The 63886-nt window shown below is 37.7% G+C and overlaps 3 protein-coding genes and 1 long non-coding RNA gene across 4 annotated transcripts; 3 read left to right on the top strand and 1 right to left on the bottom strand.

The window, feature by feature from the left end:
* Positions 1-3608: 3608 nt before the first annotated feature.
* On the bottom strand, positions 3609-20565 carry LOC121374148 (probable lysosomal cobalamin transporter). The gene is made up of 15 exons (XM_041501112.1): positions 20494-20565; positions 16474-16650; positions 16229-16292; positions 14350-14444; positions 13909-13976; positions 13649-13737; positions 12850-12923; positions 11712-11837; positions 11103-11320; positions 10033-10135; positions 8525-8629; positions 7241-7384; positions 6769-6838; positions 5700-5803; positions 3609-5399 (listed from the first exon to the last, which is right to left on the bottom strand). The coding sequence occupies exons 1-15, from the start codon at positions 20551-20553 to the stop codon at positions 5286-5288; spliced, it is 1611 nt and encodes a 536-aa protein (XP_041357046.1). The 5' UTR covers positions 20554-20565; the 3' UTR covers positions 3609-5285.
* Positions 20566-20861: 296 nt separating this feature from the next.
* Positions 20862-40913, top strand: LOC121375452 (DNA primase large subunit-like). Its single transcript, XM_041502917.1, has 12 exons — positions 20862-21028; positions 29493-29602; positions 30138-30229; positions 30588-30708; positions 31141-31233; positions 31570-31707; positions 32800-32943; positions 34529-34711; positions 35571-35697; positions 36997-37079; positions 38236-38380; positions 40522-40913. Exons 1-12 carry the CDS (start codon positions 20875-20877, stop codon positions 40734-40736), a joined length of 1605 nt encoding a protein of 534 aa, XP_041358851.1. The 5' UTR covers positions 20862-20874; the 3' UTR covers positions 40737-40913.
* Positions 40914-46195: 5282 nt separating this feature from the next.
* LOC121376034 lies at positions 46196-48485 on the top strand. The gene is made up of 2 exons (XR_005958387.1): positions 46196-47625; positions 47670-48485. It is a non-coding gene; the product is annotated as an uncharacterized LOC121376034 (long non-coding RNA).
* Positions 48486-62814: 14329 nt separating this feature from the next.
* LOC121374549 lies at positions 62815-63684 on the top strand. Its single transcript, XM_041501655.1, has one exon. It carries the CDS (start codon positions 62815-62817, stop codon positions 63682-63684), a length of 870 nt encoding a protein of 289 aa, XP_041357589.1.
* The last annotated feature ends 202 nt before the right edge of the window (positions 63685-63886 follow it).

Raw genomic sequence — 63886 nt, 5'->3', positions numbered from 1 at the left:
TTTGTTGAACCAGTTATGGATCACTTGTCGGTGCAAGTGGTTTACACCTACCCATTAAGCCTTGCAGAGCACTCACTCAGGGTTTGGAGTCGGTATCTGGATTAAAAATCCCATGTCTCGACTGGGATCCGAACCCAGTACCTACCAGCCTGTAGACCGATGGCCTAACCATGACGCCACCGAGGCCGGTTTAGAATAAATAGTTACAAGCTAAGATGGTACCCATCATAGTCCAGTACCCAACAACAAATGTCCCTTGTTCTATCCTCCACTCCTTATTTGAGTCAAAGTGTAAACTACTCGTATAACAAAATACTATATGTCAAAGAGCAGAATATTTTTACCTAATAAATACTGTTTATCAATATGTATGTAATAGAAACCAGTATTTCCTTTTAGCAATTACGATTTAATGACAGCATATATAATGAACACATAACAACAATAAATATCACATTTAACATGTGTTTTTATTCAATTACAATTCACCAATATTTAGGACAAGTAACAACAATCAATAAATACATTATATGCTTTAGCTGTGGTTCAAAATGAACTCGTTTCAAAAAGTGTCAAACAAAAGTGTATATCTACAAAAACAATTTTGGTTGCAGTTCAAAATTAACTTATTTCAAAACAATTTTAAACTGTGTTTGTCTACAAACTAATAATTAAAAATAAACTGTAATTGTTGATTTATTCCACACTGTAAACAAACTGACAACTTAACATTTGATTTCAACATTCGTATTTGGCAACCTTAACAAATAGTGTTTGCTATAATTTAGTATAAACTTTTCACGTTTTTCAATATTCGTTATTATTAAATATTATAACACATTGAATGAGCAGGGTTAAAAATGAGCAGTTCTCCAACCACCCAAAACAACCTTTATTGACTAAGGTGACACTGAATTTTACAACGGTAGTTCATCTAAACACCATCAGTTTTTAAAAAAGATGTATTTTTCCAATTAAAACAAAAAAAGTGATACAGTAAAAAGATCATGAAAAAATTAAATTTGAAGGTTAGTTAAATGTAAACAGGGCCAGGAACAACATACTTGAACTGACCCAACTGGCCACCACAATTTTTAAGCTAAGTTAATACGGAAATACGGAAGAAGAAAACAGATATCACCACTGAAAATCAAAACTCAGTGAAGTAGGGCGACTTCTTTTAGTTAGCTGGGTTACAGTTCAACAATACTGGTTTTAAGACTGGTCTTACTTTTATCATTGGCAAACACCAGCATCAAGAAATACTTAGTATTAGTTAAGAATCATTCTAACGTGAATACACTTAACTAAATCCCTTAAACACCATTTTGAATTAAATTAGCCAGTTTAGAAAACAAAACTGGAAAAAAAAAAGTCTTAACTGCAAGCCATTTAAACCAGCTTTACACAAATGAAACAAACAGAACACCATGAAAATAATACTGTGATATATATATATTATATACATAAAACACCCAACTCACCCCACCCCCATCAAAAACAAAACAACTGTATCAAATCTATATAGCTTATAGCCCCTTCACTTCAAATATCCTTCCTATGGAACTGTATAGTAATTGTGAAACAAAGTTTATTTTAAACCTTAACTACTTAGTGTCCGAGGTTTTAAGAAGTATAATGTACAAAAATATGAACAGTAGTACATGTATAAACATGATAATAATACAAAATACTCCCAGATAAACAGAATTGCAACTATGCAATTCATGCATATAAAATTAAGGCCTCAAAAACAAATAAGTTCTGCATTTAAAGTATATACAAATGTATGATATATATCCTCAAACATTTAAAAACAAATGTTCTGTCATTGAACCATAACAAACTCATATTTACATATAATTACATGTCTCAATCAATCATTGTAAACAAAGACAAAATCCACATTAGAAGATTTAAAAAAAGAAGAAAAAAGAATATGATACAAAGTGTTAAGAAAGTACAAAACAAAGGGCAAATGAAGACTGCAAAATATTGGTTTTGCTTCATTGACATGTACACATTTATGTTTCCTATTTGAGTCTTGAAAATTCAGTGGAAAATGTTGATTATAGAAATTAAAATACATATATAGTTCACTAGCCTAAGTGTAAGGTGAAAATTACTGCCAAAACCTTACACTAAGGCTCATACTAATTAAAAGTCTAAAGTTTGACATTAAAAAACAAACACTTTGTTCCCCGATTTAAAAATTAAATGACCATGTAGCTCTATAAACGGCAAATTCAAATGCCTACCTGTGTTCTAGTATGACTAATCAGATGAAATGATCGGTATTAATTAAATACACATGTGGTTTTATCGTGATTGCTGATTTTTATGTCAACTACCCTTCATTTGGCAAAACATAGAAAGAAAAAAGCAACAATGTAACACATATTTAAATTACAGCAACATTTACCAGAGGCAGATCTAGGGGGAGACCCAGGCCCCTCTAAATTTGTGACATTTATATATTTTATTATATATTAATTTTCATATTTTTACGATCCCCCTCAAAGTTCCCTTGGCATTTCGAATCATGTCATTGCCCCCCCCCCCCCCCCCCCCCCCCCCAAATAGATTTTCTGGATCTGTCACTGTTTACCAATAATCTTACAATACAGCAACCCAAATCATCACTGTTGAGAGAAATTTTATTTTACAGTGATGTAGTGTGGTTCTTTGTGTTCAAGAGTATTTAACATGCAAATGAAATATATTTTATTTCTTCTTATAGAATAGAAGAAATTATAGAAACCATGGATGGTAAATGAATTGTTCCTATTATCAGAAGACAAATTTACATTCACTATACACATTAGGGGCCATTTACAAACATGAATATTTTCACAAATGTTCTCTTTTTTACTATCTAAGTGTCCATAATTTTTTTTTAATTTGCATGGGTTCTTTATATAGATCTTTTTTGGGTTTGGTTTCAGAAGTATACACAGCCAATAAACCCTCCCACCACCACCCTCCACCATAATGAATGGTTTGGAAGCTTGTGAAAATGATGACAATTGTTACTGTTTCCTTAGTTTAATTCAGTAGTATGTTTAAGTGTCCAGTGCCTGGTGGTGACATGTACTAGCACATGTCCCTAATCATGCACTAGCACATGTCACTAATCATGCACTAGCACATGTCCCTAATCATGCACTAGCACATGTCACTAATCATGCATTTTTCAACTTATTTTCGTGATTATATCTAATTACAGTTCAAGCACTAATCATGCAAAACATTCTGATTCCACCACCTTTCGAAACACATACAATTTAACTTGTTAGAGTCTAATGCCATTGATTTTTTTTATTTGTATGGGTTTTTTAGGTTTTTTTTAAAAGAAGACTATTTACAGGGACTAACAAATGTCGGTATAAAAATGTAGGGCTGAAATATTTCCACATATCAGTAATCTGCTATAACTAAATTTGCAGTACTATGGAAATTGTTACAAAAATATATTAAAATTTGTTTTGTTTAACACCACCACTAGAGCAAATTGACTTATTAATTATTGGCTGTTGGATGTCAAACATTTGGTAATTATGACATATATTGTCTTAGAGAGGAAACCCACTACATTTTTCCATTAGTAGCATGGGATCATTTATGTGCAACATCCCAGACAGGATAGGACATAACAATGGTCTTTGAAATGTCAGTCGTGGTACACTTGCTGGAACGAGAAATATATCAATGGGGATCGATCCTAGACCAACGGCGCATCAAGTGAGCCTTTTACTACTCAGCTATGTCCTGCCCCAAATTATTATCATGATTATATAGCACTATTCAATATATAGACATTATTGCATTCTATAAATAAACAATAGCTTCAGACAGGATCATGTGAATCAGGAGATATTAAATTGACTTTAATTTTGTATGTAAAGTCACCACTGTTAGAGATCAACTACATACTAAGGTGCTGACAAAGAAAACAAAAAGAAGACACATAGTTAAAGATCACACAGATCATTAATAGAGAAGAAACCTGCTGCTGTCACTCTATGAGCTACTCATTTTGATTAGCAGCAAGGGATCTTTTATATGCACTATCTCACAGACAGGATAGTACATACCAGCCTTTGTAACATAGGTTATAGAGCGAGAAGCTTTTACAGGAATAAAATACATTTTAAACTAATTTTTGCTTCAGTTCTTGGCCATATTGTCCTTCTAAATTGGCCAACTACCATACTCCACTGAACAAAAACAAAAAAATGTTTGTTTTGTTCAACACCACTAGAGCACATTGATTTATTAATCATTGGCTGTTGGATGTCACCCACTGAACAATGCCAACAAGGTCACAAGGAATGATAGTCAAAACCAAGGTTACCAAGATCAAGAAGTGATTTGGTGACAAAGACTCATTAAACTTCGAAACAGTCAGAACAAACCTGAGTAATGGAATGGCAAGCCAATATATGTTTCAGTCAGCAATCTGCAGGGTTTCTGCCAAAGGGTAAAACAGGTATGGTGCCATACCCAAAATTGTTTGCCGATTTTTTTTTTTGAGTTAACCTTTTGACAAAAATAATTACTCTTATCATTACTGTATGATTTTCTTAACCCTAACCATAACTCGAACTCATTTTCTTTCTGCCCCCCCCACCCCCACCATTCAATTCCATAGTGCCATACCCAAAAATTTATCTCTGACAGAAACACTGATCAGCAATTAGGTGTCCAATTGCAACACTTTGATTTACGTTTTAAAGAAAACATGCAGCCAGCATATATGCTACTCCTACAAAAAGTATTTTATAGTCATTTTTCCACTGACAAAACATTTAGCATCGTCTTTTATGTATCAATAATCATGGTGAACCTGGTAACAGGGAAATAGGTTTATTAAGGGAGACTGATCAAAAGCCCTATTTCAATTCAGGAGATCTAAGGAACAGGTAGAAAAAGTAGAAACTAAAACATAACCACAGTAATTCATTAAACAAATCTGTTAGTTTAGCTTAAAGTTCATAAAACATGCACATAAATTCGCATTTTTTCCAGTTTGATTTCTCGTTAAAGATTCAACCATCAGTCCCAATTTAAATAAACAATCAACCACTTAGATATTTTAGTTCATGCAAGTTTGAACATAAATAATGTGTATACCTTCTTATAACTCAATTATGCTTGTCCTCAATGTTTTTTTTCTAGTTAATATTTGTTTTAAGTGATAAACATCTACGTGGTCAGTTTTCATTTGAATTGCGGTTCAAATCACCATGGTTTAACCATCAATGAGAAATTGAGCCTTGGCCTGTCTAGGCTCGAATCAAGTCTTCATCACTTTCATCAAAGTCGTCTTCATCCACCTCCCCATCAATCGCAGACCTCTTTCGCTTTACCACGGCCACAACGAATCCAAACAGATATATCTGAAATAAACAGTACGAAAATCTATTGGAAAGACAAATCCATACACTAACATGAAAAACAATTACGCAAAAAAAAAAGAAACAAGTTAAAAGGTGACAAAAAATCTGAAACATTTGCAGGGTGTTAAAAAGTAAGGAGTTACTATGACCTGTTCATCGTAGGACAAAGAAAGGAAACGTTTGTGAGCAGTACCAAAATTTGGAATTCAGAAAAAAAAGCAGATAGGATTTTTATGTCTGAATGTAGTTTACTATAACCCACATTAATTTAATTCTGAAGCTCAATAAATAACTACATACCCCGAGAAAAACCCAAGTTAGCCAGTAATAGGCTGCTCCAAAGAACCACATCTTGTAGAAAAACCTTGTCAGCAGTAGCGCCATCCGAGTAATCACACAGCTGTCTGTAAAGACAAAATGTTTTATATTTATAGTGTTGGAATCTGTTTACAAACTTACCCATATGCATTAAGGTAATTTATGCTCAAAACTAACAAATGTTTTAAAGTATGAGTGGGTTGTTTTTAAAGTGTATTCAAAGAACAGTTTATTAATATTTCTTACTGATCATCAGTGTTTTGTATTCAATATTATAGAAGAAGTTAATTTAAATAAAGTTCAATTTATCATAGTGGTTTAATTTAGAAAACTGTATGTGATAGGAGTCATACAAAATATAACTGACAAAACAGAATTCATTATGAAAGATAAAACTTTTTGAAATCAAACATCAGTTTTTCTCTCATCCTCAGGTATACAGGACAGAGCTACCCCATGAAAGAAAGCTATCTAAGAAATTTCTATCTTACATGGGATATCACACGCTTGCATTTAACATGATGTCGTTTGTAACATATTTGTCATATTAATGTGAGGTGGTGACGTGAGGTCATTAGACACAGTTTTAAATTAATATTTTGTTATTAAAACCTTCATTTTAAAAGATGTCCAGTTAATATGTAGTGTTAAATTTTATTTAACACATGAAACAAACACGGTAAATACGATAGAGTAGTTTATTTATGAGAAAATGGTCAAATAAAGAAATTACTTGTTCAGCCATCTTTTTCTGTTCGTGTAAAATAATGCTTTATTTACCGAATGAATGAGAGAAAAAGACTCCATCATATGCGGTCATGTGGAATAGAAAAAAGTACACCCTCGGTGGTGAAAATTTCGACCATGGGACTCGGCAAGCCAGGTCGAAATTTTCACCACCTTGGGTGTACTTTTTCTATCCCACATGACCGCATATGATGGAGTCTTATAGTCTTTGATGAATACAGAAATAATAGCTCAAACTAGGATACTAAAAATAAACATTTCAGTTGACAAAATGTTACAATTGTACCATATTTTATTGCCAAACCTTTAACTTCAGTTGAACATGGCTCAGTCTTGTGGGAAGTCGTGTTACTTGTAGGGTCTGTGTAATTTGCCTAACAAAACACAAAAATCCCAGTTTTATTGAGCTAAATGAAAAACCCAGAAAGTCTAGTTGTAGTGTTAATCTTACTTTGTTGTTTTTCAGAAAAAAGAGAACCAAACTGATGAATTGCCTCTTAAAAAATTATTTTGCAATGTAATTTTAACAAATTTATAAGATTTATAAGATATTTTATTTAGAAAGCAGATAAAGCGTAAACATTTTGTTTGTTGAATTTCTTTTAACCTCTTGTATAATGTTTCACACTTAAACTCACAATGCCTACAAAAAACAAAAGACCCAACTGATTTAAGTATTTTCAAAATTTATGTTTTGCTTATCAATTATAAATTCATATTTAGAAAACACAAGACAAAATATAATAGAAAAGGGAAGTAATTATAGCGGTACTTACAATATAGACCTGACTGCCAAAGCTCGAGTACTGCGGGGTGAGTTCATAGACAACGATGTTGATAGCCAGCACAATGAACATCATGATCATACACAACATGAGCAGACCTTGGGGCCGGGTGTGACGAGGCCGAATCTTGTACATCTGCGAATACATGTATAACACATTGGGATCAATGATTAGAAAACTTAGAAAAAAAAGTCTATCCTGTAACTTTTATGTTAATGCTTGGCCACCTGGGTGAGACAAACCTAGCTATGGAGGTACATGAAAAAAAAGTAGTCTGTTTTATTTAACGACACCACTAGAGCACATTGATTTTCTATCTTATCATCGGCTATTGGACGTCAAACATATGGTCATTCTGACACTGTTTTTTAGAGGAAACCCGCTGTCGCCACATAGGCTACTCTTTTATGACAGGCAGCAAGGGATCTTTTATTTGTGCTTCCCACAGGCAGGATAGCACAAACCATGGCCTTTGTTGAACCAGTTATGGATCACTGGTCGGTGCAAGTGGTTTACACCTACCCATTGAGCCTTGCGGAGCACTCACTCAGGGTTTGGAATCGGTATCTGGATTAAAAATCCCATGCCTCGACTAGGATCCGAACCCAATACCTATCAGCCTGTAGACCGATGGCCTAACCACGACGGCACCGAGGCCGGTAGGAGGTACATGATGTCACAATGAAGATATGCAAATGAATCATTAATGTCTGATGAAGATGAACAATGTATTGATCTATATTTTGGTGAGTAGCATGCTGTCTTGGAAGCATGCACACATGCATACAAACATAACAGACAAACACACATATAAAGATAAATATAAAAATCATGGACACAATGTCATGCTTTAGAGAGTAATTTTTAATAATCTTTGCCTTAATAAAATACACAAAAACCGTTACAAGTTAATTCTAAAACAATATTGCACCTTAATATGAAATCTTAATAATTTCAATGAAAACATTTGAAGCTTATAAAAAGGTGCCAGAAAAAAATCTATAATATATGTTTTTCTATTCTGCCTTGATCTAGTATAATTAACATTGTGAAATATTAATAAAGAACTGAAATTGTTTTACTCTTATTGTGTACAGTTACTTTCTTCTCACAATTAATTTTATGCAAATCTATCAAGAACAATGCAAAATAAGGCAAACATACATCTTTTTAACACATTTAAACCACAACATTTGTTTAAAAAATAAATTAATGTGATGTTACTTCTTCTATGAGACAATAGCAACATTATGACTAATGGATGAACAAACATACCCGAATCCAAAGGAACCAAACGCCAATATTTCTGATACCAGACATGGAGCAGAAGATAAAGTAGGCAATCACTCCAACCATCAAGATGTAGTCCAGTGGGAAAACCTGTAACAGAAAATGGCAGTTTAATAACAAAACTTTGAGCTACTAATAGAATGAGCAGGAGTGCAATATGAAATTCATGGAATGAGTTTGGGGATTGTGTTATTGCCCAAGTGAAAACAATTTCCAAATGAGTCTTTAAAATATTTCTATTTATTATATACACAGCAATGAAATATATAGATTTACAAATACCATAGAAGTGATATCTGGTGAAAAGTCATATTTTCACTGTATTTTAGCTACAGTGGGAAAATATAGAAATCATATTTACTTTTTTGTAAAAGTTCACGATTAAATTATCTCCCTTTGTCTCGTTTCTTCCTATTTAAGTTTGATTTAAGGACTGCAGGCTGGTAGGTACAGGGTTTGCAGCCCGGTACCAGCTCCAACCAAGAGTGAGTTCTTAAGGGCTCAATGGGTAGGTGTAAAGCCACTACACCCTCTTCTCTCTCACTAACCAACTAACAACTAACCCACTGTCCTGGACAGACAGCCCAGATAGCTGAAGTGTGTGCCCAGGACTGTGTGCTTGACCCTTAATTGGATATAAGCACAAAAATAAGTGCAATGAAAAATGATCGTATTGGAAAAATAAAAAAATATAATTTAAACAACTGTACCTATAAAAAAGGGATATGAAATGCAATTACGATAAAATATCTCACACGAATTGAATACGAAGCTAAATAATGATGATATAATGTCATGCTATTGAGTGTAAGTTAAATTTTAACAGCGTTTAATTTGTTTTGTTTTTGTGGGGTGTTTTGAGGATCGCTTTGTCAGGTATGTTTGCACAGCAGTATTATTAAATAAATGTTAATTTAATAAGAAAATAAAGTTTTGTTTTTTTCAAATTTCTTTTAAAAAGTCTATGGTCAAGTAAATTTTCTGGAAAAGTTCCATCGGAAGAAATATATCATGGCATTATGTGTTTTTGATAGGAAAAACGAAGATATTAACAAAAAGCGAAAGATATTGTCGAAAATTAGGAAAGATGTATATAATAAATAGACCATTTCATGCTGTTTTTTTAAATACAATTCTTATGTCAACTCGTGATGTGTGAAAACCATATTTTCACTCATTGCTTCACAATTCGTGAAAATATGTTTGTCACACATCACTCATTGACATAAAAATTGTATTAAAAAACCCCATGAAATGGCCTCAATATATTCTCGCTGTGAGACTATCTGTGATTGGTGTATCATGTAATTGGGAGGTTTAGAGTTTACTATTTGATGACCGATTTGACAGTAAGTACAATGTAGGATGTCATCATGATTTCGTAAAGTGGCAAAAGGACATCACATCATTAAAGCTATTTTACATGAAATGTGAAAAGATATTAAATTTTCTAATTCTGTATAAAATTAAACCATGTTTTAGAAAAAACTTACCTGCTGACAAAGAACCAACACAATGTCGATAGGATTGGGAAGATGACGTCGCGGAAGTGCGTAACCAAGCTTGTACCCCAAACTGTGCATGGCCTTGTCAATACTGAAAACAAATCAAAGTTACAATAACAAATAAAAAAACCCAACTAAGATAATTAAGTTATAAAAAGACATATTTCAACTAATCCATAAAATATTTTTACCAGAATTCTTTGGGCAAGTCTGTATTTTCAATAACTTTAAAAACATTTTAAATATGCGACCACAATGAACTTTTTTTATCTTGTTTCAAATATTAAAATAAACTAATTCTAACCCAGTTACCACACATACCCCAAAGGTCGGTCCGTTTGGTTGCCAAAATGGAAAAGACAGGACTGTGCATTTAACAGCACCCCAACACACTGTTTAATCAGGAATTATTTGGTGTAAACCACAGAGTTTTTGCAATGATTAGTCTAGAAAGTCACATAGGCTTCTCCTGAGCAGCAAAACAAGAGTACCGGTGAGGTACATGATACGCCCGTCAGGAGTTTGATGGAAAATCATAGATATTAATGAATATGTTATGGGTACGATTCAATTCTAATTATGTGAAATTTTTACAATGGGATGGATGAACAGTTTGTTTTATACCAACTACTGATGATACTGTATCCACTGGAGAATGTGCTGTCTGATTAATGACGTTATTCTTTATTATGAATAGTCACAGTGACCTAGTAATAATATGCGACACACCGCCATCCCAAGTTGTTCCTACATGTGTGAGGTTTGATGGTCCTGTATGCAAAATATGGTCCAGACAAGAAAAAGTTAACAGACGGACATACGGACAATAACCAAGCTCCATCGAAGGTGTTGACCATGTGACATACTGAACCTCAAGCAGATGTACAGTTTGGCTGACAAAGTTTATGATAAGCATTCCAAGGTTAAATTCAAACTTCTGTCCTATCTGGGAAGGACAACAGAACAAAATCAAATGCAAGCCTATAAGGATGTCAAAAAGAGTTTTCAAGACCAAAATATAAAACTCTTATCTTCTTCCTTTTCCCGTCCTGACTTACTTGGTGAGCAGTAAGGAGATAAAGATGAGCAGGGCAATGAGAAGAAAGAGGAAGCCAAACAGCATCTCGAAGGGCCGTAACACCAGCAGACACTTCTGTAGACAGCTCCTCTCCTTCTTCTGCAGGAGGCGCTCTTGTCGCTCCATCAGGTGATTGTTTTCATCGATGTCGGAAAACTGCTGCTCATTACGTCCAGACAGTCGCTTTCGACGTGAATACTAGTTGGAAAAAGAAAAACAAGGTGCATTCTTTATTGTAAATTGCTCCAAAATTTGGAATAATTTTTTATTAGTTTTTAAATGCGCACATAAATTATTTAAAGTCCACTATTAATATTTAGGCCGTAATTATCTAAATTAACTTGGTAATAATTTCTGTCCCGGAATGGACCCCTGGCGGGACGGGACCCGGGATAGACATGCTCGAAACCTTCGTGGTATATGAGCATGGCAAAATTATCTGCTCTGCATTCTTTATTCTTATACATAAGAAGAAAGACATGTCTATTAAATGATACCTCATAACACTTGTTCAATGAACAGATAATATGTATTTTAAAAATATTTTTCTGGTTTTCAGTAATAATTTCATTAAATCACACAAAATTACCTTTTCTTTCAATGCTTGTCTTCTGCTTTCATTCTCTTCTCTTTTACTCTGCACCACCAACATTTCCTCCTTGGCCCCTTTATGACCCTTTATTAAGCCTATAGGCAGGGCAGACATCCCATATGCCTGGAAATTGGAATTACATGATAAATACAGTCCTGAAATCTACACACACACAAAAAAAACAGGAAAAAAAAGCGAAAACAAAATAGCAAGAAAAACAACAACAAAAAACCCAGACCCCAGGAAATTTTCTTAGTAACTTTAACAGGTGTTTTTAAAGAAAGAAATACTAGTTTAATGCTATGTATGTAGACTACTGTTTCTTGACGACTTCTATGCATCAAACATGACAATTATGACAGTTGGTCAAAAGCACTACACAAGTTACTTACTTCAATTAGCAGCCATTGATTATTTATATGCAGTTTTACAAATAAGGCATCACCTTTCACATACACATTGTGGAGACTTAAGAAAATCTCTACAAATTTACAAAGGCAGATCAAGATAACTGCCTTTTATACCTCAAGTAATATTTCATCAAAATGCTCAGTATTTTTTAAAAGCAACAGAAAGAAATAGTTTGAAGATATTTCTTTCTGTAAATATTAGAATCCAGGTGGGGTATTTTTTGTTAGTTCAACCAAGATATTGAAATAGAATATATAGTGAAAAAAACTGATACTGAAATTTTCTATTTCTAAAAGAAGATGACTACTTCTACTTTAATTAAAATGTGTTGAATGTGTTGTTAAATAAAACATTAAAATTAAACTGCCACTTTAAAAAATACTATCATCTTTAACTACATAACATTGAAGAAAAAAAAACCAAACCAAAAAACACATCCAATCAACATAACAGAAACACAGATTTTTGAAAAGAAAAAATTCTAGATTACTAGTACACTCCTATTTCATACTGAAGAGAGAGAGAGAGAGAGAGAGAGAGAGAGAGAGAGAGAGAGAGAGAGAGAGAGAGAGAGAGAGAGAGAGAGAGAGAGAGAGAGAGAGAGAGAGAAGAAAGAGCTCATGAAGAGTAGAAGCTCATCAGAATTTTGTTGAAAGGTGCATTCTGTTTTTCAAACAGGCACGTAAAAAGCTGGCACCGTACCAGAATACGTGATATTACTTACTGTGTATGTGACAAGAGCCAACATGCCCAGCAGACTCAGACAGCTGATGACAAATGACAGAGAATCCTCACCACCTGAAATAAACAAACATCATATCCAAGTTCAAACAGAAACAACTCAAACCTGTAATCGCAAGTATATATTTTTTATTACTTTACCAAGCAGAAAAGATATTATTTATATAATATTTATTTAATATTCCTTATGGCCACACACCATTCTTCAATGTGCTTTGGCTACACTTGCTGATATAGAGCATATAAAATATGTATCATTATCAATGTTAACACTCAGGAGCATCATGTAGGCCTATTAATATACATACCGACAGACTTGTATGTTGGATAAACACATTTTATGATAACTGTTGATAGTGGTAATACATACATTTCTAAAACTGTAGATTTGCTTGTAATCTGCATTATCATGAAAGGAACAATTAAAAGCTGAAGCTTGTTTTGCTTAACGACACTACTAGAGCACATTGATTTATTAATCATCGGCTATTAGAGGTCAAACATTTGGCTATTTTGACAGTCTTAGAGAGGAAACCTGTTACGTTTTTTTCATTAGTAGCAAGGGATCTTTTATATGCACTATCCCACAGACAGGATAGCACATACCATGGCCTTTGATATACCAGTCGTGGTGCACGGGCTGGAACAAAAAAATAGATCAATGGACTGGGATTGATCCTACATCAACCATGCATCTAGTGTGCATTTGACCACTGGGTTACTTCCTGCACCTGAAAGGAACAAGTGACGGTAGAAAAACCCCCAAAACGAAAACAACTTACCATTGCTTGCAAGATCTTTAAAGAGCAATTCAATGTTCTTCCACTCTGTTTGATTGGCATTGGGGACTACACGAGTGGGAACAAAGGCTCTGAAAAACAAATGATCCATATAAAAATGAATAATTAACGTTTAATGACATAAATGCATAAAAATTATCAGTTGTCAGGTTCATAATAATATAAAATATTTAAAATTTTCATTATTCAATATTCTTAATATTAAACACTAAACAAGTAATTAGGAAGATATAAAACCTTACCCAATTAACAGCAGTGCAGCTACGATGATAACAAATACAATCATATACTTGAGGGATGAGCAACATCTCTGAAATAATAGAAAAAGCAACATCTAAGTGTCAAACATAACATAAAATAATAACAGTACCATGCTTACATGTTATGTTGTAGATTGTTTTCCCATTGACAAAGTGTGCAATACATCTGTATAACTAAACTTTTTAAACCCCCACGTCTCACTGAGCCAAAACGTCTTTATCACATAATGCAATGTCAATGAAAAGATCAAAACCATGCATACCACTTATAAGTTTATATGGTAACAGATTTCAGGCCTTTCCAACACCACAAAGAGAAGACAGATGATATAATGTTATAATATGGTGAGACGAGATTGTCGGAATATAATTATTCTATACTCAAAGAATACATTCAAACGAACAATAAAGTGATAAACTTACACTCTTACAAGTGGAGTTTTCATCTTTCTCTTCATAGAAGAAGTACATGAATGGCAACAGCAAAAACAAACAAAACGTAATGATTGCATAGAGAGCTGGAAAAGAAAAACATATTAATTACTGGTAATATGAAGGAGTTATATAATTCTTCACATTTTATAAATCATATTAATAAAATGTAATGTCCCAAACAGAACATTAATAATATTAATTATTATATGGCTACACTGCACAACATTTTTATTAACAGAAGTGATAAATCCAACAAAACAAAAGTACTGAAGTGACAATGAAAAGCCTTACTGATTCTATTTACAAATCTACATGTTTAATGGTTCATCCTAAGGAGCCAGTCATAGCTATCAACATTTTAAAGAGTATATAAGCTGTACACTTTGGTGAGTTGCTTAATGTCAGTGTAGTAAACATTTAAAACTAATTTTTTTTTACAAAATCAACTTCATTTATGTATGCATTTAAGAAGGTTACTAATTGATTTTATTGCAAATATAACAGCTAAATATGTTTGAGCTGTAATTTATATGTAGATCAGGGACCTGACTTTGTAAACCTAGTTTGCATGTAAACATAAATCTATGACTAAACCACAATTCATATTACTATTAAACAGTACAACTAATATAGTTTGAAGTATACATATTTCATTTTATTACCTACGAGGTACAGCATAACAAGGATCATATTTATCGTACGATTTCCCTCGTATGACATAACTAAATCGTATGTCCTCCTGACATTGTCGTTTAATGATTGGCTGTTTAAGAGTACATTTCTTTCTGACTGGCTGACACGACATTCCACAGATACTACTTTCTTCATTAATACCTTTTTATTTCAAGTGTAAGCTGATCAGATGCCGTAATAACAAATATGTGTTTTTAATTAATTTAATAAAACATTAATTGATTATTTATGATAACTTGTATTATATTACGATGTAGTTGTGACACATCAAACACTTAATTATCAATATAACGTTCACAACTGTTAGAAATCTATACTAAGGTCGACGAGTCACTTTTCGCACCCTTGTTTTGGCTTCGTACATAATAAATGAAGCCATATTTAGTAAAAGGTACAATGTTTTAATCACAAGATTTTCTTCAAACACATTCAGGTGCATTAATAATGTTCAAACAAAAAATAATTAAATAGCAATTTTGCACTGGAATTTTTCCAGCATTCTTAAAATGGAAACGTCATGTACCCAATTTATAGTTATTGTAAGGAGATGCAAAGTGACGTCATTGGAATACTGATGTCATTCAAATTCAAAACTAATTATTTCAATTACTGTGTATTTGTTTGCTTTTTAGTATACACATGCTTTACAATTTACAGCTGTTGATACATGTGTACTCTTTACTTATGGGCATATAAATATCATGTAACTTTAGAACAGGTTATGATTTGGTTTTCAAGAACAAACATCACTCCACCGATAAGGAAACGTTGGTTTGTAAACAATGACTGGAATGTTCATTTAGCAAGACAGTTCTATGGTAATAAACAGAATATTACATTCTTGTCCATGACAGACGATGTTTATAATACTCGTGCCTAAATTATCGCATTTCCCTCGCTTTCGATCGGGAAATATGATAATTTAGGCACTCGTGTCGTAAACATCATCTGCTATGGACACTCATATATAATATCCTCTATTTCTTTTGTCCTTACAATAATGATGTAATTTTCTGTGTGAAATAGATGCCAAACACATGTAAAATGTATGACAAGTATGACTGCTAGTCGCAAACATAAACTTACGATCTTTTGTAAAATTGCCCCAAATCATGTCATTTGAGCATACCAATTACAAAGTAAGATTATGTATTTATTTCTTAAATGTGCTTACTAAAGTAGCCATACAAAACTGACTCCTCCAGTGATGTCCGTGTGGCAGAGTTGTTTGCCCATTCCTAAAAAATATCAACATAAAACATTATCATAAAACTTAAAAATACTGGCAAATATGCATTTCAGTATATACCCTTTTGTATGTTAAACAGAAGATTAACTGCAGCGGACTTCAAAAAATATATTTCCTTAGCATATTTTCACAAAAAAAGCGAACTTGGGAGTCCTTTTTTCAACACTTACTTTAAATCCTCCATCTGATGTTTTCATGTACGACACCAAAAAGATGTCCACAGGCACAAGAGCTGACGTAAGCAATGTCACAGTCAGAGCTAGTATTGCAGCAATTGTTGAAGAAACTTCACTATCATATTTACTCATATAATAGCGTACATAGGCGACTGAAAACAAAAATGTCAGCTGAAAAAAACAACAACACAATATTAAATACAAATTTAGGTGGTTTTTAAAAAACCCAAAAACAAACAATAGGTAAAATCTAGATACTCAACAAATAACAATAGATCTGACTATACAAGATCTGATTATATCAATGTGTGTTTAACATGCTTACATCCAATTAAGGTTCAAACATGGTTGTTGTGGGTACAAACTCTAACATAGACATGTTTTGTACCCAAAATAAAAGTTGGGTGGGAGGGATATAGGGGCTGTTTTTGGCAGACTATGGACAATTTGGAATAACACTTAGTGAAAAGAAAACCTGAATAAAATATTAATTGACCAAAGAAAACAAAATTGAATGCTCGTGTGACATTTAATATAATTTAGAGCATCATTGAAGGGCAAACCAAAATAAATAAGATAAAGAAGAGAGGATCAGACTATTCAACAATAAAAAAGTAAGAATTTTGACAAAAAAATTTGAACGATGACCTAAAAGTCTGATCTATCTGTCCACATTTGTGGCAGCCTCATTAAGGCAGGTCATTGCATGGGAGCAATGAAAGAGAACTTTCTGACAAGATGTATGAAATATATTTTATTAACTAAGCAATCCAAAATGGCTAATGATGTAAATGATCAACTTGGCCCAGTGTTTGGTCAACGTGTCCCAATAAACAACCAACTCACCCCAATTTGATTTTACTTCATTGAAACAAAATTACCACTGTGTATTAGTTTCACATCACACTACACAATATTTTTTCATTTATTAATTTACATGTATTTTAATATTAAATACATATGTCACCTAACTACACAATATTTTTTCATTTATTAATTTACATGTATTTTAATATTAAATACATATGTCACCTAATGAAAATTAATTCATTACTGAATTGGAATGACACAGTCATTTATATTTCATATAATAATATACATTAAATGATGGTAGTAAACGTTTTTCAATGATCTTGTAAGTTTTTGGATTGGAATGGGATGAACTAGATTTACTGAGGGAAGATAACCAATAACCATGTCAATTGATATGGAAAATAGATGCAATGTAAACAAAAATGCTACATTTCCTTATAAATACTAATAGCAAGCATTTTGAGAATAATTAGTCATTTATCGTGTTTGCTCCCCTTTCCTTTTTTCTTCTTCATCTATCCTCCTTGATAACCAGTGGAAATAAGCTTATTAATTTGCTTCTACCATCTTGATTTATCAAATATGTATATATGTTAAATGCAGGGAGAGGTCTTAATATAGGCATCAGTCTGTTGGCCAATCCCAAATCACTGTATTTGATTTGCGGAAATAAATATTGTTTAAACTAAAATGCTATAAGATTAAGCTGGTTTGAATGAGGATGTCTATTAACTTGTTCATGAACTGACATAGTCATATATCTATAGTGTCCAAATGTGTATACAGTAACGAGCCTGGATTGGGGAGAGTTGACCAATCACTGGAGTGAAGTAATTTGACGAGGGCAAATTGATTACAGTCACACTGAAGTTAAGTTAGTAGGGGATGAGTTGTTTTAAGAGTGAGGTGAAGATAGACTGTTTGAAATGTAGAAGATCAATCAAGACATTGCAGTGTCTATCTTTTTTTTATTAGTAGTAATTAGATTAAAAGTTACAGTTATAGATTCCACAAATTATTTAGGGAATAGAACTCAGCTGTGTCTGTGAAATTCAAATAATGAACTTTCGGAAAAACTTCCAAATGTTCCAGCATGCATGCTAATACAATCACTAACCCTAAGCCTAAATGAACCAGGGCTCGAACTTAATGACGGCACCGACTGCAATTGCCGTTGCCGAGATATAAATTGCCACAGGTAGAGAACATTACCGATGGCACTTTTGTGCTGTCTGTAAAATTCCTCAACAATGGCAAAATATATATACACCTGGTGTACATAATCTGTCAATATTTCACAATTGAAATATGTCTACATACAGCAAAATAACCTTTTATTCATATTTATTTTCTGCAAACGCCATTTTAAATATAAAATTGCCATAGGGGATGATAGGCAGGCTCAAAATTGCCATCGGTGGGCTGTTTCACCCATGGCAATTCTTTTTAAAATTGCAGTGGGAGACAAATTCTTAAGTTTGAGTCCTGTTGAACTGAATGCTGGAACGCTCGGAAGCATTGTCAAACTTTCAGTGCAATTGACATGATTTTGGTGTTGTTCTAAGTAGCCTACCAATTTTTTTTTTAAAGATATAGGCCTACATATTTATTTTATTCTTAAATGGTTGAAAATGTTTCCTTTGAATTATTTAATTCTAAAACCTGGGACTAATCCAGTGGAAAGGATATAAGTGCGTTATCTGTGTTGTTTCTCTACCATTGTGACTCACTCTATTTTTCCAAATCAAATCATCATCATGCAGTCAAAATAAGGCCAAGAGAATGAAAGTTATAGATTTGCGTCCTAACAATTTTAAAAACACATGAGGCTTTTTTTCATTTTTATTGATCTATTATTTCCATAGTAGATTCAATTCCAAATGAGGTCAACACATCAAGAGTTCGGCAATTTTCGTCAATGTTTGGAATATACTGCTTCCTGCTTGAGGATTCAATGCTCTACTGGGCTACACTTCAGAATTTATGACGGAGATGGCAGTTTTGGCGCGAAGGACCTCGTAGACATTACCACTATTTGGAATTTGTGTGATGATCATTAAGTGCCTTTTTCGTGCAAATAATGAACATTTTCAGCTGTACCTTTCACGGCATGCGGGCGGTGGGCGCAAATCTATAACTTCATTCTCATGGGATCAGGCTAAAACGGAACCACTACCAAAACGGAACCATTTTTGTTGGCGAAAACGGAACCGATTGTGGCTATAACGGCACCTCACTGTATTGGCTAAAACGGAACCACACATAATAGAGAGAGAGAGAGAGAGAGAAATTAAAAATCATGACTTAGGTTTATTGCCGAATAAAGCCGGTCAAAATCGTATTATTCAACATGTGAAACCGTGGATTGTGCTACGATAGGAATTAACACTTACCAAATCTTTTGAGTTGTTATTACTGTAGACTGTTGATTATCAAGCATTTAAGTTACTAGAATTACACCTGTATTGCTAATTGTTAATCCCCATCACCGATTCCGTCTAGCCGAAGTGTCACAGACAAAACATCAAAGCTCACGATGTTCACTGCACAGCCTTGCCGGGCTTGCTTGGTTAAGTACACAACAATCGATTGCTTGTTTTGTAAATAAATAAACATCATTTTACTTTATTACGTCTGACTTCCTTCATGAGATCTGTTAGTTGTTGCTGTGTTTAAAAAGGTAATAGAGTAAATTAGTGCCTTCAGTACAACTGTTATTTTTAGCTTGAGCACGTGCTAAGATGATGCTTGACGTCACTAATCGAGGCCCTTACTATGTAGCCCAAAAATAACAACACATTCATGTATATAAACAATTTCATTTATTTAATTCACATAAAAATGAACTATGAGCAATCATGTTATAATAGCATATATTGTTTTCTCTTTGGGAATGCGAGATAAATAGGTTTTGATTTCGGTGCCGTTTTAGCCATCGATTTTGGTGCCGTTTTAGCCAACGCAGGTTCCGTTTTGTCCACAGATTTTAGTACCGTTTTAGCCAAGACAGGTTCCGTTTTGTCCAATTTGGTTTTCCGTTTTGGCACGGTTCCGTTTTCGCTATAACCCATTCTCATGACCTAATAAGACTGAGATCATTAACTGATTAAAAACTGATTACATAATTTGATACAAGCAGTTTGTTTTATTAATACTTTGTAAACCTCATTACACAGCAATCATCTAATTAAATATGCTTACAACGATCACAACAACAAAAGGAATCCAACCAGCAGCCAGGACTGCGCTGGGGATCGCCATTTTGAAACTACCTAAGTCACATGACACTTCGGAAATTTTGTCGCTCATTTTCGTAACTATAAACAGTATTATCCAGTCGGTATCTGTATAACTATTTGGTAAAACACATATGGCTAGTTTATTGATTCTTTCTGCATTTGTTCTTACTTAAATATTTAAAAATATAAATCATATCAATACTAGAAAATGTTCGTATACTATAAAATTATAAATAAGTAAAATAAATAATTACATCATTGGAAACTGTTTTTATGAAAATATTATTATTATTGAAACCCGGAAGTACATGTCACTTTTAGCGGGAAAAGTCTCGTAAACAAAATGGAAATTGAGAGACCAAGACGCATCCGACAGGCAAAAGTTAAAAGTGACACACAACATCATTATTCCCATGCTTTACAGTTTTACTCAAAACCGCCAACAGAGACCATTTCACTACAAGAATTCGAAGAATTTGCAATCGAGCGTTTGAAAGGTGTGAGTTAGGGTTAAACTAAAGTTATTTTACTCCTACTTCCTAGTCCCTAACTTTCTAAGTTAGTAAGTAGTAACTAAGTAAGTTCGGAGGGTCGTAGTAACAGTAGTTAGTGTGATTCTTACTACGTACGGATCTTGTTACATACCCTATATATAGCTGGTATTCAAAACTTGTAGCACTATGTTTCAACTGAAATAGTGGGCATGTTTACGACCCGTACCCCCCCTTTAATGGTTAAGGTTAGGGTTAGTCTTTAGAGCCTTGATATAAAGGGGAATTTTGCAGTGTCAGGACGTTTTGGCCCCAGACGTTTTGGCCCCTAATGCAATATATGGCAATCTAGTGTTCGTGTATACAGATATATGCTGTAAATTGTGTAATTGGTATAGTAACATACACCGGTAAAAATAAAAATAAAATAAAAATTTGTAACATTAATTTGTCGAATAACATTCATGTCTTAATGATGCTACTTTCAATTTACCTACCGGCCTCGGTGGCACAGTGGTTACGCCATCGGTCTCCAGACTGGGTTCGGATCCCAGTTGAGGCATGGGATTTTTAATTCAGATACCACCTCCAAACCCTGAGTGAGTGCTCCGCAGGGAAAACATTCTTTGTGATTGTGCCTAATTTCTGTACACATGTAAACCCTATTGACGTCAAACATCAGTGGTTCCAAATCCAATTCTAGCCACATGAAAAGGGCCCCTATTATGGGAAGAGTCTATATGGAAATATAAGAAGTAGAACAAACGCAAAACAATTTATTGCAATTTATTAAATTGTATTTACACAAACAAGAAAATCAGTTTAATAATTACATGTATATGTTCATTTTTGGATGGTGATGGTTTGGTGATAAATCAGTTGAATAAATATATCTTGGCTCTTATTTATTCTTTAACACTCGGATATTATGTTCAATTAAAAAAATAAAATAACAAAAAGAGAAAGAACGAGAGAAAGATAAAATAAAATTTAATAACAAAACACAAGTGACTGAATAATTTGATTTAATAAAACAATAACCAGGGCCAAAACGACAAGGGTTATGGGGCCGAATGTGTAGCGGGGCCGAAACGTCTCGAAAGCAATTCTGCCTGAAAACCATTTCGAACCCTGCATTGTTTCGGCCTTAGTCCTATTCACTCAGGGTTGGTTCTCCCTAATTCCCATTTGTACCGAGTTGTACCCCCCATATAAATATATTTATTATAGTTTTGAAGGTTTTTTTCTTCTGTTTATTCATTATTCATTAAAAAATATTAAGTAATTTTCATTTTTTTTTTATATTAATGCCTTATCAGCTGTTTGCTTTCTGTCAGCTGAAGCTGGGAGAAATCAACTTATTACGCCAGCAGACACTCATAATGGGGAAAATAAAAATCATAATTTCAAGCATTGATTTAACAAACAATACTATTGGATAATTTTACGCTTACAAACCAGTGACCTTGTCGGTACTAAATATGATGTCATCACGATTTGGCAAACACACACAATGACATCATGCTGTTTAAAGAGTTTGCGTTTACGGCTGTCTGTTTTTGGTGTTAAATTTATAACAAAATATCATTTTAATGCAGTTATTTATAGAGTTTGTACCAGAATAAAGAGAACTTTTGTTTTTGAAAATTATCTGTGAACGTGAATAAATAGAATAACAAACTCGGTACCAGTTATGATCAAATTTATGTCCCTCGTGAAATAATTTTAATTTGTCACTTGCTAAAGCTTGTGACAACTGAACATTATTTCACAAGGGACATAAATTTTATAACAACTGGAAACTCGTTTATTATCCTCTATATATGGTACTCGGCGTTTGAAACTCAGCCAGTTAAGCAGGGCAAAATCGCGGTATGTAGAATATTTAATAAGAATCCATGGCAGTAGTATGCAGTGTGACTGTTCATAAATTAATGTTGTGAATATATTGTCTGTATTATCTTTGGCCTGTACGTATTTCGTGTATATGGCTTGAGTAAACAGGGGACAATATTTCGAAATCTGAGGGAACCGGAAGTCAGTTCACGTGGTTTTTACCTAGGTAACCAATTGTTCAGTTACGTGAATCATATTTGTGTAACCTATTTTATATTTTAAATACATAGTTTTTAGCTGAAACATAAAGTTAAAACAAATACAAAAGAAACCATTTTACAAAAAAAAATGTTTTTAATGCTTGCTAAAGTTAACAATATTATAAAAGAACTGAATATCAGCCCCAGTACTGAAACAAAATACAGGGGCGTAGCCAGAAATTTTCTTAGCATTACGCATGCCAAAGGCGTGCCCAAGTGGGGATATTTGGGGGGCCTCTCCCTATAAAAAGTTTGAAACTCAGGACGCCTGTAGATGCAATCGGAGCCTTTTCGGAGTTATTATTTTCTTTTTTAATCTTTTTTTCGAGTCAATTTTAAGAGGATATTTTATAGGACAATTACAGACAGTCTCGACCTATTCCCGGATTTTGTTTTTGCATTACACACATGCATACTGTGTGTAATGCCTTTGAAATATATACATAATCATTTGGAGGGATTCCTGTTTGTGTTTTGCGGTCGCTATGCTACTTTCACTTTATTGATGGTACTTCTATACTACAGTGACGTTCCAAATGTTTGTTTTTTTAAAGCTCATTATGCAATATCAATAATTTTCAATTTTTGTGACACTTTTGGATTCCTGTTTACATTAAAACTGTTTTTAACATATGTAAAATTATAGGCAATCCAATATTATGTCTACATATATTCCTTTAGAAATAAAATAGCAGCAGATAATTTAGCCATCCGCGGCAGTCTGAGCACATTTGTTTAAAACATTTGGCTCGACTCTATACTGAACATTTACTTTAGACTGGTTGCAAATTACAACTGTTGAAATATAACGCTGTTTACCGATTTGCTGCACATCAAGTATCTAAAATTCAGCCTAAAATATTAGTCGAAATACTAGTAGTATGTCTGCGTGAATAAACGTCCTGTAATCATGAAGTTTGCAAGTTTTAATTTCTGAACGTTTACAGGTCATGATGTAACCAATTTGCGGTTCGCGTAAATTTAATTTTGCGTAACCGACACGTGAACAGAACGGTGGTTCGTATGAAATATTGTGCCCTGAGTAAATGATATTTGAAAAAAAAAAAAATTATTACATTTTTATCTGTAAATATAAATCCGGAATGTGTGAAATCTAAAAATCAATGGAAAGGAAAGGAAATGTTTTATTTAACGACACACTCAACACATTTTATTTATGGTTATATAGCATCGGACATAGTTAAGGACCACACAGATATTGAGAGGAAACCCGCTGTCACCTCTTCATCGGCTACTGTTTTTGATTAGCAGCAAGGGATCTTTTATATGCACCATCCCACAGACAGGATAGCACATACCATGGTGCACTGGCTGGAACGAGAAATAGCCCAGCGGGCCCACTGACGGGGATCGATCCCAGACCGACCGCACAGCAAGCGAGCGCTATACCACTGAACTACATCCCACCCCCCCAAAAAAAATCACAAACAATCAATGGATATAGGATACATCAGTTAATAAATGTACTTTATTAACAAAATAAAAATTAGGGCAAAATGAAACATGGGGTGAAATGACTTGGTTAGAGGTCCAGGTACGAATCGACCCTGGGCAAAACAACTGTAAACTAGTAATACGGGTGAAATGACCTGTTACCCCACAGACAGGATAGCACATACCATGGCCTTTGATATATCAGTCGTAGTGCACTGGCTGGAACGAGAAATAGCCCAATCCATCTGACAAGCACTACATCTGGGCTACGTCTCACCCCAATATTTGGACAGATATAAATTATAATCATTCTCTGTCATCAGAGATAAAGTTCTATAACGAAAGCACTGGATTTTTGCCTACAACCGAGTAGGCTTAATAGGCAAAGATTCCCACTCTAATATAAGAAAAATAAAAAGATTGCAGACTGATATGTACAGGTAATTACAGAAATAATTTTCATTTCATTATGGTCATCATAAATCTTTTTCTTCTTGTTCTTTGTTAGTCAAATCATCAGGCCAGTCATTTTTTCAAAAGAGGCAGTGTTCATTAGTTCAGTGACAGTTCCATGTAGTTTTGTGGCGAGTGTTGTTTTGTTTGGACATATTAATTGTCTGGATGTGTTGTGTAGGCTGCAGTGTTGTACGATATGTTCGGGTGTTTCAGCCGCTTGTCCACAAAGACAGTCTTCGGAATTGCCAATTTTGAATGTTCTGTGCATATGATGTCTCAGTCTGTTGTGTTTGCATCTTAGACGGAAGATTATTACTTGTTCTCTACGGCCGAGTTGATAATAGGTATCATGTTTATCATAGAGTGGGTGATGTTTGCTCCATTTTGTTTTCATAACAGAAGTTATGATAGATTTAGCTTCTTGGAAAGAGATATTGTCATCATAAATGAAATCATTCTTTGTAAGACGCTAGTTACATTTGCAAGATGATAGCAAAAAGTATTTCTGAACTCTTTTTAATTCATAATTAAAAGTATATTTTGCAGTATTTTTGCTGCTCCTTTTAAGCGGGTAGGCCCGCCCTCCTTTATCAGTCTGCATATTGGACATCAAACTAATTGGAAAGTTGCCAAGAAAATCCAATGGCAATATTAGAGAAGGCATTGATCAACACTGGACCCATTTCAAGTTCTACAAGTCCAGCACCGACAGAGGTATTTAGAATCTGTGTTTGTGCTGGATGAACAAAGCCACGGTCTACTATTCGAAACAAAATGTGTGGCTACAGCTAAGACAAAGGTTGTAGAGAAGCAACTTTCCGATGTTCTGCCTGGAGGAGAATTTTGCAAAGATATTTCTGATAAAGACCTTCGCAGAACAAATTTTGGCCATATTACAAACCTTGGTTGTGAGCACCATTTTGGAGACTTGGACAGTAGCCAAAGATGGCGGCCTAGTGCATCCATGAATCATCATTCCTCCATTCAGCTACTAAAGTGCAACCGTGTCAGTTTGATGCAGTGGTTGGCAAAAATTGCGTCAGAAAAACAAACTTGTGTTCTTAAAAACGCTAGGAAAGGAGGCAGGGAACTTAGAAAAATTCACATGGAAAATGAAAGGAATGTTGTTATCGAGATACATGATGAAATGACCAGAGAAAAGGAAACCAGAAAGAGAAAGAATGCAACAAAACAACCAGCAAGAGAGTAAAAGAAAGCAGCAAACATCAGACTGAAGAAGCCATAAATATGGAGATGGAACTGCAAACCAAATTGCCGAAAGATTATATGTTTTCAGTTAATGATTATATAGCAGTTGCATATCAAGACAACTGGTATCCAGGACTTGTGGAATTGGTGGAGGAAAATGAACAAGCCACAGTGAAGTTTATGGCATCTTGTAAAAGACCAGCGGCCTAATTCACAAAGGTCTTTTAGGCTGTGCTAGACAACAAAGCATCCTCTTTGTAAGTCTTTCAACATTGCACTGCGAGATCGCAAAGTTGCGAGAGTTTAGTGAATTAGGCCCCAGGTACATTTCAGTGGCCACCTCGAGAGGACAGACAACAGGTAGCAAAACATTTTGTTATTCAGAAAGGATTCATCCCAGATTGTGTTGGCTCTGGACGTCAATGGTTTATTCCAAACCATCAAGAAATACAGAAACTCTTCTTACTGTTAGGTCAGCTATATTTTAAATAATTATCTGAAATATCTCGGTCAAATAACTGGTCATATCGAAGAATCATGTGGATTTTCATAACACACCACTAGTACTTGAAGGATGATTTTTTGATGATGCAAAATTTTATTATGATTTGTCAGTTATTAAGCAAATTAAAGGGAAAAGTCGTAATAATTTTAGGCACAGGTGCCGTCTTTGGCCTTTAGTTTACTTACTATAATGTAAGTCACGATTTCTAAAAATGGTTAGATTTCCGACACCTAATTTCTATGTAACTTTGGTTCCAATAAAGCTACCAAAATAATTTAAACTGTTTTGGAAAGATCTCTTTAAGATCTATCATTTGCATAAGTTTAGATTTTTCATCTGGGGTTGCTACATCAAAGAAACAAACCTGGACTCAAAAACACAACTGACAAAAAACTTCAGTACTGTAACATAACTGAACTATTTTTAACAACCTCTATTGTTATATTTTATTTTCAAGAGCAATGAAAACATTTCATTTTTATTGTTTTGGCAATCCCTGACTGAAAAACCACACGTGATCGGAATGGTCATTCTGTCTTTTGTGTCCACTGTCGTCTGATATTTTGTCCTCAGTTGCAGAATTAATTAATCATAAATGATATTTTTACTTACGGTACCGTCATTTGTTAATTGAGATCAACAATATCTCTGTTTCATCCAAAGGTACATTAAAGATGAGTCAGCTTGTACATCATACTAACTTTTTTGTACCAGACACAGGGGCACAATACAGTGTAGGTTTTCAGGGAACATGTTGTTCAGTATTGTGTCATGATTCACTATGCAAGTTTCAGAGACCGCTACAGAATTTTTTTTTTTTAAATAGTTGATGCTAATCAATCATTATGTTCGATTGACTAGAAATATCAGTAATCAATATTTTGAAAACAAAATATTCCCTGGTGTTTCACCAAAGTCAATATACGATAACCAAACTATCTCTTTCCTTTTTTGCTTTTCACCCAGCGACATCACTGTTAGATTTTATCTTTATCGTGAGTCAACATGTTATAGAGATATAGAGATTTTTATATAATATTATATGTACTGAAACTAATGCTTTAAATAATGTGTTATTAATATTGAAAATTTAGTCAGAAATACTCGTGTCAAGTTGTGTTGAAATGTCTCGTAATTTATTTAGACATGACCCATATCTTGCCAATGTACATACATTATACTGACACACAACTTTTCATTGCAAATATCGACAAACTATTAATGAATTGATGGATAATGTAATATGACATTAATGACTGGTATTCATGAGATACATTCACCTGGAAACATGGCCAGTTATCATCAGTAATCGAGTTGCATTCGTAATCGAAAAGTTCAACCCCCTCCCCCATATCAAGGTCACCATTGGCCCCGTGAGCATGCGTGAAGATGACGGGGAAAGGATTGGCACAAACATCTCAAATAAGCCACAGGAATGTTCCTCCACTCCCCCTGCAACGCCTGTGCAAGCTCAACGACGTTACACGGTGGTGGCTGGCAGTGACGTACACAACGTCCTAACTCATCCCACATGTGTTCAATTGAATTCAAATCCGGTGAAATGGTGGGCCAGTTCATAACGGTTATACTGGCTTGTTGCAGGAATACCTGGGTAATTCTTGCAGTCTGTGGACGGGCATTGTCTTGTGGAAACAGAAGGGGACCTCCTGGTCTTCGGTGATGGCGCAAAAGTGACTGGAGAACTGGTCTTAGAATAACGTCAACATAATGCTGGGCAATGATGAGATCACTCCTGAAATCACAGTTTCCCCCCCCATCATACCATCAAACAACCACCGCCACGCTAATCATGTTCCCTCACACATCCATCAGCGTACCATTCATGGAGTCTCCTGTACACACATGCTCTTCCATCGGCAAAGGAGACCGAGAAACGGGACTCATCTGAGGAAACAATGCTCCGGTAAAAGGCTGATGGATGATTACCATTCTGGAGGGCAAACTAGTCTCGCAGCACGATGTTGCGGTGTCATGATGTTACCGTTGTACACGCGTCTGCATCTGAGTCCATCCGAGTCGATGGATGACCATCATCGGATGGATATGCCTTCCATGATGTCCTGTCGTGTTGCTTGCTGTCATCGTTGTAGTTCTGAACTGGTCACGGAGGTGGTGTTGTCGAATCTACCGATCTTGGCGTGGGGTCGTAACGGGACGTTAACCAGGCCGAGGTCGATCACGGACACTCCCGGTCTGTTGATGACGATCAACAAGTCGTCCAATAGTTGATGGATGGACTCTGAAGGTCCTAACAACTTGGCTTTGCGAAGCCCCCCTTGAACCATGCCCAACGCTCGCTCCCTTTGTTCTTCTCGTGTCGTGTCGAGTCGTGGCATTGTTAATGTGACGAGGAATATGACACCATTACGTGACTTTTATGTGTCCACATACTGGCATTTTACGTGCATTGCATGCAGCATGATTGAGCATGTAGTGAACGCATTTCACACCATTTTGTGTGTTTCTGCTATTGTATGTGTAACGAGAACAAAACCAGGATTAAAACCCAGACAAAAGTACCAATCAATGGCTTCCTCTCATAAATTGTTATTTTAAGTCCAATAAATATATTTTTCATTAATCACAACAAAATATTGAAAAATATCTGTTTTGCGTTTTCATTGTGTGTCGGTATATATATATATATATATATATAGTGATTGCAGAAAAAAGATTATATACATACATATATATATATATATTCTATAACAATATTGTTATACTCCAGTTCTGAAGGCCATTGAAACTATTGGCATTCGACATCTCCGCGGCAGTGACAATTATAATGAGGCATTGGAGAAGGAAATTAAGAAGACCAAGTTTAGATCCATTCTAAAGGTCAGAAAATTACACAAAGTGCTAGCTTAATTGTTTCGTCTCTTTTTTTTTCCTAAGGTATGCAATGTAAGTACATTCTTAACTGTTTTATCCACAAGAAAAATATTGATCAGAACTTGAAGTATTATACCGGTATACAAAATATTGTTGCATGTTTGAATATTGTTTGTCCTGTGCATTGAAACATTTTTAAACATATTTGATTCTGCAAATGTTGTTTACTTAACTAAATGAATGATTATCTAGGTAACTAATATAATAATTTCAGTTAAATTGATTTTTTGATGTTTTTTCCCTGAACATGTATTTTCTTATAGCCACAAAAGAAATGGTGCTCTCCAAATTCATCTATGTTTGTGTTTGAATCTATGCCTCTGTCAGTTTGATGGCTAAGGGAAAACTACAGATGGTAGGAATTTTATTCTCTGTATTAAAATTGATTTCGTTTTATACTACTCTGTTAATAATAATATAGTCTAATTATTATAGTTGTGTGCTACCACTTTTTAATTAATGATGATGCAATATTTTTCAGGTGTCTAAAGAAGATGTTTCTGAAGATGAAGTACAAGTTCGACGACTAGATCATATTTCACATTTCATTCTTCGTCTTGCTTATTGCAGATCGTAAGTTGTTGATTTCCTTTTGTACATTCATTACAGGGCTAGCTCTGGCAATTTGCCAATTGCGAATGTTAAAAACAATCCGAAAAAGAAGTTTGCAATATTTTGTTAGAAAATATCTGCTTTTGAAGTTTAATAGATAATTTGGCGAATATTTCTTCTCACCCAGATATTTCATTAGCAAAATCTCCCAAATTGATATTAGATGAAAACTAGACTGACATTTAAACTAACTTGTTTGGTTAGCAAAACCCCCTTCAATATTAGTTGAAAACAAAATAGTAACACATATTTATGTTCAAAGTGGACTGCGGATAAAGCCGATAGTGGGAATTTGTTGATTGTTTTGTTTTTGTTACAGAGAAGAATTGCGACGATGGTTTTTACAGCAGGAGCTGGATTTGTTTCGATACCGATTTCTACGAGAAAGTGCCGAGACCAGTCAAACCTTCATGAAGCTCAATAACCTTAACTACACACCAGTGAGTTATCTGTTACCTTCTCTGACCCTGTCTTGGACATATCCATCATGGAATCTCGGAGGATGTGCCCAAGACAGTCATGCTTGAACCTTCAGGGGATGTAAGCATGAGTCAAATGGTTGATTGATTGATTGATACTCTGACTCTCTCTCTCTCTCTCTCTCTCTCTCTCTCTCTCTCTCTCTCTCTCTCTCTCTCTCTCTCTCTCTCTCTCTTACTTATTTCTCTTCCACTTGCTATTAGAGGGCAAACAGTCTTATTAAACCTTTAATAAAATGTGTAATTGTGTGTGGAAATACTCAGCTACGATAAACAGCTTCATCAGTAAGTAGGGATGGTTTTACAAAGCTAATGCAACTGAAACTATTTTTAATAAAATCTGGAATATTAGAGGTTCAGTCCATAGAACATTAGATTTGTTTTTTCTTTCAGATACCTGAAAAAGAGAAAGATGAAGTTTTGGATGGACTTCGTAATGCACGGCCAGACAAAACTGCAAAAACTGAATTAACTGAATTTTTCAAGGTACTGGTTTGATACTTTTCCAGTGCACTTACACAAATACTATTTCTTTGGTTAATGTTTATTTGAATAATGAACTTCAGTACACTTTCCTGCTCATGGCATAAATTATTTTGATGCTGGAACATTGTTAGATAGATTTTCTGTCATTTTAAAAGTTGAGTAAAGCAGGTTAACGTTGACAGTCCTCACAAAAAAATTGCACAATACAAACATAACAAGAATGTCAAGTATGACAATTTAAAAAAGTTTACCTTTGATTTAGAAATATTTGCTTGCATGAATATGCATCAGTTTTTGTGAATCATACTGATTTATTATATTATTTTGTTTTATCAGGTTCCATTTACAGAGGCTCTTGACTTGGTTCGTGCACGTAAGGTATTCTTACAGCAAGGATACGCTTACGTTCCTCGGGACGACTTGATTTCTATCTTGTTGTCCGTCTACAGAACCCATCTTTCTCATGCTTTAGCAGTAAGTGTGTAGATCTGTTGTAAAGTTTTCATCATTTTAAGCTTATTTTGTGTTTTTATCATATTATGGTTCATTGAATCAAGAATATAATCTTGAACACACATTACAGCTTCTGGACTGTTTGTGAAAGAAATTCACTGACAAATGTATGACATTACTCATTTATGTGGGATTGTATCATTCTCCATCTGATGAGGTCATTTAGAAACAAAAAATTGATATAGTTTGAAAGTTGGGGAGTTAGGAATGAAAGGAATAAGAGTTTAGACATTGTCTTAATACAGCACCTTGTAAGTGTTACCAATGAAAGGAATAAGAGTTTAGACATTGTCTTAATACAGCACCTTGTAAGTGTTACCAATGAAAGGAATAAGAGTTTAGACATTGTCTTAATACAGTACCTTGTAAGTGTTACCAATGAAAGGAATAAGAGTTTAGACATTGTCTTAATACAGTACCTTGTAAGTGTTACCAATGAAAGGAATAAGAGTTTAGACATTGTCTTAATACAGTACCTTGTAAGTGTTACCAATGAAAGGAATAAGAGTTTAGACATTGTCTTAATACAGCACCTTGTAAGTGTTACCAATGAAAGGAATAAGAGTTTAGACATTGTCTTAATACAGCACCTTGTAAGTGTTACCAATGAAAGGAATAAGAGTTTAGACATTGTCTTAATACAGTACCTTGTAAGTGTTACCAATGAAAGGAATAAGAGTTTAGACATTGTCTTAATACCGTACCTTGTAAGTGTTACCAATTTTTACAAGTAAAATTACTGTAGATTTTTTTTTCAATATGTTGGACTAACTTTTTGTAATTTAAAAGTGTTAAGTTTGACCAAAACCTTGGATTTAGAAAAATGTCAAAATACGATAAACACATTACTATGATAAAAGATAAGCTTTCTGTTAATTATTGGGGAACATGTTTTTCTAGGGAATATTTTGTTGGTCATTTTAGTTGGTTAACTGCCAGGTGGCCTGCTTTTTAAGGTTTTATTGGTATACTTTATTTGTTGGTCATTTGGTCAGCTAACAACTGTTGTGAATAATGTGTGATTAATGAAATGTTCCTCCGTCTTCCTCCTAGCTAACCTGCAGAGCGTTGCCGCACCTCGAGGAAGACGACCGGTTACTGCCGATGCTGTGTGGTCTCAGCAAGCGCTATCTCGGACAGGACTACGCAAACCGCAAGTCAGTTGTCGGAGAAGTCACAGCCGACATGCTCGATATGGTAATCACACAGTTTAAATCTTTATTAACCTAGACTGGATATGATACAGTTAAAATCGTTATCACAGTGGAAATATCTATGCTAGAATAATAAAAAAAAAATTTTTTTAATTATTATTTGCCCCTCTGCCTCCCTGCCTTTCTCTTCTCTCCTTTGATTTGGCAGCTCTTTTCTTTTCTTTTATTTTGCTATCCATCTCCAGATCCCAGTCCTTGTCTTTCCAGTTATGTCAGGTGTTTATTTCTAGTGGCAATCTATGCTACCCACCTGTCATTCCAGACCTCGAAGTAACAATCTGCAACAAGCAGTCCATTTATAGACCAATCAGGTGAAATAGAAATTCACCAGCTAAAGCCACAAAAAAATCGCAAATAATTTTTCAAATCAAATCAAATCTATAGTCATGTATGTATGCAGGCCCTAATCAAGAATTGAAAAAGTAGGAGAAGTGACTTCTCCCTTCCCAGAAGAAAGGGGGAAAAGTTTGATAAAAATAGACGCAGTGAACATTTATCGGTACATTTCGTAACGTGCCAGTTTCCGCATTTAATCTGAAAAATTCTGAATCTTACACAATGTTTTAATTGTAATATTTCGATATAAAATACTACTTCCGGTAATGCATTTAAACAAAACTGTTATATGTTTCCAAGGATTAACAACGCGTGACAAGCGTTACTTCGAAAAAACAATAGCCCAATTTATGGGTATATCTGAAGAATATCAATATTAGACTACGACATGTATTTAATCTCTTCATAACAGAAACTGGCATGAGTATTAACATTGGTTGATTTTGAAAATAAATTGAACAAAGTAAAACATTGTTTCATCAAATCAATCGTACATAACTGCGCATGCGTAAAAACCGTTTCCCATTAATAGGCCGGTTCACACAGTGTTCGAGATTAAAAATTTTGGGCAGTATCCCAGTTGGATACTAACATTTCAAAATCTGGTATCCCACCTGATAATTTAGTATCCCACTTAAATGAAATTCATAAATAGTATCGTAACAAACGTGAACGACGCTGTTACTTAACTTCATGAGTAAATGATGACTTTCATTGTTTCAGCAAAAAACAACAACGCAGGATTAAAAAAAACAAAAAAAAACATTATATGGTATCCCGGTGGGATACTGGGTTTTTGAAGTCTGGTATCCAAAATTAAATTTTGGTATCCCTGGGATATTGGGATACCGTTAATCTCGAACACTGTTCACAACTACTCGAGGATACAGACTGGCACCAAAGTAAAAACAGGTGCCAGGTGAGCTATGACAATAAACAAGTCAGAATCTTGATGTCAGTTGTGTGATTTTGTTTTTGAAATCGTATTAGGTCCAGAATATTACAGCGACTTCGACTTCTCACTACTGCCAATAACTTGGCGACTTGAGCTGACTTTCGGTGAAAAAAATTCTCATTTCGTGGCAAGATTAGGGCCTGTGTATGATAGTGTAGTCTGCTATTTAGCTCATAGTTTTCTGTTAAATGTCAATTGTAGAAATGCTCTAAAATACATCTCTGAGGTCCGTGGTTCTGTTATATTTTAAAGTCTTTTATTTTAATCACAATTTCAGCTCTGCAAGAAGTCGTACCCTCTGTGTATGCAGGAGCTGCACCAGTCTGTGCGATCCAACCACCACTTGCGCCACGGTGGCAGACAGCAGTATGGCTTGTTTCTGAAGGGCATTGGGCTCTCTCTCGATGAAGCCATGAAGTTCTGGCGAACAGAATTTACTAAATTATTGGACGTTGATAAGGTATGGAAATTAATTAATAGAATATGAATTGCATCAAATTTAATGATGTTTGTTTATGTTGTTTATTTGACTGACTTATTTTGACAAAGTTGCTTTTCTGGCAGCAGCATTGTCATCTTAAATGGTAGGTTAGAAATTTAACTCTATGACTTTTCTGGTCACTTAAATATGTAATTGAGAGCATTACAAACATATTAATGATCAGAATGACTTTAAAAAATGTATGCTTACTTTATTTCATAAATGTAAAATGGTTGTTGAGGATTATTAAAACAGCATTAAATTAGTATTAGTTTCAGTAATATTTTTCTATTTTATGTAGATTTTTTCATATAGTCACTTTTCTTAGAAAAACCCCAAATCCTAAAAACGGATTACACCATATTCAATGTGTGATTTTGAGGAGAGCCTGAGGCTCACAAAAATCATATAGGACTCTTTAGCTTGGCATGCATACCAGACAACATGGCTTGTAAATGTTATTTGTATAAATTTTATTGATTCTTCGAAATGACATAGTCAACATATATCTTAAAATACTAGGAAACCACAATTTTGAATAGCGATCTTTTACATGGTTTCAAGCAAAACATTTAGTGTATCTTCTGTTCTACTGGAGACGCATGGCAGGGCTCGCTGGGTTGGTGGCGGGCTTTACATATTTGTAAACGGAGTCCTTATGACACTTAATGTTTTTAAACCAAAATCACACACTGATATTAAATATCCCCCAACATATGTACTTTTCACCATTGCTGTTATCATTTACAACATCATGGTTTATTTCTTGTTGTAGAAGTTATTTTAATTGTAATTTAATCCAAGAGGCCAGCTTGTACACAAATGTTTTTCACTACAGTTTGACAAGCAGTATTCGTACAACATCCGACACAACTATGGAAAGGAGGGAAAGCGCACAAACTACACCCCGTACAGTTGTATGAAGATCATCATGTCTAACCCACCAGGACCGGGGGATGCTCATGGTACTAATAGAGAGTAATACATGAGTGGCCGTTTATCTCACGAGTTGTTTTAAAATATTTCTTAACAAATGAGTTGTGAGATAAATGGTATCTTAACGGACACGAATATATTATTCTATTTCTTACGTATACTGAAAAACCAGGTTTTAACCAAGATATATGGCATTTTTGACCTGGTCATCACCTAGGAGCAGTCAGTCGTATGTCTTGAAATTGTTAACACATGTACGTTTGTAAACAGAGCATGTGTTATCATAAACAAGGCATGGTGTTTTCAACAACGGGTGTGTAAGAAATATGTTTACAGTGCACGCTATAAGCTGAACCAAAATTATTGTTAACATTTTGGGGAAAATAATTAAAAAATATATAGCCAGTTTAAGTATTTTTGTTATGCTTAAAAGTACATAAAAAAACAATTTAAGGTTTATTGCAAGCCTCTGGAAATTGCAATGATGGTTTGTGTGGCTTATGGAAATGTAATGTTTCATTTGCGCTTTACATTTCAAACATTTATATGGACATGTAGGTTATCTTAAAAAGGAAATGTGTTACCTGAATTTATTTTTGCACACCCCATAAATGGGATGCACAAATGTTTAGTTCTCAAGGCCTGTTTTGGCTATATTGTAGAATTAGCTTTTTAGTGTGGTGCCTAAATCTAATTTAGTGACAAACAGAAACAGTGTCGAAGGCATCAAATGTAAGCAGGCTGTAGCCAAGAGGTCGTTTGGTATTTCACATATTTTGGATTTTATTATTTATTTTTTAAAAATATTCTGAGGTGTGGTTAAACAAATGTTTTTTTCCTTTCCTTTTGAGTTTACTCAACACTCAATGTTAAGTACACTTATATAAAAAAGAATATTGCAACGGAATCAAACATTCAGAGGAGCAGGATATAGCTCAGTCAGTAGAGATAGACTCAGCATAATTGTCTAACTACATTTTACAGCTTTGAGAAAAGTGGAAACAATTTATCTTCATACAAACAGAATGAATGTTTTAAAGATTATTTGAACAAGATTGTCAAAAATAATTTTTTTCAAATAATCTTTAAAGAATTCATTTCTGTTTGTATAAAAAAGTCTGGGTTGTTTTGGGTTTTTTTTCTCAAAAGCTCTAAAAAATAGTTAGGCGATTATGCTAAGAGGCTGATAAAACTTGATCATTATTTTTAGGCTTTTGCTCAATCTTCTCTATATAACTTGTGGATTTTGTTTGAACATTTTAGCAGGACTGGTGCCAATGTTACTGTTGTACAACTTTAAAATGCTGGGGTTTATTTTTCTTCAACAGGATGTCCGTTTAGGCATTGTGATTCAGAACTTCTGAAACAGAAACTGCGGTCACGTGGGTTGTCAAAGGATGAAGTGGAACAGGTAATTTGTTAGTGGTGGTTTTAAATTTCGGTCAGTTATAGGGACATACCCTAGTTTTCAAACACTAAGACATATTTTAGAAAATCAGACATTATTTAGATTATATTGTTTAAATTATTCATTTCCGTACATTCGAAGTGTTTTTAGTCATCCTGGTGTTTTTAATATCACAATATGCATTTCTCATATTCTTAAAAACGCACCTCCGTCTGAGAAGTAACAGTTTCACTCAATTGTAACTTTATCCAAATGTGTTAGAGGTTTGTAGATAAACTAAACTTAGTGTTAATTTTCATGGGTTGAAACTAGGCTATGTCCCTTTAATGTTTTATTCAGGCTTTCTGTTCCCCATGTATTATTCCAAATTGTCCACAGCCCACTCTAGTTTTGGGTGTAAACTGGCAGGGCTAGCCCTGGATGTGCAGAAAATTTCGCCAAATTATCTATTTAACTTTTTAAAATTGCAGAAACCCACCATTATTTTCAGAAACATACCAATCATTTACATGAAATTATTTCGCCAAATTAAAATAAAATTCGCCAGTTGAGTTTAAAATTTGCAATTAGTGAATTTGGTGAGTGGCAGAGCCCGGTCATATTAGAAATTGTACCCACAAGGAGCTTGTTTGAACCTTGATATGATGTAAGCACATTAAACCAGTTGATTGATTGAATGCAGTGCAATGGTTGAGCACTCATTTGTTATGTGATAACCGGTCTTGGTGGTGTCATGGTTAAGCCATCGGACATAAGGGGCTGGTAGGTACAGGGTTCACAGCCCAGTACCGGCTCCCACCAAGAGTGAGTTTTAACGAGTCAATGGGTAGGTGTAAGACCACTACACCCTTTTTTCTCACACTAACCACTAACGACTAACCCACTATCCTGGACAGACAACCCAGATAGCTGAGGTGTGTGCCCAGGACAGCATGCTTGAACCTTAATTGAATATAGGCACGGAAATAAGTTGAAATGAAATGTGATTTGATGGACTTATGGGTGAGGAGGCAACCTGGGATGTGGTATGTCTTCATTTTGGAAAGACTGGCCTATATAATGGCAACAGATTTCCTCTCTCTCTCTCTTTCAAACTAATCAAAATAGCCATAGTTTAAAGTGTGCTGATGATAAACAAACATTCCTCTCCTTTCTGCAGATCACAAATGAAGCAAAGGGAGGTCACTACCAGACGGCCTGTGCGACGTTCTTCGATTTCACTCACCGCAACATGGAGCGACAAGAACATCTGTTTAACCACCCGAACCAGTACTTCGATGAAAGCCAGCTGCTCCATAATTCTGGTGAGTGCAGTGCTTTAAAACATTCACAAGATAACCATATGGAGTTTTTAGATTTGCAGGTGTTATTGTCTTATTTACTGCCCCTACGATTATGTCATTTTTGACTAAAAGTGTTAGCCCAAGGTAAAAAATTAAACATTTGGGGACATCAAATAGACAATAATACCCGCAAAGCTAAAAACATCATAAGGCTGTGTCCATTTGTAAACTGAATTGTTTTTCCATGGAATCAGCTGAATTATTTAAAAGACATACCTAGCTACAATTTACGTGAATTATATTTGCATAACCAGTGAATAAGCTAATCTTAACACATGTACCAATTGGTCTACTACACTGACATTCCGAGTGCATTGTAATCAAAAGGCTTTGCAAATGGTATAGCATTTTTTTAAATGTTCAAAATCAGTGTAGAATTTGTTTTTTTTTACAACTCCTAATTTTAACATGTGGCGGTTCACATGAATATAAATTTGCATAACTGACACCAGAACAAAGAAAACCAATGGTTCAGATGAAATATTGTGCTCTGTGATAGTGTTCTGGCTGCTCCAATTAAGCGGGGCGGCCCACCCCGCTATTGAATTTTGCCACCCTCCTTTCACATTTTGCTGCCCTCCTTTCATGTTTTGCCAACCTCCTTTATTTTTTGTTTTGTGTAGGAAAAAGCAACTGACAAAAAACATGCGACAATTAATGTAATGTAATTTAACAGTATTTTAACAGTCTCTATTTTGTCCCATACCTGTATCCATTTGTATGTTTGATACACACAATAAAAGTTATATTTTATTTGAGCAATGAAAACAGATTTTTTCATGGATTTGGCAATATCAGACAGAAACCACTTATTTGGTGCCAAATTTGTCACATGATCAGAACGATCATTCTGTCTTTTGTTTCCACTATTGTGATATTTTGTCCTCAATTGCAGATATAATTGATTGTGACTGATGATTTTTACTTTCTGTCATTTCTGTCATTCTGTTTATTCAGCAATTCTTTATAAAATATTATAAACTTTTCCTTTTTGGGGGATGTCACAGCTTATAAAACAACGTAAGTGGTAGTGTTTATCATTAAAATCATTTATTTTGGTTGCCAAATAATATATACACCACCTTTACAAAAACAAAACAACTTTTTATCAGCTGGCGATATCAAAGCGATCGATTCATTCGATGAAGATGGAAATATATCTTTTTTTTATCCCACATTAGGGGATCACTTTACAAAAATCTTTATGGTTTTTCATATATTTTGAAATCTTTATTAAAATAGTATTAAAACTGATCGGTTCAGCAAAACCAGAACTGCCTGTGAATGTTGGACCGACACCATCTTTGGTTCAGTCTTTTAATCGAACCGAAGATGATGTCGGTCCGCTTGTATTTTGTATAAACGTTTTTTTACCAAATACTGAGAGGTAAGATAAAGAGTGTCTTTCCACAAAGTCGACCAACACACAACGATATATGGTAACCAAGCCCATCCCCCTTTTTTGTGTTTTTGTTTTGCTTTTCGTTTTTTATCTTCTTTTTTTTTAGAAGGGTGTGGTGCCGTGGCTGCCCTCCTTTAATTTTCACCCAGTGAAAACACTGGTGATATTTTCTTCAGTCTGTTCCAGAAATTGTTAGTAGTTTTGAAGGGAAAGATGCATCTAAATAACTTTTGAAATTGCTGAAATGTTTCAAACTGCAAATAAGGCCAAATCAATGTGTGGGGAGACGCGGTCGGTTTGGGATCGATCCCCATCAGTGGGCCCATTAGGCTATTTCTTGCTCCAGCCAATGCACCACGACTGGTACATCAACGGCTATGGTATGTACTACCCTGTCCGTGGGATGGTGCATATAAAAGAACCCTTGCTGCTAATCAAAAAGAGTAGCTCATGAAGTGGCGACAGCGGGTTTCCTCTCAATATCTGTGTAGTCCTTAACCATAATGTTTGATGCCATATAACCGTACATAAAATGTGTTGAGTGCGTTGTTAAATAAAACATTTCTTTCTTTCTTTTTGTCAATGTGTGGACGAAATGCCAGATTAACCATGTTAGACACCAAATAGCTGTGAATGAAATATGTACAGAGGCCTTCTTAAACAACTGTTCCTTGAATTTCAACATTGTTATACTTTATAGGATCAACCGTCAAGACCCCCAAAGTCTTGACAAAGTGTGTGCGTGTCAGTGCTTCACAGAACCATGGCCAATCACAGGAGGTAGCAACCGGCCAATCACAAGTGACGTCACAGATGACCGGCGTGGAAGAAATGGATGATGATTTCAGCATGACCGCGGAGGAGATGGACCTCGCCCTACTAAATGCTGAGAAGCCTACGACACCGCAAAAATAATCTGTTAATTACTGGCATTCAGTTATGAACAAAAATAATTAATATTTTATGAATAATATGAAATCAGTATTCATGAATAATTACTGGCAGTAAGTTGTAATCTAGACTCTACTGAATATTATGAAACCAGTATCCATTATATAATTTATATTTAGGAATAAACCTTCTTACACACCAGTTGGCGAGAACATGATTCATTATTTTTGGTAACACATACCAATAATATACAACATATGAGATGACAAGGTCGCCACTGCCATACCATCCAATAAAAAAAAAAAAAGAGGAATTTATCCATCTTTGACACAGTTATACCTCGATGGTGTTGTGGTTAAGCCATAGGACTATAGGCTGGTAGGTACAGGGTTTGCAGCCCAGTACCAGTTCCAACCCAGAGCGAGTTCTTAAGGTCTCATTGGGTAGGTATAAGGCCACTACACCCTCTTCTCTCTCATTTACCACTAACCCACTGTTCTGGACAAACAACCCAGATAGCTGTTGTGTGTGCCCAGGACAGCGTGCTTGAACCTTAATTGGATATAAGCACAAAAATAATTTGAAATGAAATTGCTTTATCAGTATTCTGAGACTTCATTTTAATAATGCATTATAAAATCCTCTTATTCATGTATTTATGGACACCATTCTGTTTCAGGGGCAATATGTTGAGTGTTTAAAACTGGAAGGTTGAAATGATACGGCATCCCTTACAGTCTAGGTTCAATGGTACCAAGCTAAATCTTTAGTTGTACGCCCTGATGGTTGTCTGCAGGTGATGGTCTTTTACAGTTGCTCCATTGGAACTTTATGGATGTTTCAGGATGCAATAGCAGGCTCAGCACGCTAGTTGGTGGATAGTCGTGTTAACTTGTGCCATGTTCGACTATGCATTGATATAATAATAGAATCTATCACCTTTCCAACCTGAGGGACAAAATTTTGTGATGGCCGAGGTTTACCTATAACCCCATTTATGTTGTTTTACAAGTCATAAATTACTGCTTTTGTTTACACTGTGCATACAGCAATTGGTCAGGAGCTGCCCGCTCTTTGCCCCAAGCAGAGTAGTGGACGCCTCGAAAAAAAAAGAAAATGGCTGTCCCCAGTTAGCAGGAATAATCATGGGTTTTTTATTGTTTTATTGTTGGTGGTCTGGGTATGCGTACTCTCCTTTTAATGCTGCATTTAAGTCTTATTTTGTAAATATGAATATCCTGCCCACCTACCCACCGTCCACTCCCCACCAAATGTAAAGGTTTTTAAGCACTTATCTCCTTCTTTAGGTGACATATCCGATTATTACTACTGGAAAAATTGTATTTATTTAAAGTTGAGCTAGTGAATTTTTAATCATGGCTAGTAAAATTTTTAAATCACTTATCCAATGGCTAGTGGATTTTTTAAAAAACAATTCTAGAAGCCCTGTACTGATCACTAATTAGTCCTTGCCAGGAAAGGCGGATGTGATCGCTCCTACTCCCCAACACTCTCTCCTGGAAAGGTGGGTGTGATCGCTCCTACTTCCCAACACTCTCTCCTGGAAAGGCGGATGTGATCGCTCCTACTCCCCAACACTCTCTCCTGGAAAGGCGGATGTGATCGCTCCTACTCCCCAACACTCTCTCCTGGAAAGGCGGTTGTGATCGCTCCTACTCCCCCCAATACTCTCTCCAGGAAAGGTGGGTGTGATCGCTCCTACTCCCCAACACTCTCCTGGAAAGGCGGATGTGATCGCTCCTACTCCCCAACACTCTCCTGGAAAGGCGGATGTGATCGCTCCTACTCCCCCCAACACTCTCTCCTGGAAAGGCGGATGTGATCGCTCCTACTCCCCAACACTCTCTCCTGGAAAGGCGGATGTGATCGCTCCTACTCCCCAACACTCTCCTGGAAAGGCGGATGTGATCGCTCCTACTCCCCAACACTCTCTCCTGGAAAGGCGGATGTGATCGCTCCTACTCCCCAACACACACTCCTGGAAAGGTGGATGTGATCGCTCCTACTCCCCAACATTCTCTCCAGGAAAGGCGGTTGTGATCGCTCCTACTCCCCAACACTCTCTCCTGGAAAGGCGGATGTGATCGCTCCTACTCCCCAACACTCTCTCCTGGAAAGGCGGATGTGATCGCTCCTACTCCCCAACACTCTCTCCAGGAAAGGTGGGTGTGATCGCTCCTACTCCCCAACACTCTCTCCAGGAAAGGTGGGTGTGATCACTCCTACTCCCCAACACTCTCTCCAGGAAAGGCGGGTGTGATCGCTCCTACTCCCCAACACTCTCTCCTGGAAAGGCGGTTGTGATCGCTCCTACTCCCCCCCAACACTCTCTCCAGGAAAGGTGGGTGTGATCGCTCCTACTCCCCAACACTCTCTCCAGGAAAGGTGGGTGTGATCGCTCCTACTCCCCAACACTCTCCTGGAAAGGCGGATGTGATCGCTCCTACTCCCCCCAACACTCTCTCCTGGAAAGGCGGATGTGATCGCTCCTACTCCCCAACACTCTCTCCTGGAAAGGCGGATGTGATCGCTCCTACTCCCCAACACTCTCCTGGAAAGGCGGATGTGATCGCTCCTACTCCCCAACACTCTCTCCTGGAAAGGCGGATGTGATCGCTCCTACTCCCCAACACACACTCCTGGAAAGGTGGATGTGATCGCTCCTACTCCCCAACACTCTCTCCAGGAAAGGCGGTTGTGATCGCTCCTACTCCCCAACACTCTCTCCTGGAAAGGCGGATGTGATCGCTCCTACTCCCCAACACTCTCTCCTGGAAAGGCGGATGTGATCGCTCCTACTCCCCAACACTCTCTCCTGGAAAGGTGGCTGTGATCGCTCCTACTCCCCAACACTCTCTCCTGGAAAGGCGGATGTGATCGCTCCTACTCCCCAACACTCTCTCCTGGAAAGGCGGATGTGATCGCTCCTACTCCCCCCAACACTCTCTCCAGGAAAGGTGGGTGTGATCGCTCCTACTCCCCAACACTCTCTCCAGGAAAGGTGGGTGTGATCACTCCTACTCCCCAACACTCTCTCCAGGAAAGGTGGGTGTGATCGCTCCTACTCCCCAACACTCTCTCCAGGAAAGGTGGGTGTGATCGCTCCTACTCCCCAACACTCTCTCCTGGAAAGGCGGTTGTGATCGCTCCTACTCCCCCCAACACTCTCCTGGAAAGGCGGATGTGATCGCTCCTACTCCCCAACACTCTCTCCTGGAAAGGTGGATGTGATCGCTCCTACTCCCCAACACTCTCTCCTGGAAAGGCGGATGTGATCGCTCCTACTCCCCAACACTCTCTCCTGGAAAGGCGGATGTGATCGCTCCTACTCCCCCCAACACTCTCTCCAGGAAAGGTGGGTGTGATCGCTCCTACTCCCCAACACTCTCTCCAGGAAAGGTGGGTGTGATCGCTCCTACTCCCCAACACTCTCTCCAGGAAAGGTGGGTGTGATCGCTCCTACTCCCCAACACTCTCTCCTGGAAAGGTGGGTGTGATCGCTCCTACTCCCCAACACTCTCTCCTGGAAAGGCGGATGTGATCGCTCCTACTCCCCCCAACACTCTCTCCTGGAAAGGCGGATGTGATCGCTCCTACTCCCCAACACTCTCCTGGAAAGGCGGATGTGATCGCTCCTACTCCCCAACACTCTCTCCTGGAAAGGCGGTTGTGATCGCTCCTACTCCCCAACACTCTCTCCTGGAAAGGCGGATGTGATCGCTCCTACTCCCCAACACGCTCTCCAGGAAAGGCGGATGTGATCGCTCCTACTCCCCAACACTCTCTCCTGGAAAGGCGGTTGTGATCGCTCCTACTCCCCCCAACACTCTCTCCTGGAAAGGCGGATGTGATCGCTCCTACTCCCCCCAACACTCTCTCCTGGAAAGGCGGATGTGATCGCTCCTACTCCCCAACACTCTCTCCTGGAAAGGCGGATGTGATCGCTCCTACTCCCCAACACTCTCTCCTGGAAAGGCAGATGTGATCGCTCCTACTCCCCAACACTCTCTCCTGGAAAGGCGGATGTGATCGCTCCTACTCCCCAACACTCTCTCCAGGAAAGGCGGATGTGATCGCTCCTACTCCCCAACACTCTCTCATGGAAAGGCGGATGTGATCGCTCCTACTCCCCAACACTCTCTCCTGGAAAGGCGGTTGTGATCGCTCCTACTCCCCAACACTCTCTCCTGGAAAGGCGGATGTGATCGCTCCTACTCCCCAACACTCTCTCCTGGAAAGGAGGATGTGATCGCTCCTACTCCCCAACACACTCCTGGAAAGGCGGATGTGATCGCTCCTACTCCCCAACACTCTCTCCTGGAAAGGCGGATGTGATCGCTCCTACTCCCCAACACACACTCCTGGAAAGGTGGATGTGATCGCTCCTACTCCCCAACATTCTCTCCAGGAAAGGCGGTTGTGATCGCTCCTACTCCCCAACACTCTCTCCTGGAAAGGCGGATGTGATCGCTCCTACTCCCCAACACTCTCTCCTGGAAAGGCGGATGTGATCGCTCCTACTCCCCAACACTCTCTCCAGGAAAGGTGGGTGTGATCGCTCCTACTCCCCAACACTCTCTCCAGGAAAGGTGGGTGTGATCACTCCTACTCCCCAACACTCTCTCCAGGAAAGGCGGGTGTGATCGCTCCTACTCCCCAACACTCTCTCCTGGAAAGGCGGTTGTGATCGCTCCTACTCCCCCCCAACACTCTCTCCAGGAAAGGTGGGTGTGATCGCTCCTACTCCCCAACACTCTCTCCAGGAAAGGTGGGTGTGATCGCTCCTACTCCCCAACACTCTCCTGGAAAGGCGGATGTGATCGCTCCTACTCCCCCCAACAACACTCGGATGTGATCGCTCTACTCCCCAACACTCTCTCCTGGAAAGGTGGATGTGATCGCTCCTACTCCCCAACACTCTCCTGGAAAGGCGGATGTGATCGCTCCTACTCCCCAACACTCTCTCCTGGAAAGGCGGATGTGATCGCTCCTACTCCCCAACACTCTCCTGGAAAGGCGGATGTGATCGCTCCTACTCCCCAACACTCTCTCCTGGAAAGGCGGATGTGATCGCTCCTACTCCCCAACACTCTCTCCTGGAAAGGCGGATGTGATCGCTCCTACTCCCCAACACTCTCTCCTGGAAAGGCGGATGTGATCGCTCCTACTCCCCAACACTCTCTCCTGGAAAGGCGGATGTGATCGCTCCTACTCCCCAACACTCTCTCCTGGAAAGGCGGATGTGATCGCTCCTACTCCCCAACACTCTCTCCTGGAAAGGCGGATGTGATCGCTCCTACTCCCCCACACACTCTCCTGGAAAGGCGGATGTGATCTCTCCAGGAAAGGTGGGTGTGATCGCTCCTACTCCCCAACACTCTCTCCTGGAAAGGTGGGTGTGATCGCTCCTACTCCCCCAACACTCTCCTGGAAAGGCGGATGTGATCGCTCCTACTCCCCAACACTCTCTCCTGGAAAGGCGGTTGTGATCGCTCCTACTCCCCCCAACACTCTCCTGGAAAGGCGGATGTGATCGCTCCTACTCCCCAACACTCTCTCCTGGAAAGGTGGATGTGATCGCTCCTACTCCCCAACACTCTCTCCTGGAAAGGCGGATGTGATCGCTCCTACTCCCCAACACTCTCTCCTGGAAAGGCGGATGTGATCGCTCCTACTCCCCCCAACACTCTCTCCAGGAAAGGTGGGTGTGATCGCTCCTACTCCCCAACACTCTCTCCAGGAAAGGTGGGTGTGATCGCTCCTACTCCCCAACACTCTCTCCAGGAAAGGTGGGTGTGATCGCTCCTACTCCCCAACACTCTCTCCTGGAAAGGTGGGTGTGATCGCTCCTACTCCCCAACACTCTCTCCTGGAAAGGCGGATGTGATCGCTCCTACTCCCCCCAACACTCTCTCCTGGAAAGGCGGATGTGATCGCTCCTACTCCCCAACTCTCCTGGAAAGGCGGATGTGATCGCTCCTACTCCCCAACACTCTCTCCTGGAAAGGCGGTTGTGATCGCTCCTACTCCCCAACACTCTCTCCTGGAAAGGCGGATGTGATCGCTCCTACTCCCCAACACGCTCTCCAGGAAAGGCGGATGTGATCGCTCCTACTCCCCAACACTCTCTCCTGGAAAGGCGGTTGTGATCGCTCCTACTCCCCCCCAACACTCTCTCCTGGAAAGGCGGATGTGATCGCTCCTACTCCCCCCAACACTCTCTCCTGGAAAGGCGGATGTGATCGCTCCTACTCCCCAACACTCTCTCCTGGAAAGGCGGATGTGATCGCTCCTACTCCCCAACACTCTCTCCTGGAAAGGCAGATGTGATCGCTCCTACTCCCCAACACTCTCTCCTGGAAAGGCGGATGTGATCGCTCCTACTCCCCAACACTCTCTCCAGGAAAGGCGGATGTGATCGCTCCTACTCCCCAACACTCTCTCATGGAAAGGCGGATGTGATCGCTCCTACTCCCCAACACTCTCTCCTGGAAAGGCGGTTGTGATCGCTCCTACTCCCCAACACTCTCTCCTGGAAAGGCGGATGTGATCGCTCCTACTCCCCAACACTCTCTCCTGGAAAGGAGGATGTGATCGCTCCTACTCCCCAACACACTCCTGGAAAGGCGGATGTGATCGCTCCTACTCCCCAACACTCTCTCCTGGAAAGGCGGATGTGATCGCTCCTACTCCCCCCAACACTCTCTCCAGGAAAGGTGGGTGTGATCGCTCCTACTCCCCCCAACATTCTCCTGGAAAGGCGGATGTGATCGCTTCTACTCCCCAACACTCTCTCCTGGAAAGGTGGGTGTGATCGCTCCTACTCCCCAACACTCTCTCCAGGAAAGGTGGGTGTGATCGCTCCTACTCCCCAACACTCTCTCCTGGAAAGGTGGATGTGATCGCTCCTACTCCCCAACACTCTCTCCAGGAAAGAGTTAGGAGAGTGACAGATTGATCGCATTGCACATTTTTAATGCATTGAATTTGTAACTTCATGGGCGGAACATAGTCCAGTGGTAAAGTGTTTGCTTGATGACTGGTCGGTTGGGATCGATCCCCATCGGTGGACTCATTAGGCTATTTCTCGTTCCAGCCAGTGTATGTACTATCCTGTCTGTGGATCCCTTGCTATCAAAAAGAATAGCCCATGAAGTGGCGACAGCGAATTACCTCCCTAAATATCTTTGTAGTCCATAACCATATGTCCGACACCATATAACCATAAATAAAATGTGTTGAGTGCATCGTTAAATAAAACATTTCCTTCTTTGAAACTTCATTTGATTCACCTACCTCCCCTCACTTCAGGAGAGTGACCTTCAGCTCACCTACCTCCCCTCACTTCAGGAGAGTTACCTTCAGCTCACCTACCTCCCCTCACTTCAGGAGAGTGACCTAATGGTGTGGTCTATCACATATTAAAGGGGGAGTATTTATCTTTCTAAAAATTATAAAACTTTGTGGTAACTTGATTCGTCTTGTGAAGAAGACATCAACCATTCTAGCTTAGTGTGACTTGTGAGATGTTTATGGACCACGTCTTTTGACAGTGTACTGAAGTTGTAATCACCATCTCAGTTTGAAGGATGTGATTTTAGTTTACTGCCCTTTCACTCTGTACTAAGATCAGCTTAGAGAGAAACGACTCTTTCACTTTTAATACTGCTTAATTTTCTAGTGTAACTGATGGGACAAAAACTTGAGACTGACGAGATGATATCCCTACAAAACCATAAAACATTTTTGTGATACGTATGGTTTGTCAATATTCAAGTAAGCCATTTTAAAAATGAACTAAACACTATGTTTGTTCCAGAAAGTGGAATCATTATACATTTCATTTACTAGTATATGCATGATTTGTCTGTGAACTAAATTTGATATATATATATATATATATATATATATATATATTTTATTTTTGTTGTAAATGCAACTTTATCATGCAATTGCCACTTTTTTTACTGGCAATGTCATATTGAAGAATATGCATTTTCATATAGGGACACAACTTTTGATGGCCGCCAACCTTTTCATTAGTAGCAAGGGATTTTTTATATTAAGGATCCCATAGACAGGATTGCACAATGCCACGGCTTTGATATAACAGTCGTGGTGCACTGGCTGGAACGAGAAATAGCCCAATGAGTCCATCGACGGGGGTTGATCCCAAACCAACAGTGCATCAGGCGAGTGCTTTACTACTGGGCTACGTCCCGCCCCGTCAATTGAGGGTGAATCTGAGGACAGTAGTGTGTGTACTATGTATTATGTACAACAGAGTGAATCTGAGGACAGTAGTGTGTGTACTATGTATTATGTACAACAGAGTGAATCTGAGGACAGTAGTGTGTGTACTATGTATTATGTACAACAGAGTGAATCTGAGGACAGTAGTGTGTGTACTATGTATTATGTACAACAATTGAGGTCGTTTTGTGAACTAACCTAACGTTTTTTGTGCTGAAGTTTTGCTAAGCATTCATTCATTTATTCATTCATTCATACACTCACTAATTCATCCATTCGTTTATTAGTCCCTTACAGGTCAAACCGGAGGGGTCTATAGGTTTCATCACAGTCTGTCTGCCTGGCCGTCCGTCTGTCCCGCATATAGTTTTCCGGATGTTTTTTTTTTTAGAATGCTTTGAAATATTAACCAGACATTTTGTATATAGCTTTATCATGTAGTTACAGATCATGACTTTCATGGTTATTTGCCCATTTTTGACGGAGTTATGGCCCTTGAACGTGTAATCCGTGCACGTCAATAATTTGGAATCACTTTTCAAACAATTTATAACGGAAAAGCGAATCCAAAATAACGTCATACGGGGAAAAGCATCATCAATATGGACCAGGGCCGTTCCACGAAGCGATCTTTGCCCTAAGATCAACTTAAGTGAATAGGGGAGCTATGCGCTTATGGTAATCTTAGGCTAAAATCGCTTCGTGGAACGGGGCCCAGAAGTCTAAACTGACCGATGTTCTTACCGTGTCCTTTCGAAATAAGTTTGTCACCGTGTCTTCACAGATGGATATAAGCACACGGGTATAGAAACGATCATCACCGATTCGGAACTTCACGGAAAACATACATGTATATGGAAACGTATCTTTAAAAGTTTTTGGATGTGTGTGTGTGTGTATATGTGTGTTGTGTTACACGTTTATACTTACAACATGTTCCTGCATAATTCTGGACGAGCACAATTCATGTGAATAAAGTGACATAATCTCGAAAATAAAACCGAAACCGAATTGTATGGGGACGTAGACCAGTGGTAAAGCGCTTGACTGATGTGTGGACGGTCTAGGATCGATCTCTGTTGGCGGGCCCATTAGTCTATATCTCGTTCCAGCTAGTGCTCCACAACTGGTGTAACATAGGCCTGTCTGTGGGATGGTTCGTTTAAAGTGACAAACCCTAGTTTGAACCCGTGAAAATTAACACCAGGTTTAATTAATCTACAAACCTGTAACACATTTGGATAAAGTTGCAATTGAGTGAATAATGAGTTTGTGACTTTAAAATGGTGATATACCCTCTAAAAATACACCAAAACTCGACTCCATAACTGTTGCGTCTCAGACGCACGTGCGTTTTTAAAAATATGTGAAATGTATTTTGTCACATTAAAAACACCAGGATGACCAAAAACACTTCGAATGTACGGAAATTGATCTAAACCATAAAATGTAAGTAAAGTATGATTTCAGTTACCACAAACTGCTATGATAGTCAAAAATATGCCTTAGTGTTTAAAAACTAGGGTATGCCCCTTTAAAGGGACACGCCCTAGTAACGGCTATTTGTTAAGTATTACGCCGTTGTTTTCGCTATTTTTTCACAAATAAAATTGCACTTTACTTTCATTTTATTTTTTAGAATACACATTTCCATTCACCTGAAGTGTTTTTTGGAAATCCTGGTAATCCTGATGTTTGTAAAACCACGAAATGCATTTTTTTTTGTATTTCTTAAAAAGGTGCGTTCCCTCGAGAAAAAAACGTTGAGCAGACGAGGTCCAATCTATTTTTAGAGGGGATCTTCCCGTTTCAACATCACAGATGTTGGTATACCACGTGACCGTTATCATTTTGGTTCGGTTTGTTTTCTCGTGCACGGTTTGCGCAATCAACATCCGATTTGTTGTCGTCTGCTTGTCGTTCATTTGTGAGGTTTTTCTTCACAGTTCGTGCACATTTTCATTAACAATAAAGTTCAGACAAGTAAGTATCTCAATACAAAACGTTACAAACCCTTAAAACCAATAAGTTTTACGATATCTTGAGAGGACAGAACAGTTGAAACATGCCCAGCAGAGGTGAAACGAACGCATCCCAAGTCTGTGTGCACTCTGTGCTTCGAGCGACATCTACCGGTGACATCAGAATGCTAACTTTCAAAATTATTTCAAGTAATTGAGTCACGGGGATTCCCATGGTATTTAGCGATATAAAACCTTCTTTTTTACTTCATTTTATAAAAACGTGATCTAATTGTGTTACAGGTTTGTAGATTAACCAGAATTATAATTACTTTTCGCCGGCTGAAACTAGGGTGTGCGACTTTAAAATATCCCTACCTTCTATAATCGAAGAGCCGCTCATGGCGTAAGCGGGTTTTCTCTCAAATTATGTCTGTAATGCGATCCTTAACCACATGTCCGACGCCATATAAACGTATTCAAAATGTGTTAAGTTCGTCATTAGTAAATCATTCTTCCTTCCTTAAAGGGACACACCCTAGTTACGGCTAGTTGTTAACCATTACGGCGTTGTTTTTCGCTATTAAACCCATTTTTTCACAAATAAAATTGCACTTTACTTACCGTTTATTATTTAGAATATACATTTCCATTCACCTGAAGTGTTTTTTGGTAATCCTGGTTTTTGTAATACCACAAAATGCATTTTTCTTATTTCTTAAAAACGCACGCGTGTTTGAGAAAAAACCGTTGAGCAGACAAGGTCTAATCTATTTTTAGACGGGATATTTCCATTTCAATGTCACAGACGTTGGTATACCACGTGACCGTTATCATTTTGGTTCGGTTTGTTTTCTCGTGCACGGTTTGCGCAATCAACATCCGATTTGTTGTTCATTTGTGAGATTTTTCTTCACAGTTCGTTAACATTTTCAGTAACAATAATGTTCAGACAAGTAAATGTCTCAATACAAAACGTTACAAACCCTTAAAACCAATAATTTTGAAAAGTCTTACTATATCTGGAGAGGATACAACCAGGACAAAACAGTTGGAACATGTCCAGGAGAGGTGAAAAGAACGCACCCCAAGTTGTGCTTCGAGCGACATCTACCGGTGACATCGGTGAAAGTTAGTATTCTGATGTCACCGGTAGATGTCGCTCGAAGCACAACAATGCCTACGTCACGACAAATTTCACAGAGTGCGCACAGACTTGGGGTGCGTTCTTTTCACCTCTCCTGGACATGTTCCAACTGTTCTGTTCTGGTTGTATCCCCTCTCCAGATATCGTAAGACTTTGCAAAATTATTGGTTTTAAGGGTTTGTAATGTTTTGTATTGAGACATTTACTTGTCTGAACATTATTGTTACTGAAAATGTTCACGAACTGTGAAGAAAAATCTCACAAATGAACAACAAATCGGATGTTGATTGCGCAAACCGTGCACGAGAAAACAAACCGAACCAAAATGATAACGGCCACGTGGTATACCAACGTCTGTGACATTGAAATGGGAATATCCCGTCTAAAAATAGATTAGACCTTGTCTGCTCAACGGTTTTTTCTCAAACATGCGTGCGTTTTTAAGAAATAAGAAAAATGCATTTTGTGGTATTACAAAAACCAGGATTACTAGGATTACCAAAAAACACTTCAGGTGAATGGAAATGTATATTCTAAATAATTAACGGTAAGTAAAGTGCAATTTTATTTGTGAAAAAATGGGTTTAATAGCGAAAAACAACGCCGTAATGGTTAACAACTAGCCGTAACTAGGGTGTGTCCCTTTAATAGTCTGGATATTGCAGATTTCACACACCCTCCCCTCACCCGGATAGATTTAGACGTGCATTATTTGAAAAATATAACCCAAGAGCACATTAATTAATTATTTCATCCATTTATTATATTTTAGGACGGAATGTAGCACAGTGGTACCCAAAGTTTGTTTTGTTTAACAACACCACTAGAGCACATTGATTTTGTAATCATCGGCTATTGGATGTCAAACATTAGATAATTTTTTTACATATAGTCTTAGAGGAAAAACCAGGTACAATTTTGTCATTAGTAGCAAGAGATCTTTTATACCATCCCACAGACAATATAGTACATACGATCTGTGATGTACCAGTCGTGGTGCACTGGCTGCAACGAGAAATAGCCAAGTGGGTCCACCGGCGGGGATCGATCCTCCAGTAGTACAGCGCTCGTCTGATGCACTTTCGGTCTAAGATCGATCCCCGTCGGTGGGCCCATTGGACAATTTCCCGCTCTAGCCAGTTCACCACGACTGGTATATTAAAGACCGTGATATGTGCGATCCTGTCGGTGGGATGGTGCATATAAAAGATTCCTTGCTACTAATGGAAACATGTAGCGGGTTTCCTCTCAAAGACTAACAAAATTACCAAATGTTTGATATCCAGTAGCCGATAATTAATAAATCGATGTGCTCCAGTGGTTTTGTTAAACAAAACGAACTACCTTTTAACGTTCATTCTGGTTTTTAACAGTAAGTTACCACATGTTTTTGTTTCATAGCGTTGTGTCTGATACACTAGATTAAACATAGCTGGGGCTTAAAGACAACATTTTGTATTGACTTGGTGTTGATTTAGATCACAGCCCTAATGGCCCAGGATTGAAGGGAACCCGCCTCAGTGGTGGTGTGTGGTTAAGCCATCTGACATAAGGCTGGTAGGTACAGGGTTCGCAGCCCGGTACCGGCTCGCACCCAGAGCGACTTTTAACGAATCATTGGATAGGTGTAAGACCACTACACCCTCTTCTCTCTCACTAACCACACACAACTAATCCACTGTCCTGGACAGACTGCCCAGATAGCTACGGTGTGTGCCCAGGACAGTGTGCTTGAGCCTCAATTGGATATAAGCACAAACATAAATTAAAGGAGGGAATTGGTGAATGAATGTTTAACAACACCCCAGCAAAAAATTTCACGTCGGCTATTTGGTGTCCGACAAAAGTAGGTATTTGAATAGGATTAAATGAGATTGGAGCAATTTGAAGGGTCGCATGGCTGTCAGTGAAAAGTACCCCCCCCCCCAAGTAATTGAAGTCTACACCTAAAAAAAAAAAAAAAAAAAAAAAAAAATTGTTGCATATGTAACATTTTTAAAACTAGTTTCAAAGCTGATAATTGCAGATTTTGTTTTACTTTCAAAGACGTCACTGATTAACAAATGTTTGTAGTTTTGACCGCCAGCCAGGACACCGCGAAGGTAAGTGAGAGATGTGTTTACAAGCGATCTGTTGTTCACTTTGAAGGTAATTATTAAAGACAGACCTATCGACTGCTACCTGGGGTTGGGATGGGTCCGGGGTGGCCCAGATTATTGGTAGGCGGTTCGCCTGATAGAACGTTTAAATATTGTTTTGTTTAACGACACCACTAGAGCACATTTATTTATTAATTATGGATGTCAAACATTTAGTAATTTTGACATAGTTTCAGAGAGGAAACCCGCTACATTTTCCCATTAGTAGCAAGGTATCTGTTATATGCACAATTCCACAGACAGGATAATGCATACCACCGCCTTTGTCATACCAGTTGTGGTGCACTGGATAGAGAAAATAACCCAGTGTGCCCACTGACGGGGATCGATTCCAGACCGACTACGCATCAGCCGAGCGCTTTAACACTGGGCTATGTCTCGCCCCGTGAAGATGAAACCAAAAACCCCGAAAACAACCCCAGAAGGGTAGGCCTACAGTGAATCGTGAATCGGTCGAGAAAACAACCCCAGAAGGGTAGGCCTACTGTGAATCGTGAATCGGTCGAGAAAACAACCCCAGAAGGGTAGGCCTACAGTGAATCGTGAATCGGTCGAGAAAACGCGACATAACTATCGCCATAGCGCTTTGAATGGGTCTTTACTGACACTGCCTGATAAAAGATAACAGCACAGGCTCGTTGGAATAATATCTGTCCAGAGTGCCGCATAGGCGAACGGACTTCCATATTTTGGGGGGGGGGGGGGGGGGGTTGATGGGAGTGGGAGTGGGACTGAATTTTGACCGAAATTAAACGAAAATTCCCGAATTTACATAACCACACTTATTCATATTTATATTAGCATTATTGCCAAACAGCTAAATAGGGATGCAGCGGGCTTCCTCATTCAAAATCTGTGTGATCCTTAACCATATGTCTGACGCCATATAACCGTAAATAAAATGTTTTGAGTGCGTCATTAAATAAAATAGGGATGCAAACGAATCACTACGCATGTTTACTTGGATTACAACTAATACTGTCTGTAGAATGATGGGGAAAATATGGTGAACAGGTTCCATTTTGACAAAATAACGTTTTTGAATTTAAGGATTCGTTCCAGCACTGCGGGGTGGGGAAGTGTGTGTGTGTGTGGGGGGGGGGGGGGGGTGCAGTCTCGTACGCTTATGTGGATGTGGAGAGAACTACAGCCTCCAGTGGTGGGGGTGGGGGCACAAGTCATATTGGTATTTCTACGCTTTAAATGAGAACCAAACTGGCCGCTATGTAGCAAAGTTTACCGCACGTGCGTCAAAACATGTAGCATGCATCAACCGTAAATATTGTTAACTACGTTACCTATTTCGGTGAGTGACCGGCCTCGGTGGCGTCGTTGTTAGGCCATCGGTCTACAGGCTGGTAGGTACTGGGTTTGGATCCCAGTCGAGGCATGGGATTTTTAATTCAGATACCGACTCCAAACCCTGAGTGAGTGCTCCGCAAGGCTCAATGGGTAGGTGTAAACCACTTGCACCGACCAGTGATCCATAACTGGTTCAACAAAGGCCATGGTTTATGCTATCCTGCCTGTGGGAAGCGCAAATAAAAGATCCCTTGCTGCTTGTAAAAGAGTAGCCTATGTGGCGACAGCGGGTTTCCTCTAAAAAAACAAACAGTGTCAGAATGACCATATGTATGACGTCCAATAGCCGATGATAAGATAAAAAAAAATCAATGTGCTCTAGTGGCGTCGTTAAATAAAACAAACTTTACTTTTTTTTATTTTAGTGAGTGAAACATTTTGTGGTATAGCTTTCAACCAAAACTTTCTAACACAAAACATTTCAGTGTTTTATCAAAACATGTATGTTGTTCAACAAAACATGTACTTATAATAATTTGTAAATGTTTTTTTAAGGCATATTACAAAATGTCCTCGAGTCCTCGTGTACTAATGTTAGGGACAACATTTTAGAAAAACGAATACATGTATAACAATTCTGATGTCTTGCAATCGTTTTTTAAGTTGAGCAAATGAATACTTATAATGGTAAAATTGTTTTGTTAAAATATATAAGCTGCATTCTGAGTTTTAATAAATATATAAACAGATATCCAGAAATATATTTATGTTAAAATATATATTTTTTTGGCAAGTATCTGTTAACAGTTTTGTCAATAATAAGATAGCCAGCCGTACAGAAGAGAACAGAAATAATTAAAAAAATTAAGTTTTCTTTCAAATAACAGTTTGAAAATCATACAAAAAAGGTATTAAGAAATGTGCCGTGTTGATGAGTGGGTTAAGTTCAATCTTGCTTTCTTTGCTCGTTTTAACCTTAGTGTTACGAATTTTTTCTGTGAATGTGACGGACGTTTGTTTACTTTCCCCATGCAAAAATCAGAGAGGTCAGGGATCTTCCAATGTACCTACTGTTGCGCAAAGCGACGGTTCCACCGAAACAGGTCAACGGACGATGCACCCCGTGTGTTGAATTTTATATATTTATGATTGTTAATAAGCCAATCAGGAGGTGGGGTGAGGGTCGAACCTCTTGCTCCATGCGAAGTTTCTTTAAAAAAAAAATATTTTCTGGGAGAGCATGGCCCGAACTCTATATGATCAGTTTATCTCGACCCCCTCATACACACGCGCCATCCTTTAGCTTCGTATTGCCTTGTTTCCAAGACAACACAACATCAAAGTAGCAAATCGACGTGGTCTAATTAACACACGTAGTTCAGATACATGTGTCTGTGGGTAATAAACGCACAGCGACGGACCACACACGTCCGATTTACACACGCAAAACAAACCTTAATTTGATGAACATGTGGTATGGGTTACAGCTCTATATTCCGAAGGTTCAATGGTCCGAAGGTTCAACCCTAACCCTATGTTCAGTAGTTGGAAGGTTTATAGACCTAACCCAAGACTATTGAACCTTAGGACCATTGGACCTTCCGACTATAGAGCGATCCCCGTGGTATGTGATATTTCTGTCTATGGGATGGTGCATATAAAAGATCCCTTGCTACTAATGGAAAAGAGTAGCCCATGAAGTGGCGACAGCGGGTTTCCTATCTTAATATCGGTGTGGTCCTTAACCATATGTCTGACGCCATATAACCGTAAATAAAATGTGTTGAGTTCGTCGTTAAATAAAACGTCTTCCTTTTTTTCCCCTTACTCTAAGACTACATGTCAAAAGTACCAAATGCTTAACATTATATAGTGATGGTTAATAAAGCAATGTGCTCTAGTGTTGTCGATAAATTAAACAAACTTTAAAACTTTATTAATGATGAAAACTAGCAATTGCGACGTCTAAAATACTTCAAGCGTTTCCTAAATCTGACGCCACAGACCTTTGATTTGTTCTGAGCGCTGGACCAATGAATGAACGTGTAATGACAACCTAGCGCAAAGGAAAATTAGTTATGCCCTTAAAGCCGCACACCCTAGTTCCATCCAGCGAAAATAAATTATAATTTAGTTAATCTACAAACCTGTAACACACTTAGATCACGTTTTTATCAAATGGAGTGAAAAAGCAGGTTTTATATCGATAAATACCATGGGAATCCCCATGTCCCAATTGCTTGAAATAATTTTGAAAGTTAGTATTCTGATGTCACCGGTAGAAGCACAACAATGCCTATGTCACGACAAATTTCACAGACTTGGGGTGCGTTCGTTTCACCTCTCCTGGACATGTTCCAACTGTTCTGTCCTGGTTGTATCCCCTCTCCAGATATCGTAAGACTTAGCAAAATTATTGGTTTTAAGGGTTTGTAACGTTTTGTATTGAGACACTTGTCTGAACTTTATTGTTACTGAAAATGTTCACGAACTGTGAAGAAAAATCTCACAAATGAACAACAACAAATCGGATGTTTGATTACGCGAACCGTGCACGAGAAAACAAACCGAACCAAAATGATAACGGTCACGTGATATACCAACGTCTGTGACATTAAAAATAGATTGGACCTCGCTTGCTTAACGGTTTTTTCTCGACAACACGTTTTGTGAAAACATGCAAAAAATGCATTTCGTGGTTTTACAAACATCAGGATTACCAAAAAGCACTTCAGGTGAATGGAAATGTGTATTCTAAATAATAAAATGTAAGTAAAGTGCAATTTTATTTGTGAAAAATGGGTTTAATAGCGAAAAACAACGCCGTAATGGTTAACAAATAAACGTAACTAGGGTGTGTCCCTTTAAGACGATCTAGGGGCGGGATTTAGCTCAGTCGGTTGAGTGCTTGGCTGAGGTGCTTGCGTCACAGGATCGAACCACCTCGGTGGATCCATTCAACTGATTGAGTTTTTCCCTCGTTCCAACCAATGCACCACAACTGGTCAAAGGCCGTTTTATGTGCTTTCTTGTCTGTGGGAAAGTGTATATAAAAGATCACATGCTACTAATGGGAAAATGTAGCGGGTTTCCTCTCTAAGACTGTTAGAGTTACCAGATGTTAGGCATCCAATAGCCGATGATTGATTAATCAATGTGCTCTATTGGTGTCGTTACGTAAAACAAACTTTAACTTTAAGGTGATCTAAGATCGCTTTGTGGAAAAGGGTTTAGCGGCATTAGAGCATAACCGGGAAATCAATAGTACTAAGCTTATTTTTTTCAGAATAGTTCCCCGATATAGTAAGGACAACATGTTAAAAGTCCCCAAAGTTTTTGTGTGTGCTCTTTATTTTTAATGGCGAAATTCAAAATAGCTACCATATAGACCCTAAATATATGGTTTATCTGGCATAGAATGCAACTACACAATATACATGCCAATTAAGTCATAATTATTAGTTTCTCATGAGTCTACTAAATACAATAGTTAGGTTCAGAGATACAGTAGAGGTAGAAGGGAACAATTTTAACTATAGATGCAAGTAAGTACTTTGACATTAGTCATCATCGTCATCATCATCATCCAAGAACTAGTACCTCTCATACGAAAGATTCCCTGATATGGAGTGCTGTTCACACACCTGGTATATCAGCATCTGAGTGTTTGTTTCACAATGATTTCAATGGAAATATTAAGTGCTGGGGAACTCCGGGTACATTTCTCAGAAACAAATGCAACCAGAAATGCTTCATTGAAACAGTGTCCCTAAAACGTAATTCTATTGAAATCACAGTCAGGTGATAATATTCCACTGAAAGAAAGAAAGACATGTTTTATTTAACGACGTACTCAACACATTTTATTTACGGTTATATGGCATCCAACATATGGTTAAGGACCACATAGATATTGAGAGGAAACCCGCTGTAGCCACTTCATCGGCTACTCTTTTCGATTAGCAGCAATGTATCTTTTATATGCACCATCCCACAGACAGGTTAGTACATACCACGGCCTTTGATATACCAGTCGTGGTGCACTGGCTGGGACGAGTATTAGCCCAATGGGCCCACCGACGGGGATCGATCCCACACCGACAGCGCATCGAGCGAACGCTGTACCACTGGGCTACGTCCCACCCATATTCCAACTGTGTCAACAGTATTCCAGATGGTATCTTCCGTATGGGAGTATGAATGAATGAATGTTTAACGACACCCCAGCACGGAAAATACATCAGCTATTGGGTGTCAAACTATGGTAATGCAAACAAATAAGGTGATGATCAACACCAATATAAAAATTCAAGATTTAAATAAAAACAGTGTAAAGAACTGTGCAAAAATACAAATATCACAGATAGATACTGACTTTTACTCAACATTTCAATTTGTGCTGTATTGGCCATTCTCAAAGAGAATGTTACACCCCTGCACCACGGTGAGGTTACAGCACGCGCAGGGGTCCGTATGGGAGAGACATAGCAACTAGTTACTGGGATGATGATCACTAATGTGCTGAGATGTCAAGAAGAAGTTTGTTTATTTTGTTTAACGACACCACCGGAACACATTAATTAATTAATTATCGGCTATTGGATATCAAACATTTGGTAATTCTGACACGTAGTCATCAGAGGAAACCTGCTACATTTTTCCTAATGCAGCAAAGTATCTTTTATATGCACTTTCCCACAAACAGGAAAGCACATACCACGGCCTTCGTCCAGTTGTGGTGCATTGGTTGGAACGACAAAAACCCCAGTCAGATGAATGGATCCACCGAGGTGGTTAGACCCTGCGACGCAAGCACTTCAAGCGAGCACTCAACCGACTGAGCTAAATTCCGCTCCCCCGAGATGTCAAAGTACTTATTTACATAAATAGTTAAAATTGTTCTCCCCTGTCTCCCCTGCGTCTCTGAACTGATTATATGTAGTTGTATTGTAAAGTTTGTTTTGTTTAACAAGATCCGAAGAGCACATTAATTAATTAATCATTGGGAATTGGATGTTAAACATTTGACAGTTGTGACACACAGTCCTCAAAGAACACCCATCACACATTTCCATTAGCAGCAATTGATCTTTTATATATTATTATCTACTTTCCCACATACAGGACAGCACATACCACGGTTTTTGATATAGCAGTTGTGGTAGTTGTATTGTGTATTAATTTGTTATACATGCATTTTATGAAAAATAATCATGAAGGACCTGAAATATGTTATGTACAATGTAGTTGCATTTTATGCCAGATAAATAATATATTTTTGACCAAAATGATGGCCATTTTGAATTTTTGCCGTAAAAAATAGCACGTACAGAAAACCTGGTCATTTTTAGTATTTTGTTTCTAACTACACCAGGGAACTACTCTGAAAAGAAAGTTTACTACTATTTATTTCTTAATACTCCTAATTTTATTACAATGATTATTACAATGGGACCATAATCAAACTACACCCAAAACAACTTAACTATTAACTCTACATATCAAACATTAAAACAGAAGAACACCCAAATAGAAGAATATTTGTTTGTTTGTTTGTTTAGTTTTTGTTAGATGTTAGATATTTGTTTTTGGATGCTACACAAGCAACAATTACAAAAATTCTCACAACTTATAACCTCGAAAGCCGAACTACCTTTTTAAAAAAATGGTTAAATGGACAAGTTAACACGTAACAAGAACACTAGTTGGGACGGAATGACCCCCCCCCCCCCCCCCCCCCCCCCTTCCATACACACACACATTCCAATCCAGGCACTGTGGTATGCGCTATCTTGTTTGCGGGAATTCGCATTTAAAATATTCCTTGCTGTTAATTGGCAGCAGTAGCCTATATACGACAACGGGTGTGTTTTTGCTTTTTCTGGACCGTGTCGTTAATTTTATAATATATTAAAGCTGCAGTGCCTGGAATACAAAGCCCGTTTATTTATTTTTTTACCCTCGTATAACTACATATATTTACAATGCTTAAACACCTGTCTTACTCGCGTGTAACTACATACATTTACAATGCTTAAACACCTGCGTTTAGGAAAACAGGCTTCGTCAATTCGGACCCCAATGTTCAATAATATTTTATCAATATTCGTAGCATTTAGCAATGACTGACCAGAAGCCACATTGACGTACAAACGAAAATTGTTGTTAGTGTGGATTCCATCATGAGGAATCGAACTATTTTGACAAGTAAGTAGCCTCCTTCAATAATCATATTTAAAAGAACAATTTAATAAACACAACCTCTGTCTTTTCAGTTAAACAACAGGAACAATACATTGAATGAATAAACAAATAATAAAAAATAAAATAATGATAATGATAATAATAATAATAATAATAATAATAATAAAAACCCAACCAATAATAATAATGATAATTATTATTAAAAATATAATATAATATAATATAATATAATATTATAATAAATTATGATATCAATATGTATATCTTGACCTTTAGGGCGGGACGTAGTCCAGTGGTAGAGCGTTCGCCTGCTGCGCGATCTGTCTAGGATCGATCTCCGTCGGTGAGCCCATTAGGCTATTTCTCGTTCAAGCCAGTGCACCACGACTGATATATCAAAGGATGTGGTATGTGCTATCCTGTCTATAGGATGATGCAGATAAAAGATTCCTTGCTACTAATGATAAAATGTAGCGGGTTTCCTCTCTAAGACTATATTTCAAAATTATCAAATGTTTGACATCCAATAGCCAATGATTAATAAATTAATGTGCTCTAGTGATGTCATTAAACGAAACAAACTTTATTTCGACGTTTATTATGTTGTCTAGTATACATCTCAACCAACAGAACAACAAACGCCTCCAGCGGCTATTTATATCCCTTTGATGTGAACCGTTGAGGGTGACCTCTTGGGGATACAATCATCGCCTGTAGTCCGGGACGATTCCATTATTTTTAAATAACGGTAAAACGCATCTCTCACGCTGTACATTTTATACATACTAATGTTACTAAAATCCTTAAAAATATAAGAAATATATTGTCAAATTGGCTCAGTCAACTGTATGAGATCAGAGATATTACTCGGTATAAAATCGAAACTAATCTGCTGTATGCTATTGACGCATTGTTAATGCCATCCCACCTCGCTTTAAAAAATTGTTCCATGATCCAAGAACAAATGAAAGTGTTAAGCACAGATGTTTCTAAACAAATTAACAAATTCTGTTGTGACGATTAGAAGGTATTTTATATTGTGTTAAACCAACAAAATGGCAAACTTTGACATTTTCACGGATTATTTGGGACTTTGCGAAATTTTGTTTGAATCTGATGACATAGATTCAACATCGGAGGAGAAAACCAGATTGCCTGTTGAAGTTCCACAGAAAATTCACAACTTATCAGTTTCTTCTTCTATGGATAGTTTAATATCCGACAACAGCGGCAGTGTGGACATCGGCAACACATCGTCATCAGCGTCAACTCAGTGGAATCATCCACTGGAACCAGTACCCGAAATATCTTCACCGTCAACGTCGACGTCATCATCACCATCATCATTATCACTAACCACGACACCTCCAGTAGTTTCAGTGTTGGCGATGTCGCCAGTAGATATCGTGAATGACATTTTCACACCAATCGGTTTGGATGGTGTTCCAACCGGTCGAGCCATATCGGGACGTAGTTTCTCGCGATCACCAGAACTCTGCACTCGAAGAAACGAATGCAATGAAGTACCAGACGTTTGCGAGTTTTACACCCCAGTGCAAGACCACGGCGCTAGTCCTACCACAAATCTGGACCTGTCGCAGATAGTCCACGGGATGGTGAAAAACGCATGTCGGTATGAAATAAAGGCGGCAGCGGACGCATTTTCTTTAAACAATGTGTGCGTGTTCTGTCGGAGAAACGGAGAACCGAAGGAGTTTTACACAACACACGTGCTGAAGGATTCGAGGGGCAAAGTCATTTGTCCAGTCCTCCGAAACTACGTTTGTCCGAGCTGCAAGGCGACCGGGGACAAAGCCCACACACTCCGCCACTGCCCACTGTCCAGGGACGTGGCCAGCATGGCGGACACGTTCAAAACACGAAGAACAAGCTGTGGGATTCGGAAGTTAACGTATGACTGTTGAAACGTCAGTTGAAACGCGTGTCCTGTGTGTTAACGTTGTAACCAACACTTCATTCGAGATATCCGAGGACTTGTGGTCATACTGCAAACAACGTTAAATCGGATACTCGTACATGTGACTTTTGTGACTGTTTAATAGTAACCAATGTTAAAAACAATATGTACAATGACTTATGGCCACTTTGAAGTGTTAGTTAAGGTCT

This window comes from Gigantopelta aegis, chromosome 6, assembly GCF_016097555.1.
Source record: "Gigantopelta aegis isolate Gae_Host chromosome 6, Gae_host_genome, whole genome shotgun sequence".
Lineage (NCBI taxonomy): Eukaryota > Metazoa > Mollusca > Gastropoda > Neomphalida > Peltospiridae > Gigantopelta > Gigantopelta aegis.
Note: the sequence above shows the minus strand (reverse complement) of the source record. Positions and strands in the feature narration are given on the sequence as shown.

Bases quoted from the DNA above. Each gene is read 5' to 3' on its own strand.
- LOC121374549 (XM_041501655.1), top strand. From the start codon at position 62,815: ATGGCAAACTTTGACATTTTCACGGATTATTTGGGACTTTGCGAAATT.
- LOC121375452 (XM_041502917.1), top strand. From the start codon at position 20,875: ATGGAAATTGAGAGACCAAGACGCATCCGACAGGCAAAAGTTAAAAGT. The intron at 35,698-36,996 runs GTACTAATAGAG...TTTCTTCAACAG, and splicing joins AGGACCGGGGGATGCTCATG to GATGTCCGTTTAGGCATTGT. The intron at 38,381-40,521 runs GTGAGTGCAGTG...TATACTTTATAG, and splicing joins CCAGCTGCTCCATAATTCTG to GATCAACCGTCAAGACCCCC.
- LOC121374148 (XM_041501112.1), bottom strand. From the start codon at position 20,553: ATGGCGATCCCCAGCGCAGTCCTGGCTGCTGGTTGGATTCCTTTTGTT. The intron at 16,293-16,473 runs GTAAGTGTTGAA...GATATTTTTTAG, and splicing joins CATCAGATGGAGGATTTAAA to GAATGGGCAAACAACTCTGC. The intron at 7,385-8,524 runs GTATGTTTGTTC...ATGTATTCGCAG, and splicing joins TTTGGTTCCTTTGGATTCGG to ATGTACAAGATTCGGCCTCG.